Source organism: Sciurus vulgaris (genome assembly GCF_902686455.1).
Source record: "Sciurus vulgaris genome assembly, chromosome: 8".
Classification (NCBI taxonomy): domain Eukaryota; kingdom Metazoa; phylum Chordata; class Mammalia; order Rodentia; family Sciuridae; genus Sciurus; species Sciurus vulgaris.
In genome coordinates, this window is record NC_136468.1 from 7,759,741 (window position 1) to 7,831,009 (window position 71,269).

Consider the following 71,269-nt stretch of genomic DNA (forward strand, 5'->3'; position numbering starts at 1 on the left):
ACTGTTAGCCATAAGATGAATTCTCTGAATCTTTTGTCTGTTTATGTGAATGCTGAAGGTCTCAGTAATTATACATGGTTCCTCCTAAGGAAATACTGATGATTTTAGCAAACTTGTGGCTAATCTGAGAAGAAACAAAAAACTAAAGGTGCTGAAAAGTTTAGTCAGGAGTTAGATCCTTGAGAATTCCAAAAGAGATGCTCCTTGAAACTGAGAGAGTGAGTAAGCATCCCAAGAGTAAATATTTGAGCAGTTGATTAAAGGCTGATTTATGACAAAGTAATGAAGTTAAACAGCTAAACCAGGAAGCATTATAAGCAACAACAGTTTACGGAGTTTCCAAACAAATGTTGACAGTAATACAAATATGTCCAGGAAGAAGGTGAGGGCTACACTGTTTGCCATGTTAGACGAAAGTCATGCGAATGCCAAGTGTACATACTTAGGGCAGAGTCATACTCTATACAAAGAATTCAAGTGTACATACTTAGGGACAGAGTCGTACTCTATACAAAGAATTCAAGTGTACTTACTTAGGGACAGAGTCGTACTCTATACAAAGAATTCCTAATTTTCAGAGGGCTGACCTGAAATTCTGAGGGATGGCAGAAAATTAGATTTATCAGTAGACTGTAGTAGACTTTACTCCAAAACAATGTTTCACAAATGATTTTCTTTGGAACCCTAGCTTCAAAGATATTTTGTGGAGATGAATTATATGGTCAGTTACACAAAGATCCTAATTGAATAACTGTTGCTGCATTCTAAATGTGAATGAATACACAAATATTATCAAACTTTTTTGTGTGTGTGCTGGGGATTAAACCCAGCTCTACCAATGAGCTGTATTGTCTTTTTTTTTTTTTTTTTTTTTGTAGCATTTTATTTTGGGACTGGGTCTCACTAAGTTACTAAGGGTTTCCTCAAGTTACTGAGTCTGACCTCGACCTCAAACTACTTACAATTCCCTTGCCTTGGCCTCCCGAGTCACTGTGATTGCAGGCATGCACCACCATGCCCAGAAAATTATCCTGCATTTGAAGAAAAAAAATTTTTTTACCTGAAAAAGAAAGACCAAGATATATATTTATATATATAAATATATATATAATTTAATTCAGGAACAAAAGCTAATTAACTTTTATTTATTTATATTTCTAATTTATTTTTTGGTGGTACTAGGGATTGAACCCAAGGCCTAGCACATGCTAGGCAAACACTAGCACTGAGCTAACCTCTAACCCCTTTTTAAATTTTATTTTGAGATGATCTTGCTAAGTTGCTGAGGTTGACCTTGAACTTGCAATCTTTCTGCATCAGCCTCCTGAGTATTTGAGATTATAGGCATGTGCTGTCATAACTGGACAAAAGTTAAATTTTAACAAGACCTATTCAGAAAAGCTGGAGAAGCTATTTTTTTTTGAGGGGGGGAGGGGTGCTGGGGATCGAACCCAGGGCCTTGTGCTTGCAAGGCAAGCACTCTACTGACTGAGCTATCTCCCCAGCCCCTGGAGAAGCTATCTTTATCATAAAACCAAAATATAGTTTTATGAAAAAGGAAACGTCTAGAAATAAAAAGTCCTAAGGAGTTTTTAAAACTGTGATTGTTAAAATCTTTAAAATCTCAGTAGAATTAGTTGGTTCTCCCAAAAAGTAGAACAGAAGATCCAGTAGCTGGAAAACAAGAGAATAAGTAGAAGATGAATTGTGCAGATGCTAGTTATGCCATTTTTTTTTTTAACTGAGAATTCGATCCTCTTTTCCCTTCAGTTTTTTAAGATTGCATGTATGTGCATATGTGATGGAAAGGGGAAGTGGGTGAAATAAATGAAAGTGAAAAAAGTGTACCCCCACAAAAACCCAACGTGATCACCTTTTTGCATTTATATAAAAACATTTGTGTAATAACAAGGAAATTTTGAAATTTAAAAAGTAACATAGAAAAATGAATTTTAAAATTCACTGTCCCAGAGGGGCCTGAAGACTCCCTTTAATTCTTTTTAGAATGTATAGAACATAAAATCTTTATAAATTAGGTACATAAAATATATAGAAAAATTTTAAATTCTACATCCCTTCAGAATTCTAAGATGCAAATAGGGGTTTTTCTCAAACTCTAATTTCAGAGAAGGAAACAATAACCACAATAAGTGCCTCACCCACAGTCTCAGACCTGGTTAGGGACCATGCTGAGACTCTCTGCAGGTCTGATTTCAGAGAAGGGATTCCTGTCATTGCACTTAATTTGGAAATCCAGGAAATAGTGTTCTGTGGATAAGAAGTGCCAGGTGCTCAGACACCAAAGACCAACACAGTTACCTAGGCCAGTTACTTTGTTGCAGAAGTAGGGTTGGTCTCAGGAGGGAAATGTCCAAATATGAAAGAAAAGCACAAGGGGGGGGGGATGGAGAAAATCATGTAAGCCCTGGTGACTCCTGGCATCATCTGGAAGAAACAGAAGGTTAATGAAGGAGATTCTCTGTTTAGGAAAGAAAAGTAATTCAAAAACCAATGCGAACCATTTATGATTTGGGGACTTAGGAATGAAATGGACACTTCCTGCAGATTGGATGCAATTCGTTGCCTCGTTCTACCAAGACAGTTTTTGAGGGAGGTTCCTGTACCCTAAATTAGGCAGTTTGGAGTTATTAAATAGATAAAAATGCAGAAACTTAGGTGTAATTGACAAAAGGCAGTTTGCAGATGTTTTAAAGTGAAATGGGGACAAACCACTATAACAGAGACTAGAGGACTTCTTAACTGCCACCCCGCTCTGTGAGAACAGTCCCCGGAGAAAACACTGCCTGATGAGAATCTGCCAGGGAGTGTACAGAAAGGCCAGGCTCACAAAATAGGTGAATGAAAGGTTGTTGAGGGAAAGGCAAATTTCTGAAGGAAAGTGCATTTTTGGTGTATTGATAGGATAGAAAGGTAGCTTCTCATCATAACTATTTGGATGTCTATTAGATGTCTCAAATTCAACATTTCTAAAACCAAATTCCCATTTTCCCTCCCTTACACTATTCCTTCTATCATCAGTGAAAGGAAACTCTACCTTCTATTTTCTGAGGTCAAAATGGTATTGTCTTTAACTTCTCTTTTTCTTTCAAAACTCTCACCTCATCTATTGGATCTTGGCAGCTTCTTCATCTTCAACATATATTCAGTTTTCCCCTTCTCACCATTCCCTCCAAGACGCCTCGTTCAAGTCAGCAACATGTATGTACTTCCGAGGCTCAAGCAGCACTCAGAGAAATTGGAGGCTTGCCCTCAGACAGTAAAGTCATATTTCAAGCAGCTGCTTGGGTCTGGGTGCCAAAGGGTGGCCACAGTGGTCTCGGGAAATCTTACAAGGTGAGATTCGTTATGTTAGCCTTTGGCATCCATCCATCCCATTTGAAAGATCTAATGGAATGCTTCAACAAGATCCCTGCAATGAAGACCTTCTTAGACTGACGGCCTTTTCCCACTCCCACCAAGTGTTGACACTGAGTGATTCAACACCCCTTTGGAGGGCAGTGAAGGTTCCTGGTACATATTTGCATGGAACAAGGCAGCAGTATGGATGCCCCTGGTGTGATCACTCAAAATAAGTCTGGGATAAAGTAGTCCGAGGAGAAACAAATACATGGTGTCAAGGCAGAAAAGCGTTTGAGAATTAGGTAATGGTCACCAGTGACAGAACGGGGATCAGAACTAAGAAAGCACACAACAGGCCAGTCGGCAGTCACTGGCTCCGTGAAGGCCTGAGACCTGCTTGTGGCCAGTAGCACCTCCAGCATGAACTAAGGAGGACTTTAAGACACCTGCTGAAGGATGCAGAATCTTATCACCGTACCCCACCAAGGTCCTCAGAGGAAAGATGGAAGAGCCCAAATCTTTCCTGAACCTTGGAAAACCACCATCGTGAATAAGTGAGTGATGGAGGAGTGGATGAAATGGTGAGTTGGCGGTGGAACGACAATTCCACTTTGAAGGCAGTACAAAGTAGCAAAAATCGAGACACAAAAAGACGCTGGCCTTGATCCAATTTCCTCAGTTGCATACAATTTCAGATCCGATCTTGTGTGACCCAAAGAGGAGGAGATCAGAACTGTGGTTATTTCCATCTTCTGCGCCAGGAGAGTCCCAGCGAGATTCCGACGCGGTTTGGGGCAGCGTGGGCTCTTGGCGCGTCTTGCCCGCAGGCGGCGCTCTAGGAGCCTCACCCAAGCAGCATCTACGCGCAGGAGGCAAAGTTCCCAAGACCGGAGTGGCTCCATGGCAACGGCCTCCAGGGGGGTGGGTCCAGGGCGCAGGCCCCGCCCACGGAAGCGGCTCCAGCTTCGCGAGCATCTCCCCTGCGGCTCCAGTGACACCTCTCTGACTCAGCGGTTCCGTGTGGGTCTCAGGCCCTTGCTGGACAGGCGCGGGAGGGCGCAAGCGATGCAGAGTCTTCAGGTGCCACCGGAAAACTGAAAATGAGAGAACATTCCTAACTATTGAGGCCAGCACTACTGTCATATCAAAACCAAAGATAAAATAAGAAAACTAAAGACCAGTGTCTTTTGTCAACATAGATGCAAAAACTTAGTAAAATTTTAGCCAGTCAAGCTCAACAATATGTAAAAATAATAATACGTCATAAGTGAGATCTCAGGAATGCAGTGGTTAAACTTTTCAGAATCAACATAATCCATAGTAACAAATTTAAAAAGAAAAACCATAAGATCTATTTCTGTTAAAAAACAAAAAAACAAAAAAACAAAAAAAACTCTCAGGAAATCAGGACTAGAGAGTAACTTCTTCAACTTCACAAAAGGCATCTACTAAAAATGTAGGGTCAGTATCAGATATAGTGGGAAAGGCTGAACAAGGAGCAAGGCAAGATATGTCCACTCTCCTCAATACTCCTCAACATTACATACAGGTTCTGGCCAGTGAAAGAAGGAAAGAAAAATATGAAAGGAATTCACAACGAAGAAGAAATAAACTATTTGCAAATGACATGATTGATAGAGAAATAGAATCTACCATTGGAATCACAGCAAAGCTACTCAACCAATGTGAGTTTAGCTATGCTGCAGGATACAAGGTCAGTGTACAAAAATCAATGGCACTTCTGTTTACTTGCATTGAGTAATTGAAATTTAACATTTTAAAAATTTCCCTTAAAATAGCACAAAACATGTATTGCAAAATACATGTAGAACTAGGCACTGCAAACTTGTTGGCACATAGTGGGTGTTTAATAAATATTGAATGAATAAAGTGGTAGAGTCTAAATTCAAAGCCATGCAGCCTGACTCCAGAGCAGCTGCTTCACAACAAATACAATAAATAGTTTTTGTTTCTAATATGAGGTTCTGGTTTTATTTGTTTTATTTTGCTTGCTTAGTTTCTTTAAATCCCAATAGTGTTAGTAACAGTACCAAATATCTGGTATATTCTATCATTTGGTGACAGTGCAATTGAGTTCCAAGAGAATAATTTTATTTCAAATCTTAAAATATTTTCTTAAGGGACTGAGGATGTAGTTCAGTGGTCGTAGGGGCATTTGCCTAGCATGAGTGAGGCCCTGGGTTTAAGCACCCAGCACCACTACAAAAAATAAAAATCTTAAGAATTACTTTACCTTTGAATAAAAGAAAGAATAGCTAAGACCATTGGTATAACCAAAAAAAAAAAAAAAAATGACTGGACTGGTTACCTATTTCTGCAAACTTTCGTAAATAAGTTCTCATCACAGGCAAACCTCTGCAGAAATGTCAGGTTGGCCACCACTGTATGTGTGAATACTGCCCTTATGGAAGTTAGTACGCAAAGTTACTGGAAGACGCAGTAGCTCATACACCATTTTATTATAAAACATGATAATAGAATCTGAGTACAGTGTTTATGCTTCTTAACTCTAGAATGGAGTTAAACATAACAGACATTCTCAGGTAGATGCTTGAGTAGCTGGAGTGTGGGTTTAGGACCTCATTTCAGTCTGTAATCATGAATCAAGGTTCATGGGATGTTCTCTCAGAAGACAATGTAACAGCGTGGTAAAATGATCATGATGTGATATTAAGTTTAAAATGTAAGGCATAAAATTATACATAGATTGTATTTTACAGTTACATGGTTTTTGTTTTTTGATGGAGGGTTTCTCTGTGTTGCCCAGACTGGCCTTGAAGTCCTGGGCTCAAGCACAATCCTTCTGCCTCAACCTTCCCAGTAGAGGGAAACACAGGCATGCACCACCATGCCAGTCAAAAGCAGAGATTTCTGAAAATTAATACACTTTTGGAGCTTTTCCCGTTTGTACTGAAAAGGAACTGAATCATAATCAAGGGAAGGTAGGACCATTCCTAAGATCTCCAGCACATACAAGAAATTGTTTCAGCCTTGGATAGGATGGACTAAAAACCCATGGCCGCAGGTTGTGCAGCTGTCTGTCTCAGTGTAGTTTTCCAACCATATAAGCTCAGTTTGTGATGGCAGACACAGGCGTCAAGATGGTCATAGATTCATCTAGAGACAATCTAGATGGGGACAATTACTTCCCTGTAGGCCATTCCCCAAGGACTGTGCAGGAGTAGAGGAAAACACATGTTCAAATTGACCTATAAACCTAGCTTAATAGTGTTAAATGGCAGCCCAGGGGTCAAGTCGGGGGGAGTTCACTTATATGAATGAAGTTTCCAAACTAGGAGCCAGTTCTATTAACAGTCGGTCTCTATATAATTATAACTAGTTATGGAGATCTTGATTAAAGTAATCTTCTCTCTCTACTGTGGTCCTCCTCCCAGTGATTTCCCAGTCTGCTGTACCCATAACCAAATTCGATGAGATTTAGAGATGAAGAACAAGGAGCTTCCCAACTTGTTAAAGTCATATTTTACTTTTGAATGAACTTCTACTGTTGTAATCTAAATGATCTTATTATTTTTCATTTCTGGTACTGGGCATTGAACCCAGGGGCACTTTCCCACTGAGCTATATCCCCAACCCTTTTTATTTTTTATTTTGAGTCTCACTAAGTTGCTGAGGCTGGCTTCAAACTTGCAGTCTTCTTGACTCAGCCTCCCAAGTCACCCAAATGCTTTTAAAAAGTGTTATCACTATAACTTCACAATATGCGTATGTGTGTGTGTGTGTGTGTGTGTGTACACATAGTTGGCACTTTGACGGTTTCCTCCATATCTGTTATCAGCAAATCTGTTATTGCAATTGGTTGCCCCACATCTGGGCAAATGAAGCCTTCATTCTTCTCAGTTTAGTAAAAATTCATAGTAAACTATGAAGACAGACAAAAATTCTGATTGGGCTCCATCTTTTTTTAGAGTTCTTTAAAATAATACTGAATTGTTACTCTACACTCATCTCACTGTAACAAATCAATTAGTGTATACTCTGGTGTTAAAGTTAGTTGTGGTATGTCTTTGTGCTCTACAAAATTAACATAGAACCACTGGATTCATAATAAAAATTTTATTAAAATTTCCTATTTCTAACATCTTTTGAGTGACCTCTTTCCTTTCTTTCTCAATAATCTATATACACAAAAGACCACTACTGGACTCTTGGATTTTATTGTTTTTTTTTTTCTTTAAGCTTGTTTGTTTTTCCCTATTTGTCTTCTATAACTCAGGCATATATGCCCAGGTGTTAAAAAAAAAAAAAAAAAAATCTGAAACCCTAATATGCCCCACAGATTTCTGACTTACAAACTTAGTTTTCTTCTCCAAAACAGCCGAGAGAGAAAGCCTCAGGGCTACATCTAGATCTCTGTAAACCACTAGATTGCCTATCTGGTATTACTCATTTTTTGAAGAAATTCACTGAAAGAATAAGTAACATGGGCGAAGTTTAGACAAGAATCTGAACGCGTGCTGATAGTTGAAATCCCTATGACCAGGAAAGACGTGCACTTCCCCCCCCCCTTTTTTTGTACTGGGGATTAATTAAACCCAGGGGTGCTTAACCACTGAACCACACCCTCAACTCAAGATTTTTTAAATTTGAGACAGGGTCTCAAATTGTGTCACCAGCTGCAAACTTTACATGTGGGAAAAATCTGAGACGAGAAACCAGGAAGCCCACGACCTTGTGGGAGTCTCGGGGGGCGGCCCTCTGTTTTTCCCACAAGAGACAGGCCCGTGCTCCTCGGCTTTGGTCTTCAGCTTCTCCGGGCCGGGCGGGCTGGGCCAAGAGCCCAGCTCCCACAGCTCCCCTAAGGCCACGTGTTCTTCCTGCCGCGCGGGTTGGGGGAGGTCCAGCCGGCACAGCCCACCCACCCGGCATTTCCCAGGCCCCGCCCCTCCACGCCCACCACGCCGCCGGCCAATCGCGTCCTGAAACATTGCAAGGCCCCGCCCCCTCGAGCTCGGCCGGCCGCCTTTGTTCTCCCCTGCTGGGTCTCTCCGCCTGTGCGCTCCGCGCAAACCGAGTGGCAGCCGTTGATTGGTGGCCGCCGCGTAGCCAATCGGAAGGGGGCACCTCACGTTAGGGCTCGGAGTTTTAAACGCGCGTCTGGGGCGCACCGGGGGCGGCGCGGAGGCTGCGCGGGGAGTGGGCCAGGACGCAGGCCCGGCGCAGCGGCCAGCGCGTCCGGCCTCGCGCGGGGATTGGCCTACCGGCGGCTTCCCCGCCCCGGCCAGTTGCTGGGAGGACTTCCTGGAGCGCTTTCTGCGCCCCGCGTCGTTGGGGAGGGCCGCGCTGCGCTGCCGTCGCCATGAGGCTCCGGAAAGCCTGCTTGCTCGTCTTGCTCTTGGCGCTGGCGCAGCTGCTGGACGCGGCCAGCGCCGGGGGAGCGGACGAAGGTGAGCGGGGCCTGGCTCGGGAGGGCGCCGTGCGTCCGCGAGGCTGGGAACCGTGGGGAGCCCGGGTAGTACGACCTGGTGACCCGTCGGGCTCCACGCAGATCCCTGCAGAACTAGTGACGGGCGTCGCTCGCGGTGCGAACTTGCGGGGCTTTCAGGGGAAGGGCAGGGGCGCTGGACAGCTTTGGGGATCCCTGAGTGGAGACGACCAGGAGGCCGGGGCTTGGGCCTCATGAGCTCCGACTCGCTGGAAGTCCCTGCCACCGAGGCTGGGGCGCAGAAAAGGGTACAGACAGACTTCTTTGCAAGACTCCTTCGTTTTCATTAGCTCAGATTTTCTTAGGTCCAAGCTGATTGTTCTCCGCCCTGGAAGGAGGATCGTGGTGGAACTTATCAAAACTTACCAGACGCACACGCCCAGAGACTGTGAGGGGAGAGGGGCCCACTGTGTCCAAACAGGTTTTAGAGAAGATGCGAGGGCGGGAAGATTCGTGGGAGCTCGCAGGGCAGCCGCAGGCAGCAGGCATATTCTTAAAGATGGTGTCTGTAGATTTGGAAATAATTAATGCACAGGTTCTGGTTTGAAGGTGAAAGGGAGGTTTGCGTCTCATGTATGTAGGAGACCCTATCCCTTCTCTCAGCATTTATTCAGCACCTACTATGTGCCAGTCTGTGGCTGCGTTCGAGGAGTCAAGCCTAAGGTGTGTGGTCCCCACCCTCAGAACCCATATTCTGCTAAGGACAGGGTACAACACCTCACCATGCTCCTGCATTTTTCTTTGAAATCAGCTACCTGGAAACGTAAGAGAACTTTGAAAACTAAGAAAGTATTAGTTACAGTTGCAGTTCCTAGAGAGCTGGGCATCCAGTGTTGGTCTTAAACTTTTCCTTTGTGTCCTTTCTCCTGACCACTAGCTTTCTACCTACTAAGTTTATTCCAATATAAATAACCCCACTTTAACAATATTAGTGTGTAGGGGAAATGTGAACTTTATACTTTTTTCAAATAATTGAGTAACTTCTGTGTAGGTCAGATTCAAAGTCTTTGCCCAGTAGAAAAGGAAGTAAAACCCAGAACTCGGTGAAAAAAACACCTGCTGAAAGGAACCAGGTATCGATACTGCCCACAGGTGTGTCTTGGCACTTTTATCCAAATCACTTGGGTGTTTATTTAAATATGAGGCAGGGCTAGGCCTTCGAGTCTATATTTTAAACAAGTTTTTCACTTTTTCATAGGCAGAATAAACTTTGGACATTTTTTGGAACATAGCTGGAAAGTACGAGAGCATTCTCTTTGTTTTGATCCACTGGTTTTGGACTTCAAGGACTTTTGGGACCACCAGGTTTATAATGGGGTCGTAGGTCACTAGAGCTGTATTGTCCCTGGGAAGAGTTACTTCTGGGGTGAACTAGGTATCCCTGGGGTGTTCTGATCAAGGGCAGCCCTCCCAGGGCATCTTCTCAGGAGTAGGGCTCCTAGCCTTCTCTTTGACTCAGCCTATCACATATGACATGGTCAACAGATTTATTTCAGATCTCTGCTAACTCCTACCTCTGATGTTCCAAGTCTTTTGTTTGTTTTGTTTTGTTGTACTGGGGTTTGAACCCAGGAGTGCTTTACCACTGAGCTACAATTCCATACCTTTTTTTAAATTTTGAGAAAGGATCTCACTAAGTTACTAAAGCTGGCCTCGAACTTGTGATCCTCCTGCTTCAGCCTCCCAAATTGCTGGAATTACAGCCATGCACCCTTATGCCAGACTCCAAGTCTTTAGGCCTTTCTTTGGTTTCTTGTTACATGTTAGGTTCAGTGATATCTGGACACCTAAATGCACCCTCCCCCAGGGTGGTTGCTAAGTAGGCCTTAAGCCCTATGGTCTAAGCCTCAGGTGGCAGGGCTTTCCATGTCTTGGATTAGAAGTTGCCTGGACTCTTCCAGCTAAAATAGGAAAGAAAACCCTACGTGGTGGTGCTTGAGTGTAATCCCAGCCACCAGAAGGCTGAGGCAGAGGATTAAAAGTTTGAAGCGAGGGCTGGGGATACAGCTCAGTTGGTAGAGTACTTACCTTGCGTGTGCAAGGCCCCGGGTTCAATCCCTAGCACCAAAAAAAAAAAAAAAAAAAGTTTGAGGCCAACTTCAGCAATTCAGTGAAACTCTGTCCCAAAATAAGAAATAAAAAGTGTGTGTGTAGTTCAGTAGTAAAACACCCTTGGGTTCAATCCCAGTAGTCCCTACCTCCCTGAAAAAGGAAAAATATTTTTGCTTACTTTTATTTAGGACTGATTACATTCTTTTTTTCCTTTTTTTTTTTTTTTTTTTTATTGAAAACAAATGGGATAATGGGATACAGGGCTGATTACATTTAAAAGTGGAAAATTACTTGTGTATTGTGCTAGGAAGTTGATACTCTCTGCCTTCCTATTCTAAGAAGTCATTTTCAGAGTCTTAAAAAAGTGGAAGACCAAAATGATTTCACCTGAATACTGTATTGGGAAGAAAGTCTGACAGTACAGCATACCAGTTAGGTGACCAGAGTTCCTTGTGCCTTAGTTTCCTCATCTGTAGAGTTCAGGTAGCATACTTCCCTCAGGGAGTAAAATAATGTCTTTTAAGAGTTTGGCACAGTGCCTGGCACATAGTTAATCTCAACAGTAATCCTTAATCTGATAACAATTCTGTCCTTTTCTCATTCACCATAAACTGTTAAGTGTTGACTTGATGGTAGTTCGTCCAGCTGTTAACAGGTGTGTCCCTGGTGGGAACTGGAATTGACCAGCTGAGGAGGTAGAGAGACAGCATCCTTATGGTAGCTGCCTGTATCTGGGCTGGGCAGGGGAAGGGTGCAGAGTTGTCCTCAACTGTGTTCCTGTGTTCAGTAGGGGATTTCAGCCACCTGGTTAGATCCCCACATTTCCAGAGTGGCTTTCTCCTGTGGGGTGAGCAATGTGGAGATGAATGTAAGAGGCTTCATTTGCCTCAGGCTAGAAAACTCCTTCAGGTGGTGCTGGAAACTTTTGATGGATGTTCCATCCTAGAATGTCCAACTTTAAAAAAGTGAAACCCAGAGAAAAATAGTCTCCCCATTAAGTTATCATGTGTTTAGCTTGCAGGGTTGTGTAGGTTTCTAATAGATGGGAGATTTAGTCAGCTTTTTTGTTGCTGTAACTAAAAGATCCAATAAAAGCAATTTTAGAGGAGGAAAAGTTTATTTGGGGGCTCACGGTTTCAGAGGTCTCAGTCCATAGACAGCTGGAAATGAGGCAGAACATCGTGGAGGAAGAGTGTGGTGGAGGGAGGCAACTCAACATGCTGATCAGAAAGCCAGGCTCTGCTCACCAGATATGAAATACATACTCCAAAGGCATGGCCTCGGTGACCCGCCTTTTCTAGCCACACCCTCCCCACCTTCAGTTACCACCTGTGTAATCCCATTTGAGTTCCCAGCAGGGGAATCAATGCACAGATTGGGTTAAGACTCTGATAACCCAATCATTTCTCTAAACCTTCATGCATTTTTCTCATCCAAACCATAACCAAAGCTGGTCCCCAAAAGCTCATGCCCATCTCATGGTGGAAAATACATTTAGTTAATTTCCAAGAGTCCCCGTAGTCTCAGCAGTTCCAAGATTGCCCAAAAGTTGGAGTCCAAAGTGTCCTCTGAGATTCACATCATGAGCTCCTGTAAAGATCATAAACAGTTTACAAGTGTCCGGTGTAGAAAGGTACAGAGTAAACACTTCCATTCAGAAAAGTAAAAGGGACGGAACCAAAGCAGGACCGAAGCCCAGCTGGGCAGACGTGTTATGTAGTTCCGTGTCGGCCTCTGGGGCACGTGGCAGCATGACGTTCTTTCCCAAGGGCTTACGTAGCTCCTCGCCTGTGAATCTGCTGGTTGCAGTCCACAGCCCTCTCTGTTGTCTCTGCTCAATTCCCACAGCTTTGCTTGGCAGACAGACTATGTTACTGGCTTTTCTTAATCCCGTGGTCTCCACTGCAGCTTCGGCTTCCTCCTCATGTCTCCATGCTTGGATTTCTCAGGAGCTGTCCATAGGGACTCAAACCCTGATGCACTTGCCTGGCCTTCCAGGCCTTCCTTTGAAATCTTGGTGGAAGCCTCCATGACCCCCTAACTCCACCATCCTGCATGCCTGAACAACCAGCACCACATGGTTGATGCCAAAGTCTGCTGCCATCTCCAGCATAGTAAAGCCTTTAGGGACCCTGGCTGCAGCAGTCTGAGTGCCTGGGTGGCTGAGCACACTGAAAAAACTTCCTAGGCCCCCATGTGCAAGTAGGGTGCCCTACTGGTCTCAAGAGAATGTTTACATGGGCTGGGGATATAGCTCAGTGGGTAGAGTGCTTGCCTTGCAAGCACAAGGCCCTGGGTTCAATCTCCAGCACCACAAAAAAGAGAATGTTTACATTTACTCCCTTGAATTTGAGATGGGTGTGATCTTGCCAATTCCTGAGAGACCTTCAAGCCATCTTTTATTGTCTCTGGACACTTTTTATCATTTCCTCAGCGGCAGTAATGTTTTTAATAACTACAACTTTCTAGGCCCCACTTTTACTCCACTTTTCAAATCCAAGTTTTTCAACTCTCTCTGCTCTGCTTTCCACTCCTTAATATCACAGTAAACTTGGATAAAAGCCACCAGCAACGTTCATGCTGCCACCTGAAAACTATACTGCCTAGAAACTTCTGCCAGATTAAGACGTCCCTTGCTTTTAAAATCAGCCTCACAGAACATGTCAGGCCATGGGCAAAATGTAGACAACTTCTTAGCCAGAACATAGCAGGAATGCCTCTAGTCCAAGTTCTAATAGGATCCTTTTCCTCTGAAAACTCACGAGCCCATTCTTTACTGTCCACAGTCAGATCAGCTTTGCCTGGTAAGATCCACTTACAGCATTCTAAAGCTTTACCAGCTTGCATGCCTAAACTTTCCAAAGTTCCTCCCACAAATTCTAAACTCTAAAAGCTTCTAAACCAGATGGTCAGGTTAGTCACAGCAGTAACCCCACTTCTGGTACCAATTTCTGTTTTAGCTTTTTTTGTTGCTGTGATTCAAACATCCAATAAGAACAATTTTACAGGAGGAAAAGTATGGGGGGCGCCTCACAATTTCAGAGGTCTCGGTCCATGAATAGCTGGTTCCATTCCTTGGGGCTTGAGGTAAGGCAGAACATCATGGCAGGAGAGTGTGGTGGAGGGAAACGGCTTACAAGATGATCAGGAAGCAGACGTCTCCACTGCCAGATACAAATATATACTCGTAGCCACGCCCCAATTCCCACCTCCAGCCACACCTGCCACTTCAGTTCCCACTCAGTTAATCCCTGTCGGGATTAATTCACTGATTCTGTTAAGACTCTCACACCTAACATTTCCCCTCTGAACCTTCCTGCATTGTCTCACGTGAGCTTTTGGGGGACACCTCACAGCCAAACCTTAACAATGGGGTCATAGACCCAGGGTTGTCAGGATATAGCTCAGCGGTAGAGCACTTGCTAGTGTGCGTGAGACCTGGGTTCTGTTCCTGGTCTCTTCTCAACTTGCAGAGAAACAACTAGGGTTTTCTGTGAGTTTAGAGGAATGGAAAGAAGGTCATGCCTTAATTCGGTGGAGAGTGCTCAATTATGTAGGGCATGTTCCATCATTTTGTTTGTTATTCTTTAAAAGGAAAAGACAGTTCATTGTTTCTTTTTTATTTTATTAGAGTCGGGGTCTCGCTGAGTTACATAGGGCCTTGCTAAGATGCTGAGGCTGGGTTTGAACTTGTGATCCTCCTGCCTCAGCCTCCCAAGTCCCTGGGATTACAGGTGTACACCACCACGCCTGGCTCAGCTCATCATTTTTGAATGTTAAGAAATAGGTTGCCTTGTTGGAATGTGCTGACCCACTAGGAGTGTTGAGTCTGCCTCAGGCTGAGCATAGCAAGAAAACATCCGTGCAGGTCCTTTTTGTAAAATTCACCCTGGAAGAGACTTGCCGATGTGCAGACTATGCAGTTCTGCTTCCTGTCCTCCCGTGGCTCCTAGCTTGAGGAGAGGAAGTTCCCTCATAATGCCTTCTCTCCATCGATAAGCTAGGAAGTTCCATTCTGTCACGGGGCTGAGCAGCCAGGCAGTGCGGGGTGGGATGGTGCCCACTGGGCAGAGAAGCTCCAGAACCTCCCTGCCTTAAGCCTCCAGGTCACTAGGGGGACACTCAAGTGAGAGCCGTTCAGGTGTTCAGCGAGCTTTTTGGAAACCACTGTGACTGGTGTGCCGCTGGTCAGCCCTGTCAGTCCTCCGTGCTTCCCCTCTGAGGGGCTCCCGAAGTACCTGCAGCAGTGAGCCCTGGGAGCCAGTGTTAAATTCCAGGACCCCGAGGGCATGAGGTCCATGATGCAGGAGGACCAGGCGGTGTCATGTGGGCTGCCAGTCACATCTGGGAGGAACTCGGTCTGAGGTGCACGTAAAGGAACAAGAGCGGGCCACCAGCCCTATCATTGACAGGGGGACCGCGTCAGTCTGTGGCTTCAGAGCAAGATGTGTATTTGGACCTCGTGAGTTTCTTTCAGAGAAACGTGTCAGTAGGCCAGGCTTAATTTTCTGAGCCTCACAGAGCAGAGATTCCTTCCTTTCCCCGCGCCTCCTCAGTGGTCTAGAAAAACTTGAATAGCAGGCCCGGAAAACCCTGGGAATTCAGCCTCCAGGGTGAGGAGGCTGCCCTCTCCCTGGGGGAACTGTCCACAGGCTCGTTGCCTACATGCTGCAGTGAGCCCAGGCTGCCCTGCCTCTGCGCCCCTGGAACCTGGCCTCTCGCATTGAGCCAGCTGGTGCTTTGCTGACGGTGCCGAGTGGCTCTCGCTGCCCAGGAAGGAGAGCTGTGGCCAAGAGAATTGCAAAGCTAGCTTGGTTTCTGCTCCTGAAAGCGTAGGGCTTTTAGAGGGTTCCTGAGCCTCCCACAAAAGAGGAACACGGGCCTACATGGGGAAAGCAGTGTGGCGAGGGTGAAGATGGGGGTGGGTTTCTGTTGGCTTGCTTTTTTTCTTGGTACCGGGATTGAACTCAGGGTTTAGAGACAGGGTCTTACTGAGTTGCTTAGTGCCTCTCTGTTGCTGAGACTGGCTTTGAACTTGAGATCCCCCTGCCTCAGCCTCCCAACCTGCTGGAATTATAGGCATGCGCCACCTTTTGTTGGTTTTTTGTAATTAGTTTTTAGATTGGTAGTTTTGTTTGCTCTTTAAACCCAGGGGTACTTTATCATAAGCTGTATCCCTGGTTGGTCGGTCTGTCTGTCTCTCTCTCTTTTTTTTTTTCTAAGAGTCTTGTTAGGCTGCTGAGGCTGGCCTCAACCTGCCATCCTCCTGCCTCAACCCCCTGAGTAGCTGGGATTACAGACATGTACCATCTTGCCCGGAAAGATTATAGATTTTAATAATAATGATGAGAGCTTCACCACGCTCCCAGAATGTCTGAGTGCACTGGAGAAATGGAGTGATGGCCCCGCTGTTCCAGCTGCAGAGCCAACACTGGCTTAGTAGAGGCAACGGGACCCAGGAGTCCCAGTCTCCTGAGGGTGGCTCGCAGGCCATGAGTGCACCCTCATCCCCAAGCAGCTAGCAGTGTTGATTGAGCTCCCGAGAAGCAACTCCAGAAAATATCGGCCCCTAGAAATATTCTGGCCTTGGAGTTAACGAAATTATTGTGCTGGTTGCATTCAGTTCTGTTTGCTGCTGTGACGGCAGCTGGAGAAACTGGTCAATAAGAACTGCGGGGGGCTGGGCTGAGGCTCTACAGTGGAGCACTTGCCTAGCACGTGTGAGACACAGGGTTTGATCCTCAGCACCACATATGAATAGATAAAATAAAGACACGCTGTCCATCTACCACTACGAGAAAACCTAAAAATTAAAAAAACGGGTTCTACAAACACTTGAATCTATACTGTAGTTTGGCAAAAAAATCAAACTTGAGGGCTGGGGTTGTGGCTTAGTAGTGGAGCACTGCCTAGCATGTGTGAGGCACTGGGTTCGATTCTCAGCACTGCACATAAATAAAATAAAGGTCCATCAACAACTAAAATATATGTACATATAAATACCTTTTTAAAAAAATCCAACTTGACAGATTCTACTCAGTTTCCTGCATTCCAAGAAGAAACTTTGCTTCCAAACAGAAGTGTAATTTTTTTTAAAATGCATATTGACCCCATAAATTTCTGAGTTTGTCATCACAAAATATTTTCCACCTGGGTACTATGCGGAGGTGACTTTGTAAGTACAACATGATTCCTCACCTTCTTCCGCTTCAGCCTTTCCTTGAAGGATGGTAAAAGCCGTGGAAATATGTTTATGACTACAAGGTAAGATTCCACCCCTTCAGAAGCAGAAGTCGTCCTCCAGAGTGGAAAGGCGAGAATGAGTCCTTGTTCCCCGTTTCTACTATTGGGGGCCAGGCAGGTACTTTGTTCACAGGAGGTCACACCAAGGCCCTGTTGGTGGACAGCAGAGCAAGGCAGAGGCTGCCAGCCAAGCCTTTCTGAGGCATTTGCTCTGTAAGTTCTTTATTTTTTGGCCTGGGAAGTACTGGGGATCAAATCCAGAGCCTTGCTCATGAAAAGCAGCACCCCAGCCCTGAGCTCTGCCCCCCCAGCCCTTGCTCTTTAAATTCTAGGACAGGTTTTCAAGCACCTGTAGCCACAGCCTCCCTTACATGCAGACCCAGAGCAGAATTGCTGGGGCGAGGGACCACACAGGACTCGTGACACATTTTGAGGCTTTGGGTTCTAAGAAAGTTTTGAAGACAAGAATCATCAATTTCCTAACCAGTATTTTCCACTCAGATTCTTCTGAAAGAGAAAATGCTATTGAGGATGAAGAGGAGGAGGATGAAGATGAGGAGGAGGAAGACGACTTGGAAGTTAAGGAGGAAAACGGTGTCTTGGTCCTGAACGATGCGAACTTTGATAGCTTCGTGGCTGATAAAGACACGGTGCTGCTGGAGTTCTACGCGCCCTGGTGAGGATCGCGTTCTGCTTCCTCTGCAGCAGGCGCTCCCCTCGGGCCGTCCAGGGCCCGGTGGGGTGCAGGGGTCTGGCCAAGGAGCTGGGGCTTTTTTTTTTTTTTTTTTTTTTAGTTGTAAATGGACTTAATGCCTTATTTTATTTATTTATTTATGTTTATGTGGTGCTGAGACTTGAACCCAGTGCCCCACACCTGCTGGGCAAACGCACTACCACTGAGCCACAGCCCCAGACTGAGGAACGCCAACTTCTGGTGTAGGAACACAGAGCTGGGGGCTCGGTTCTGCCAGTTGGCATTGAGCAGCCTGGAGCCCGCCCTCAGGGAGGGCACCTCCTGGGTTCTGCTGGCTGCCCTAAGTGCAGGCTGTTGGCTGTGGGGGATGTGGGGGATTTTTTAACATACACAGGCTCTGGGGGAAAGAGTCACCCCACTTCCTTTCCTGTCTCACCCCTCCTAGTGTCGTCCCTGCTGACTCTTGTCTTCCTTTCGCTCTCGTCCCTTCTCTGCTGTTTTGTAACTCATGACCCCTTCTGTTGTTTCCCTCTGTCCCCCACCTCCCTGTTTCATTCTGAGAGAAAATAACCATGGTGCCCATGCTGTCCGCCCAGTGCCTGGCAGGTACATGCTACAGTAGGTTTTTTTTTTTTCTTTTGGTTGCAAGATCCCTGAACTTTTAAAATGTGAGAACCCCAAAGAGCTTTTTAAGTCATGTAGACTTTAGAAAACCCCACTTTATACTCAGTGTGTGTCTTACTTAAGGGATTCTGACTTCACAGACCCCTGAAAGGGTCCACTGGACCAAACTTAAGAGACTTATACTGTTGTCCTTTGGACTCCCAGGGAACTGATCCAGCCTCCACCATCCCTTGCGGACACCACAATACACAGACGCTCAGGTTCCTTCAGAAAGTGATGCGACTGCATGCGACTATGCGTACCTCTTGTATTTGGGGGGTTGTTCTGCACATGGTGCTGGGCTGGAACCCAGGACCTCACACATGCTAGGCAAGTGCTCTACCCCAGCCTTTTGTCTTTTAGTTCTGAGACAGTTTCACTAAGTTGCCCAACCTTTGATCATCCTGCCTCACCTCCTGAGTAGCTGGAATCACAGATGTGTACATCATCTCCATATTATTTATAATACGTAACACAAAGTAAGTGCTGTGTCCATAGTTGTTCTGCACCATTCAGGGATAGTGACAAGACATGTCGTACGTGCTCAGTACAGGTGCGAGGGTTTTTGTTTTTGATCCACAGTTGGATGAACTCATGGATGTGCACCATGTGGATGTGGAGGGCTGACTGTAAACAGAAGGAACCCTTTAGGTCGAGGGTATTTGGAATTCAAGCCTGGATGTGCTCGACTTAGAGCCTGTTGGGCCCCCCTGTGGTGTTATGTGGCGTCGTTCCGCTTCACTGCAGATATTTCCTTAAGCCCCCGTTTTTTGGGGTGGTGTTGGGTTCGCACCTGCATGTGTGCAGTGACCTGTTCCTCCTTCCCTAAATCTAACCCTTAGGTGTGGACATTGCAAGCAGTTTGCTCCAGAATATGAAAAGATTGCTAGTACCTTGAAGAGTAACGATCCTCCCATTGCTGTTGCTAAGATCGACGCCACCTCGGCGTCCATGCTGGCCAGTAGGTTTGATGTGAGTGGCTATCCCACCATCAAGATCCTGAAGAAGGGCCAGGCTGTCGACTATGATGGCTCCAGGACCCAGGAAGGTGAGCTGGTACCTGAGCAGCGTGAGGGGAGCAGACACTGGGGTGGTCCAAAGAAAGGAAAGGCGAGTGCCCCAGACTGGCTCCCGCAGAGCACCAGCTGCTGGAGTGTCAGTGGCTGAGGTTGGTGGGAGGGTGTTTTCACTTCCAGACACGGCAGCCGAGATCTGGAGCAGGAGCATTAGAGATGACACCAGCGGCCTCGGCCCAGTGGTGTTCCAGAGCAGTGGCTCTTGGTGTTCAGGAGGGCTCGCTCAGACAGACGGCTAGTAAGTTCAAGGTAGGCCAAGTAATTGGCACCTCTTAGAGGCACCCAGGGCTTGCCTGTGCTGTGGTGCAAAGCCATGTGCAGAGAGCACTGTCGCAGGAGTCCCTGACTGCACCTGCTTTCAGGCCTGTTGGGTTCCTGCTTGCTCACATGAGGCACCTTGAAGTTTTATCAAATGAATAAACAGATAAAAAAAAAATGTGGTTTCCTTAGCAGGGGATACTACTACTGTTTTTTTTGTTTTGTTTTGTTTTTTCTTTTTTTTGGTGTGGTGGTGCTGGGGATTGAACCCAGAAACATTCTGCCTCTGAGCTACATCCTTAGCCTGTTTCAGCCAAATTGCTATGATTGCATGCCTGTGCCACCTTACCCAGGGGTATATCATATCTCCCTTGTAATCAGTTTTTTTTTTTTTTTTTTTTAAAGATGCTGCCACGGGGCTGGGGAGATAGCTCAGTCAGTAGAATGCTTGTCTTGCAAGCACAAGGCTCTGGGTTCAATCCCCAGCACCCAAAAAAAAAAAAAAAAAAAAGATGCTGCCGCATTTTCCATTCAGCACGTGGAATGGTGGAGAGAATGATTGAACAGGGTTCAGAGGTTGGGGGGTTTTTATATGATACAGGGGCGGGAACCCAAGGCTCTTGATTTTTGCACACATTTTGTCATGCATGTAATACACTAGTGTTAGATATGTATGAATAAGTATATATAAAGCCTGTACACATTAAGGGAACTTTCCAAAATTCTATTAGGCATGTTTGACCAAAACCAGTTGGTACATAGTCCAGGAGAAAAGGAGATCAGGCATCCAGTAGGTCTTCTGCCTTCTAGAGGAGAGGAGGCTCAGGTGGTGTATGTAGCGGTGGAAACGTCCCACATGCTCAGCCTTTTTTTTTTTTTTCCCTATTTCAGAAATCGTTGCCAGGGTCAGAGAAGTCTCCCAGCCCAACTGGACACCTCCCCCGGAAGTCACACTTGTGTTGACAAAAGATAACTTTGATGAAGTTGTGAATGATGCAGACATAATTCTGGTGGAATTTTATGCCCCATGGTGAGATGGAGGTCTTAAGTTTTATGTTACTGTTTATGTTTATGTCACTGATTATTCAGCACCCTGCTGGGCTTGGGTGGAGGGTGCAGTGCAGGTGGAGGCAAAGGCACCAGGTCTTCTAGAAGAGGGGAGGTCGTAAGGGTACCACCAGGGGCGTGGTCGCAGAAGGAAGCAGGTAATCTTTCTTAGGGAAAAGGGAACCCAAAGGAAAGTAGATACCAGAAAGAAAGTGGGAGAGGGTTCAGGCAGCAGATCTGTGAGGTCCCCAAAAGCTCGTGGACCAAAGTGGCTGTTGTCGACAGGCTTCATGGGAGTGGGGAGGAGGTATGACCAATTGCAAGGATAACCCAGGAGGTAGGATGGGGGTGACAAAGTGGGCAGAGCAAATTGGAGGGAAGAATTTTCAAAGGTGAATGAGTATACCTGCAAGAGGGCCATCAGCCTTCTCCGGAGATGACCTGAGGCACTGGGTGAATTTGTCTTGGGTCAGCCAGTGGTTCTGACTCTTGAGTAGGCCTAGCAATTGTCAGAATATACCTGTGGACTAGGGTAGAGGCCAGTGAATGGCGAATCAGGAATGTGACTGTTGGGCCAAGAAGAGTGGCCTCAGTGGCTGTTCTGTGGACGAGTCCTGAGGAGTCGGTGGGCAGGGAGGTGTGTGGGCCTCGGATCAGCAGGCGGAGGCTGTGCCTGGTGCACAGCGAGAGCCCAGGGCACCCAAGCCCTGTTGAGGCTTTCTGGGCTCTGCAGGAAAAATCCTGCACCTAGTCATCATGGGCTGTAGGAAGGAAGTGAGGAGACAGACGAATGGTACAGAGGGAAAGGGATTGGGAAGTTCGAAGCCTCGGTCCAGGAGCAGGCAGGCTTGACCCCCTCTTAACCCTTCAGTGATGCTGGGGAGATGCCGGCCCTGTCCTGCTGCAGAAGTGGGCCCTGGCTTGGTGGTTGGGGAGTGGGAAGAGGAAGAGCAACAGGACTTTGCACCGATGGGTTGCTTTAGGGATTGTGATTGGCAGACGGTTCGTGGCCCCAGCGCGCTCGCTGTATGTGGTGCGGTTTGTTTGGCTTATGATGCCTTGGAGGACGGTTACCTTTTACTTTCAAATAGTTCCCATGTTGCAGAAATAATCCTTCAGGTTTCTTGGGTGTCCTAAAGGCCAGGGCAAGACAGTGTTTAACTGAGGCCTGAGAGCCTGTGACGTATGAGGCCCTGGCCAGCAGTTGTCAGGTCTTGTGGTATAGACAGGCCGAGTTAGGCACAGCAGTCTGAAGTCTGGGTTCCTCTGAGTCACGCCTGTCTTCTCCTGCCCGGGTTGGTTTGTGTGAGTGTGGGTTTGTCAGCTCTTCCTCCTTTCCCTGTCTCTATTGGTGTCATTACCTCTCCACACTCTCAGGGGCTCCTGTCTGAGTCTTCTGCGTACCTCAGGCCCCAGCTCAGCTGTCATGCCTCTCTGAAGCCATCGCTGACTTGCATCCTTGTCAGTGGCCGTCCCCGCAACCAAGAATATTCTCTCCCCTCTTAGGATGTCGTCTGTATGGCCTTTCCCGTGGCTCTGCCTTCCCCGTAGATGCTCCTGTCTGCACACATACTTGTGTGTTTATGTGTGTATGCACATGCTCGCGTGCACTCTCCAATTCACAGGTGCCATAGTAGGAAGCTCACATCTTCACCTCCTGGTTTCTCTTGGGGCCCGGCTCAGTGCCCACACCTAGGAGACATTCCGAGGTTTGCTGGATGCTACTGAGTTGCTTGGGAACACTGGATTGGTTTCTGTACCTCATTTAGCTGGGAGATGAGTCCACGCTGGGGCGGGCCCTTGACAGAACAGGCTTTCTCTTGTCAGGTGCGGACACTGCAAGAAACTTGCCCCTGAGTACGAGAAGGCTGCCAAGGAGCTCAGCAAGCGCTCCCCACCGATTCCGCTGGCAAAAGTCGACGCCACTGCAGAGACCGACCTGGCTAAGAGGTTCGATGTCTCTGGCTACCCTACCTTGAAAATTTTCCGCAAGGGAAAGCCTTTTGAGTACAATGGACCACGAGAGAAATATGGTATGGCCACATCCTTTCCTCATCCCCTGGTGGGGCGAGCTCTGAGAAGGGAGTAGCGTGGGCAGCTCCAAAGCCCCTGCTCAGGCGTGCGCTTTCCTCCCAGGGATTGTGGACTACATGATTGAGCAGTCAGGGCCTCCCTCCAAGGAGGTTCCAACTCTGAAGCAGGTCCAGGAGTTCTTGAAGGACGGGGACGACGTTGTCATCATCGGTGTCTTCCAGGGAGAAAGTGACCCAGCCTACCAGCAGTATCAGGATGCCGGTAAGTACTGGCCTGCTGTGCTGAACAGAATGCACAGGCCCTTCCAGGAGTCTGAGGCTACTCAAAACGGGCAAAACGCATTTTGCACAGAACTCGAGGGTCATCACGTAGGAGATGGCTGCAGGGTCGACTGAGGTAGTCTGTGGGAGTGAGCCTCTCCCTGGGGCCTTCTTGCACATGGATCACATACTAAGTGGGTGACACTGGCTGTGCCCTAGTCCCCCTGGCCTCTGAGCAGAGGGGAGGGCACAGTCCTCATCCCAGTGTCTGCCTCCCCCCCCCCCGGCCTCTGGGTCCCACCTGGCTCAGTCCTGCCCTGCCGGTCACTAGCCCTGTGGCCACGAGTGCAGGGCTGCCTGCCATCTTCCCACTCCCAGAGGTCGCCGGATCAGGTGGGTGACAGATGAAGTGCTCAGCAGACAGTACGGAGTGCCTCAGACGGCTCGTGCTACTCCGAGGAGTGAGGTGATCGTGTGCGGCCGTCAGCAGCCCTGTTCTGGGAGGGCGGGGACAGGTGGCAGGCACCCCACCTTGAAATCCACTGTCTGCCCAGGTCTGGCCCCTGGTGCCTGGGGACCATGTGCCAGCCTTCCTCTCCGACCTTAGTTTCCTGAGCCCCTCTCCCCTCCATGTACCAGGCAGCTTGGTTTTCTACTTCACAGTGCTTGACATCTTTTTTAAATTCACAACTCACCATGACACAGTTACAAATACGTGCACACCAAGTGAATTTATGTTGTAATAAAACGTACAGTAGAATTAGATTTGTGTTTCCTCGGTCTTTGTTGGTTAGGTAACCTTGCCGTCCATTCTAGACTTGTCAGTTAGGAAGAAACTTGCAGGGGGAGACCTGGCTTACCCGGGGCTTTGGCTGAGTGCTAAAGAACTGCATTCAGGCTACAGCCCACCCCTCAGGAGGAGAAGGTAAAACCCGCACCATGAGGACCCAGGCACGTGTGATGCTGCATGTCCTCTGTGACACGCTGGTAGCCTCGGTGCCCGTATGCTCCTCGTCAGGGATGATGGGGTTTAAGCTTGGTATTGTCTACACAGAATTTATGGTGTAGTCACTGTTTTTAGGGCATTTGCTTTAGCCAGCATGGGTAACGAATTAAACCTCGTTCATTTCAGCAGTCTAATAAATTGCATTTTATTGTATTATTAATTTGTCAGCCAACAACCTGCGAGAAGATTACAAATTTCACCATACTTTCAGCACTGAAATAGCTAAGTTCTTGAAAGTCTCCCCGGGAAGGTTGGTCGTAATGCAGCCTGAGAAGTTCCAATCCAAGTATGAGCCCAGGAGCAACGTGATGGACGTGCAGGTGAGGGCTGTGCAGGGCAGCCCTGGGTACCCAGCAGGCGTGAGCATCTGGGGTTGGAAGCATGGCGGGAGTTTTGTCCTGTGGTCTGCATCTGGAGTGCCTTTCCCAGCCCTCCCTCCCCACCCCATTGTTAGCTGGAGGGAATCTCAGCCCGGTGGCTCAGGGCCCATGTTTGCAGGAAGGGCGGGGCTGCCACATACCTGGCAGATAGTGGGACCTGAGGCCCCGGTGAAGTTCTGTCTGCTTTTGCCAAAGCAGTTGTTCTCTTTATACCTTCTGGCGGGAAGCTCCAGGCGCCTTTGGTGCCCAGGCTACTGTGGTTTGGCCTGGTGTAGCTGGGTTGTGCTGGGTCAGAACTGTCTCGTTTGCTGGCAGGTAGCTTGGGTATTGAGGCTGTGATGCACAGTGGGCACTTCCCCTTCCCTGGGTGGAGCTGGTCAACATACTTGCATTTCCCCTTTTTCCCCCTCTGCCTGCTAGCTATTCAGGTTAGCATGTAGCTCCGGAAGGGCAGGTGGCGTCCCAGCCCTGGGTGAGCCTGGGTCTAGCTCAGTGTTCCCTGGGCTTCAGTGGATGGGTCTGGTTTGGAAGATGCTTTTATTTGGCAAAGGCTGGCATGCAGAGCACATGCTCCTGCACTGGGCCCCATGGCAGCTGGAAGTCCAGCTGAGAGGGAGGGCAGGTGTCCTGGGCTGAACTGGCCCCACGCAACTTGCTCACTGGGCTCTGGGCTCTCTGGTCCTGGAGGAGGAAAGGATGAGGCGAGTGCACATGGAGGGAGCAGCCACAGAGGCTGGAGTACAACAGAGCCAGAGAGGCTGTGACCCCCGAGGCTGTGGCTTCTTTGTGCTCCCTCTGCCCTCGAACCTGTGGGTCCCAGTCCGCAGCCCACCCATCTATTTCTCAGGACCCTCTGCTTCCCTGAACTTAGGACACCTGCTGTGACGCCTCCCTCCCTCTTCCCTCCCTTGAAAAGAGGGACCCCGGGAATCAGGCACAGCCCTGTGTGGGCCTGCGTGTTCCCAGGAAAGGGTGTGTAGCTTTCAGTAAATTCTTTAAGGCATTCCTGACCCTGGAAAGCTTACAGTCCGTGTGATTAGTCTATTAAGCCTGTCACTGCTGCTCTGCTCTTAAATTCACCTCCAGAGCACTCCTTTCCTGCTTTTCCAGCATATTCCATCCATCCTGTACATCAGACCAGATCTTCTTGGCACCTCATCCTGTCTCTGCCCTGCTGTTCCTTTCCCAGTTGGCAAGGCCCTCCTGTCCTTCAGTGCCACTGGGATACCTGGATACCTCCCTGGCCACCCCATCTAGGTGGGAACTTTGGACCCACTGCTTCCTGTCTGTACAACATTGGGCAAACTGGCTGTGCCTCAGTTTCTCCAGTTATAAAGTAGACATGGCAGTGTCCACCTCTGGTGGTTGTGAGGGTGATGTTTGAAGGGCCCAGTGTAAGTCCTCACTGAGACCTAGAGACACCTGTCCGAGCTGTGTTTCCATTGCAACTGCCCCTGTGCCCAGCTAGTCACAGGTACCATGTAAATGTCAATTGGGTTTGCTTGACACTGAGACACCCCACAAGCCATCCTTAAAGGCCACAGTGCTGAGACTTCAAGAGCAGCCATCTGTGCCCAAGTGTGCTGAGCCCTCTGCACGTACAACCTCCCAGAGAAGAGGGGTGATCTCAGCAGCTGAGGAACTTACCCCGTGTGGCTTTGACCCACACCCTAACCTGAGACTACACCTTGCCAAATATAAGGTGAATCTCATATTTGAGATTCAAATATGAGATAAGGTGTTGTGAAGATAGTGGAGCTAAATGTGGGAAGTTCTGCACTGTTCAGATTACTTAGTGGCTGTTGCCATCAGAGAGCCAAACCTTTCTTGAAAAGTTCCTCACTGGGCCTGGCGAGCCCTGGCCTTGCCTGAGAAGTGCACTCGTGTGGACAAGCCCCAGAAGACAGCAGGCAGTTACCGGGTGTGCTTGACTGGGGCCCAACCCAGAGTGACCTGAGACCCACGCCCTCCAAGGTCTCTACTGCCCCACCCCATGCAGATTTCCTTTTGAAGCAAACATCTGTCGACAGTGATGGAGAAAAGAGTGTTAGCTAAAACCCCTTTTCTGTTGGCTGATCCCACCTGTGCCCTCTTTGAAACAGGGTTCCACAGAGGTGTCGGCCATCCAGGACCATGTGGTGAGGCACGCTTTGCCCTTGGTGGGCCACCGCAAGACTTCCAACGATGCCAAGCGGTACGCCAAGCGCCCCCTGGTGGTTGTCTACTACAGCGTGGACTTCAGCTTTGATTACAGAGCTGGTAAGGGACCTGCCAAGACCCATCTGGAGCTGGGGCCCGCTCATAGAATCCTGCCTTGGCCCAGCCTAGCAGATTAATGGAGCACGTGTAGTTCTTCCTTAGGGCTTCAGGGTCTTCAGGGTCACTTTTCTTTTCCCTTCTCTTTTTAGCAAGAAGGGAGCACAGAGTTGATTGAGCCCAGCACCCTTTTGGAGGTGAGGCTGCAGAGTCAGGCCTGGGCCATTCCGCTGCAGGCACTGCTGTGTCCTCTGGGGCTTGCTGGGCTTGCAGCCCTAGGCACCTGCCCACAGTGGGGCTCTCTCAGGTTTGCTTCTGTCTGCAGTGGAGGTGTATCTGGGACTTGTGCGCTGTGGGAGAGTGTTGTGAGTCTTAACCTTACCTCAGGTCTGAGCTAGAACCGTTGCTGAGCCCAGCCCAGCTCACAGCCCTTGGTCCATTGCAGCTACTCAGTTTTGGCGAAACAAAGTCCTGGAAGTGGCTAAGGACTTCCCCGAGTATACCTTTGCTATTGCTGATGAGGAGGACTACGCCACAGAGGTGAAGGACCTGGGACTCAGCGAGAGTGGGGAGGACGTCAACGTGGCCATCCTGGACGAGAGCGGGAAGAAGTTTGCCATGGAGCCAGAGGAGTTTGATTCTGACACCCTGCGGGAGTTCGTCACAGCTTTTAAAAAAGGTGAGCTGGGGCTGAGGGCTCCCCTCAGGTGGAGCACGGAACCTGGGCAGCCATGGGGTGTCTGGTGCCCCACATGTGCAGGAGGAGGGAAGTCTGCTGGCAGCCTCTGTCCACTCCGCTCCCGCTCCCAGTCCCGCTCACTCCCTCTGACTTCTGGGCTGGGCCAGTGCTGATCTAAACACTGGGGCACTAAGACAGCATTTAAAAAAAAAAAAAAAAAAAAAAAGACAGCATAGAGGTTTTGGAACATAGGGGATGTGTTTTTGTTTTTTTGTTTTGGTTTTTTTAAACTGGGGATTTCACCTAGGGGCTCTTGACCACTAAGCTACATCCCCAGCCCTTTTTGTTTTTAGGCAGAGCCTAGTTGCTGAGGCTGACCTCAAACTTGGGATCCTCGAGTAGCTGGGAACACAGGAGTGGGTCACCGTGCCTAACAACAATAGAACTTTATTTATTTGGCTGTTCTGGGCATGGAACCCAGGGCCTTGAGCCTGCTAGGCAAGTGCTCTACCTCTGAGCCACATCCCCAGCCCTCTTCCATCGTTTGCATTGAGAATAAAAGATCTGGAAGGCCATCTGAGGGCTTACTTAGCATTAGCCTCCAGCAGCTGAGATCCAGGGTTAGAGCAGGGGCAGGCAGAGGGGGCATCCAGAGAGGCAGCCCAGAAAGATGGGGCAGCATATGGATTCAGGTAGCGCCTCTGATGGCAGAGCTGTTTGTTGTCGGTCACTTGCTTTAATGAGTCCAACCCTTGGTTCCTGTACCTGAAGGATGAGGGATAGAGACATTCTAAGTCTTTTCTTCTTGTTCTTTATTTTTGTTTCTACTTCTTTTTTTTTTCTTTTTTTTTTTACAATCAGAAAAAGGGTGGGCCTTGGAAATTTTAAGAAGCCTTTTCTAGAAACTCTTTGAAACAGGCTTTTGGATTTAGAAATAAGTTTCATGAACATGGAAAACCTGATTTGAAGTCTAGACAGTATGTTATTGATTGATGTGTTGAGCGAATTATCCAATCTAGTGATGGCTCACCAGGGTGCCTGTCGGTCTTCAGCATACTGCCCCGTATGTGGCTTTCAGGCCCTTGGTGCCAGCGCTCTGTAGCTGCTCTGCACTGGGCAGCACCTCTGGATGGTCAGGGCCTAGTGGACCATTAGGCCAGTAGGGTGACCTGCACCCTCTCTGGCCTTTGCCAGGACTAGGAGAGTAAAAGATGGGCCTTCCTGTAGCAGTGCTTATTGCTAGGGTGAGGCTTGGGGACAAGGTCTTTCCGGTCCCAGGCAGCGTGGGACTCACCACTGCCAGTGTCTGCCCTATTCCTGTGCACTGAGCTGCCTCGCTGCGGGCCCAGGGCCTTTCAGCACTGACGCCGTCCCCCGCCTGGCTTTCCTTGGCAGGGAAGCTTAAGCCGGTCATCAAATCCCAGCCGGTGCCCAAGAACAACAAGGGGCCCGTCAGGGTGGTCGTGGGGAAGACCTTCGACAGCATTGTGATGGACCCCTCGAAGGACGTCCTCATCGAGTTCTACGCGCCCTGGTGTGGGCACTGCAAGCAGCTGGAGCCCGTCTACACTAGCCTGGCCAAGAAGTACAAGAACCAGAAGAACCTGGTCATCGCCAAGATGGACGCCACCACCAACGACATTGCCAGTGACCGCTACAAGGTGGACGGCTTCCCCACCATCTACTTTGCCCCCGGAAGGGACAAAAAGAACCCGATTAAATTTGAGGATGGAAACCGAGATCTGGAACATTTGAGCAAGTTTATAGACAAACATTCCACAAAATGGAGCAGGACCAAGGAAGACCTTTGAAGGCCTGGAGGTCTGCAGAGGGTGGGAGAGCCAGACACTGTAGTGGCCAGTGGCCACCAAGTGAGCCCTGAGGGCCGAGGCCGTTAATGTAATGGTGGTATCTCAACTTCTTCTCTTTTGTTATTTTTTATACTTCGATATGTCACCTTGTGCTCTGAATACTGAATAGCCATGAATGCAATAGTTTAGGCCAGATTTTTATGGAGGATACATCTATTTTTATCATTTGGGGTCTGATTTTTTTTTTAACTTTAATATTTTCTCAAAGCAGATAAGTTGAATCTCTGTGTGAGAATGTTTTCTTTTTTAATTTAAAGATTCAAAAAACTTTGCCAAATCATGTTGAGCTTGCCTTTTATCATTGTCTAAGGAGTTGTTAGTTTAGGATGTGCCTGTCGGTATGTTTTGGTTTGGGGTTTCTTTTTGTGTCAGCACAGACGCGAGAGTTGTTGCTGAGCACCTGCCCGGATGACGTTCCATCCTGACTTCCCAGCAGCGCCCAGTCCAGGATGGAACATCCCAGGCTGTACAGGCATTGCCGTCCCACCGCCTGTCACAGCCTGGGCCACGCGTGGAGGATCATGGCCCCCTGTTCCCCAGCTCAGTCCCTCTGCTGGAGCAGAAGTGTTCTCGGACACACAGAAACCTTGAGGTTGTAGAAAAGGTAGGGTAGAGTCAGGTGGCACACGCCTGTAATCCCAGCAACTTGGGAGGCCAAGGCAGAAGGATCACTAGTTAAAGGTCAGTCTCAGTTGAGACCCTGTCTCAAAATGAAAGTTTTTAAGAAGTAGGGAGTAAGGGTGCTGGGAATGCAGCTCATTGTAAAGCACCTCTCGTTCAGTCGCCAGTACCAAAAAGAGAGAGGGTTGGGTTGCATAATGGAATTAAAAAGTTATTAAAAATTAATTTGAATAACTGTTAGAAAACATCTCTGTTCTGCAAGCATTAGGGTTGAATGGACTTGATGGAGGCCTGGACCTGGGCCTGGTGGACAGCCATCCAGCTGCAGAGCACATGTAGTCTCACTGACCCCTGAAAGCCCCAAGGGGGCCATCCTGGCCTGAGCAAGGGGCTTCCTGCTTGGAGTAGGCTGCTGTGCTGGGGAGGGAGAGACAGGAGGTGGCCCCGCGCGCTGCGCAGGGGCTGAGAAGGGAGGGTGCTCTGGGGCCTGGGGATCCGCCATGAGTTCTCAGCCTGGAGTTCGAGAAGAGCCACCTCCCCGTTCTCCCCCATCTCCTCTCCAGCTCTCACCTGATTCTGACAGAAACCGGAGAGGCTGCTCTTCAGTAGCGCCTGGGCTGATGGCAGGTCTCTTAGGAAGGTGGGCTTTTCCACGTCTGTTGTTAGTTGTTTGGCGAAGGCAGAGGGACTGTGAGTGGGCGTGCAGACTGAGTCCTAGGTCTCTGGAGCGTTGCGCCTGCTGCCCCCAAACCCCTTCTGGGCTGGGCCTCTCCTCAGGAGTGTGGCTGCAGTGCTCAGAGGCCTGTCCTTGGAGGGAAGGTCACTCAGCACTGCCAGGGGAGCAGTGGCTCCTGCCCTGGGGGGCTCCCACCGTGTGCCAGTAGGAAGGCCAGGAGGAGGGGGCTGGTCTCCAGCAGGGAATGGGGGTGGTAGCCTTTCAGCTGAGGGCCAGGGTCCCTTCTGAAGTCACTTAAGCTGTGACCCCAAAGATGATTTGGCTGGAGCCAGGCAGAGAACAGGGGTAGGTGCTGGGACCCCCGCTTTCAGAGTACCTAGTTAGTTGTCAGAAATGCAGAATTTCAGGCCAGCTAGTCCTACTGAGCCAGTCTTGTGTAGAAGATCCCAGGAGATTCATATGCTCACTGTATTCTAGAAACGGGGTAAACCAGTGTCCTAGGCATAGATAGACTCATCCACCAGGGCTGAGAGGCAGCAAGATCTGCAGGATTCTGAGGCAGATCAGATGTTGAGGGTGAGTGGACCTGAGAAGGCTGGCTTGAAGCGAGGGGTCTGTTATTTAACTATGAAACTTTTACCATGAATCAATTAGGTGCCTGCAAGGTATGAGGGACTTGGCATCCACTGTTTACCAAAGCCTTAATCCAGGCTTGTTGTACTGTTGGGCTGTGTGACTTTGGGCAAGTTAATGAGTTTATTTTCCCATCTGTGAAATAAAGATAACAAGCTTCACAGAGTATCTGTAAATAGATACGTGTGTACGGGGTTTAGCACGGTGCTGGCAGCAGTACCCATGGGCGGGGCTGGCTCACGGTCACATGGAAGCTGCTGAGTCCCGGGTTTGGTGTTCTGGCCAGAGGCGGCACAACTCCTCTTGTGAATGGTTTTCTAACCTAGTGTGTGCTGAGTTGGTGACGTGATCCTCTTGCTTGGAGAAGGATACTGAGGCACAGGATGTCAGCTGCCAACCCGAGCATCTGCAGAGCCCTGCAGTGCTACACCTGAAGGCCTTTCCCTTCCGTTGCAGCTATTGCCTGCTGTCTCCTGCCTGCTCTGAGGGGCTAGCCCTGGCCATTGACCTAGCACAGTGCAGACACAGGTACACAAATGTGTATAAAAGGCATCCAGATTCCTGGATGTCAACCCTGGCCTACTGAACCAGCCGACACTGGGGCCAACTCCCAGATGCCCCCACATTCTGCCCCTATAATGCAGGCAAAACAGGTCTTGTCACCTCAATCCTGGATAAATGGAAGAGAATGGAGAGAACAATTCCCTCCCAGACCATTGGTCCATAAATTGGGAAGTCAGAACTAGAACTCAGAACCAGTGTTCTTTCCCCAGCACCAGCACCACCTAAATGTGCAGCAAATACTGTGGTGTAAATGTCCCCAGCAAAGCTCATGTTAAAATTTAATCCTATGACATGCTTAGATGGGGTGGGGGTGGGGGGCTCTTAAGAATGATTGGTCCTGAGATTTCTGCTGTCCTGAATAAATGAGCCCATTCATTGCTTATCTTGAAAGGTTTGTTATAAAATCCAGCTTGGCTTTTTATATGTAGGGCATATGCCAGAGTGGGCCGAGCTCCGATGAAGGCCATTGACCAGCAAGGGCTCCAGGAGCCCACCTGTCGCAGCACAGCCTCAGCAGTAACAGCTGTTACGTCACCCACCTCCTGAAGGGCTGGCCAGAGTGGCAGAGATCAAACCCGAGAGGACACAATTACTATAATTACTTGACTACTTTTATATCAAAGAGGAACTCAATCCACTTTAAGGGTTACAAGGTAAAGCAGTTGTGCTCACATTGTTGTTAAGTGGGACTGGGAAGAAAGGGAGGCAGGAGGCCCCTGGCACTGGGCACGTGATCACTGAACACCTTTAAATGGATCACTGCAAGACTGCAGATCCCTGGGGAGACCAGGCTGCGGTGCAGGCCGGGAGGGGCTCTCCTGCCCCCTTGAGCATCAGCCTCTGGCTCTGCTCCTCTCCTCTGCATGAGCCCAAAACAAAACGAGCTTAGTTCTCTAGTCAGTGTGTTCAAGTCTTGGGTTACCAAGATACTGTAGAGAGGGAGAGGAACAAAGGATCACGTGTTAGTAAACACAGACTGAGCAGCAGTCCTGGAGGAAGCGGCGGCTGGGCCTGGAGAAGGAATTGAGTGGGAAAGGCTAGCCTTGAGTTCTCAGATATATCCACAGACAGGTGGGCTCCTCTTACCGTTGAAAATGGAGGCCTTTGGATGCTCCTGGTCTGTTCTTGCTACAGAAGCCTCCTACTTGGGGAGGAGAGATAGTTGAGCCTGGCTGGAAATTTCAGACCTTCAAGGCCAGAGTAACAGGCAGGGAGCACCTGAGGTCCTTCCTACATCCTCCCTGGGGGACGGGGGCGGGGGGGCACTGCTGCCTCTGGTCACTTCTGACTTTTAAAGAAAAATCAGGCATTTTTATGAACATCAGCCAAATTTCAAATACCGGATCTAATTCAAATTGCTTTGTCAGTACTGTGTGGTCCAGAGGAAGGGCATTTAAGCACTGCATTCACCTGGGAAGTTCTGACTTCAGTCAAACCCATACCTCCCCCCGCAGCCCCAGTGACGAAATAATCACAAGCAACAAACCCAGGAGAGGACGTCCCGTCCCAGGAGCAGCGGAGCCTTGACAGTTGCGCTCCCTCAGAGGAGCTGGAGTTCTGGAGTTAGAACTGGGGCTGCCGGGAGGCAGGCGTCTGACCAGCTTCCTGGGGGCATGGGATGCTTCAGCCACGTCTGAGGGCTGCCAGGCAGCCAGGCAGATGTGCTCCATCCCTTGGTCACCTCAACACCATGCTCAGTGGACCTTTCCTGGCCAAGCCCTTCCTGTTCCCTAGAGCGTGCCCCACAGAGACCCTCTGTGTCTCATTCTAGGGGGCCATTTCTTTGTGATGGCCTTTTGGTCACCACAGGAGTGAATTAATTATAGGAGCTGCATGAGTCTCCTGGGGCAGGGCCATCTGCCAACACTCCCCTGAATCTCCAGTTTGGTCCGAAGCCTTGATGCTTCCAACTCCTTTTAAAGAAACAGTCCTGGAGAAGGGACAGGCTTGCCCGAAGCACAGAACTTACCAGGATCCTTCCAGCTACAGCAGCTCCCCCTTATCCATGTGGGATATGTTCTGACCCCCAGTGGATGCCTGAAACTGGATAGAAAGGAACCCTAGAGTACATGGCGTTTTTTCCTATACGAGCATGCCTATTAGTACAGTTTCCAGGGGCTGGGGTTGTGGCTCAGTGGACGAGCGCTTGCCTACCATGTGTAGGCACTGGGTTCCATCCTCAGCACCATATACAAATAAAGAAAGGTTAAAAAATAAAAGAATGCTTTAAAAAATAAAGTTTACAAATTAAACAACTAATGATAGAACAAAAACATAAAAACATAAAAATTATAAAAACATACTATATAATCCATATGAATGTGGTCTTTCAAAATACGCTATATTTATCCTGCCTGTGATGATGTGAGGTGATAAAGTGCCATGTGATGAAGTGAGGTGGACAGTGTCTGTGTTGCTATGTACCAGGTAAGGGTTACTTGAACACCAGCACTGGGACAGCACATGTCCTGGGTGAAATGGAGTCGGACAACAGGAGATTTTATGCTACTCAAATCAGCATGCAAGTTAAAACTTGGAATTGTTTACTTCTGGAATTTTCCATTTGATATTTTCAGATTTCTGTTGACTGCAGGTGACTGAAGCTGCAGATAAGAGAGGAACTACTACTGTATTCAAAACTACCAAGGGGTAAGGGGTGTAGCTCAGGGGCAGAGCTCTTGCCTAGCATGCACAAGGTTCTGGGTTTGCCCCCCAGCACTGCAAACACAAACCCACCTACACAGGGATAGGAATCTGGAGATTTTGAGGCTTTCTGCCTTATTGCTGAATTAGTAGAGGGTATAGACTCTGCTTGTCCCCTTAGCTGTCACCAGTTCAAGTTCCTGATGCCACCATCTCATGGCTACCTGGCAGTAACCCTCAAGTGGCCCTACAATTATCTTTCTGATCACAGGTAAGTCATCTCTTACCCCTCCTTCCTGATTCCCCTCTGGGCTTAAAAACCCAAGGGGTGGAGGGGGCCTGCTGCTTTCAGAAAGGGACTATTTACAATACATACTTGTCACACGGAGGTCAAAAAGACACGGGTCTCCCTCCTAAGAAAGGCTGTTTAGAAAAAAATACCCGGCTAGGGCCAGGCTGGTGAGGAAAGCAATATCCCTTAAACCTCTCCAGGGCCCAGCTGGCTCTGGTCCTATGAGGCTCTGTTTGTAAGGAAAGCAGAGGTGGGGACAAAGGCAGGTTCCTTAAAAGGGAAGGTGACATCTGTGTAGGAGAAAACCCGGAAGCCGGGGCCACGGCACGAGGCAAGCGGGCCAGGCTAAGTCCATTCCAATGCTAGAGAAGTCAGAGCAGGGCTGTTTCACAGGGTTTAAATTCTTCCTGACTTAGCAAGCGCTGGGAGGAAGTGGGGGACTGTATCCAGGGAACCCCGGAAAGGCACCTTGACGTCACGAAAAACACCACTCCCACGCCTGCCAAGGCCACCGCATCAGCAGGCAGCACCTTGGTGGGGCCGTGGGGAGGCATGTCAGGACCCTCTGTGTGCTGAGCGACTGAAAGGAGGGCTTCCACGGCATGGACCATGCTCCTCAGGGAGGGAGGGGACACGTGCTTCTGTGTCCCTTGGGCGATGGTGCCAGGCCCAGAGCTCCAGGGCTGGTCATGCCTGGGGGTGTCAGTTACCTGAAAAGAAAGGGGCAAGACTTGCAATCCTGGAAGCCTGGGCAGGGCGTTCCCCGGTGGGCCAGTCCTTACTCCAAGGACCCCTGCAGCCTGTGCTGCCATCTAGGCCTTAAAAAACAACCAAGCAGGTGCCAGCTTCTCAGCTCTGGCCCTATGCACTCACCTCCTTGATGGAACTGTGGAAGCCCGGGATGTCTTTTTATTTCTAGTCTTTTTTAGCTTTATTTGCTCAAACCCCACCTCTCCAGATGAATGTTCAGGTGCATCATGGGAAAAACGCTGATTTCCTTGGATCTGTTTTGGGGGTTTGTTTTATTTTTTGTAATCATACAATTTTAAATGCCATTTCCCCAGGTGTTTGTGCTCTTTGGCCTCCTATTTCCCTATGATTCAGGGAAGTAAAATATGAGGAGTCTGAGGGAGGCCCGACACAGGAGGGGTCAGGGCTGGGTGGCTCTTGTACTCCCAAACCTTCCCAGCCTGCTTGCACCCTGGCGACTCTAAAACCAGGTGACTTGAGCCAGCCTCCAGAGGACACCGGGGAAAGCATGTGGCAATGACTACTGCTCCCAGGGGGCAAATGACCTTGGGCTGTGGAGGTTACAGATCTGGCAAAAAAATGGCTCCACCACAGGTGGATTTCAGTAGGGAGAGGGAGGGTGGAAAGGGTTGGAAACAGGTCACCTGGGCTGGAAGGGCACACAGATGAGGGAGAAAACCTCAAAAGCACCCTGGGGGTTTGTGGGGAGGGATTATGATGGTAAGATCAGGGGAGGCTCCCTTCCCTTTGCCTGCTTAATAGAGTCAACGTCTAAGACAGACACAGGTTCTCAACAGGCACCTTCACTGTCAACTTATTAAGAAGCAAATCTGTGTCACCCACAGGGCTCTGCCTCTGCAGGGATCCTACCTGGTGCAGCCCACAGACTTGACACCTGGGGAGTGGTCCTGCCTTGCAGCACCACAGGGCTGACTGTGGCTCAAGGGCAGGACCTCTGCAGATGGCCTCAAAGTGCCCTCGGCCTCCTCTGCCCACTGTCCACAGAGCCACGGGATCTCCAAGGAGGGCGCTAAGCCAGCAGGACAGGGTAAAAGGGATGCCACTCGGGCCTGGAATCAGGGACCTGTTGTTTGAGCTAAGCTGACACCACTTAGCTTATCAACTTGGCAAACCTCCCAGCCTCATTTTTTTTTTAACCACAAAACTAGAAAAAATATTACCAATCCTACTCCCTCCACAGGATTGCCATGAGGGCCAAATCTAGTAGATAATGATAGCATTATTTTAAAAAAAAATAGGGTGGAGTTTGCCAATTTAAAAAAAAAAAATTTAGTTGTAGATAGATAAATACCTTCATTTTATTTATTTATTTTATATAGTGCTGAGGTTCGAACCCAATGCCTCATGCACTGAGAAGCAAGTGCTCCACCGAGTCACACCCCCAGCCCGAGTTTGCCAATTTTTTAAAATTAATCATTTTATTAATTCATAGGCAATTCATAGGCATTTAGTACGTTTTCAATGTTGTGCAACCATCACCTCTACTTCTAAAACATTTTATTCGCCTCTGAAGGAAAGCCCACACACATAAGCAATCACCCTCTGGGCTGTCAGTCACCAAGCTCCACTCCATCTCTATGGACTGTCTTATTCTGACATTTCCTATAAGTAGAATCATTTACTCTACAATCTTTTGTGTCTTCTTTCACTTACCATAACGTTTTCAAGGTTCATCACACAGCTGCATGTATCAAACCTTCATTCCTTTTTATGACGAATAATCTTCCATTGGACATTATGTATCATGATTTTTTTTACACTCATCTGTGTATTGATGGACACCCCCAGCCCACGCAAAGACAGGGAAGATGCAAGCAATTTAGTACAATCAAGCTGTGCTACTAAAAACAAAAGAAATTAACCTATTTTTGGTGTGCAACTTTTCCCTCATTAATTTCAAAGTTAGCTCCTATGCACATCTGCTTCGTTCTTAATCCACTCTGGAATTTTGCCAGGCAGCAACATCAGTTTAGAGATTGTAATATATGAAACACTTACTCCCGTTTTCCCTCTCTTTTGAAAATCAGGACTCTTACCTATGTCTAAATTCCTGGGGCGAGTCATGCCCTCGGCCTCATTCACTCATTCTTTGCAGACGTTTATTGGGCACCTGCCACGCACCGGGTATGGTCCCAGCTACGAGGAGGAGTCAGTCTGCGATCCTGCTTCCCCAGCTGAGGGTACTTGGGGCATTTAGTCTGGGCCTGAAGATTTGACGCCGGGGGCGCTGCCTGCCTTCCCTGCACCCCTGCAGCTCGGGGCTCCTCGTGCCGGAGGAAGAGCCCTGGGTCGTCGGGGGCAAGTGGGAGCCGGGCACTCCGGGCCTGAGGCCCGCCCGGCCTCGCTGATCCGGACACGGGCCTGCGGTCCATTTGCTGTCGTTGCGGCGGGCGAGCTCCGGGTCTTCCCGAGCTGTGCCTCTCGGGCACTTCGGGGACACCGGTCCCCTTGCTTGTGCCCCTCGTCCTGGTCGAGTCTGCCGTCCTCGGGAGCGTCCAGGCTGCTGGCGTTTGAGGCGCCCCTCGCCGGCCGGCTGCCCTCTGCCGCCCCGCTCTCCGCCCGTTCGGGCTCGTGGGAGGCGCTTCTGCCCTGCGGGGTCCCGGGGCGCGGGGCTCGGCGGCGCTCGGAGGCGGAAGCGCCGCCCTGCGCGGGGCACGTTCCCCCCGCCCCCGCCCCCGCCCCCGCCCCCGCCCCCGCCCCGGGGGTCTCACGGCAACCCCAGGCCGTCAGCGCCGAGGGGGCTGCTCTCCCGGGCCCCGTGGCGCGGAGCCACGCAAGACTGGAGGCGGGAGACTGGTGACGCGTGCTAAATTTGCATGTCCCTTTCCCAGGATGCTCAGCAAGACGCAGCAGCTTCTGCTTCTTGTTAAACACATTCGTCTCACCTATTGAGAAGTAGGTCCTCGGGGGAATTCCCACCCGAAGGGCAGGTAGCACGGCTACTGTAAATGCAGACACGAACACACGACTGTTGAAATGTCACCACAACGTAAAAGTGTGAAAATATTTGGGCTTTAACTAGTTCCAGCAGCAACACAGCTCCTTGGCTGGTCCGAAGGTAGTGAGTTATCTCAATTGATTGTTCACAGTCAGTAACAGATTGAACTCCTTGTTCTACTCTTTCCCCCCTTCTCACTACTGCACTTGACTAGTCTTTTGCTAGCTGTCTCCAGGCTTTCCACTCATTTTATTCTTAGTTTGAACATTTAAAAAATCAATACCATCAAGTACCAGTATTGTGTTTCTATTATTGGGTGAGGAAGTGGAGCTACAGGAAAAGAAAAAGTAAGGAATCCTAGGAGCTAACAACCAATTTGGGGAAACCCATCACAGACCAAAATAAAGACACCCTAATAGATACTACAGAGCCTTGACTGGTGAAATTGGTAAAGAGATCAAAGAAAGGAAATGGGTGGGTGAATACGCTGTTTCTTTTCTTCACTTATTAATATAGTAAGGGTTTTATTTAATTTCTACCATCTTTAAATGATTTGTAAAAAGAAACAAACAAAAGTCTTTGCAGTTGCAGAAAAATTTTGAACTTTTAATTTAGCCGGCTAAAAGACTGATATTTGACAATATAATAACACTCAACAGACAAAATTAGGAGACATTTCAAAGTTGACAGTGTTGGCATGTTTTAAAGATAGAGAGGTGAACACTTTCAGAGAGAAAGCATTTTGAAGGAAGGAAAATCAAGTCTGAAAAGGGAGAAGAGAGGAGAGGGCAGAGTATATTGTGAGATGCCCAGGCCAACCGTCCTCTGTGATTTTCTGATCCTGGCTCTCCTAGGACCCTGGGGAAGCCAGGTCACCATGCTGGTCTTCCTTCCCACTTTGCAGGTGTGAACTTCCTACCCTCGGAGACAAGGTGTTGTGCAATAATGGCGGCAGTGTCTCAGGGCACTGTGGCTACCACAAGTGTGTCTATGACAAGAGAGAAATCATAAGGTGCACACAACTTCAGGTGCCTTGAGACCATGTTTGGGTTTCCCAAGTGCTTCCATGGATGTCCACCTATTTCAGTCAAGGTGACCCCACAAGAGGGGTCACAGGGCACACCCTCAGGAAGCCAAGACTTGGAGCACCCAAGGGCTCCTCCCCATGGTTTTCTCAACCTGGACCCTGGGACCTTTCCTGAACAGTCCACTTTTTCTTCTGCAATGGACCTGAGAAGACGACCATCTTATTGCAGTGTATTGCTCAAGTAAGATGGTGCTTCACCAGCAGTCAACATAGGACTGTCATTGTAATTGAGGAATAATGAAAGTAAATGATGCACAAGAGAATAAAAGTCACAGTCCATAGTCAACATTTGTCAAAGAAAACCTTTCCAGTTGTATTATTTTTATAAGGTGCAAAGCATTTTCATATTGTTTCATATATTCACGTTATTTTGCCATAATGGGAATGGAACCCAGGGCTTCACAAATGCTGTGCCTTTGAGCTGCATCCCCAGCCCGTTTTATTTATTTAAAATATCTTTTGAGAGAGGTTCTTGCTAAATCGCCCAGACTGGCAGGACACTCATGATCTGCCTCAGCCTCTCCAGTAGTTGAAGTTCTAGGCATGCAGAAGCACCCTGCTCATCTAATAGTCCTTGCAACCTGGTTAGATCAGAAGGAACGATATTACCATTTCACAGATGGAGAAGATGAGCTTCTGAGAGATTACATGGGCAGCTCTCAAGCCAGCCTTGGACTTCATCACTTGCAGCACTGCAATGACTTCTCTGCTTCAAGAGTATTGTTTCCCACAACCAGAACCCAGCAACGAACCATGGCAACAAAGCCATGGAATCAATTGCTGAGGTGTCCCAGGCAGTAGAAGCATAACAAGAAAACTAAGATAGGAATAGGTAGATACATCTCTCTCTCTCTCTCTCTCTCTCTCTCTCTCTCTCTCTCTCTCTCACACACACACACACACACACACACACGGTGTTTTGCTATGTGGAGTGAAAGAATCATGCTACACAAATTACCCTGAACATGCAAGGCTTGCTCTCTCTCCAGCTGTGCTGTCGCTCACTCTCTCATGCCCCACACCATGGACAAAAAGACGCCTGAATATGGCTCAGTCATCAGATCACCATTAGGGAGTCCTAACTAATCAACCTCACTGGCAGGTAGGGATGCACCATGTCATGGCAGGACCTAGTACTTGACTGTCGCAAAGGGAAGAGAACCAAAGTGTTCTGTCTCACCGACAAAAGGCTAGTCAAGTGAAGCAGTGGGAGTGGAGAAGGAACAAAGAAATCTGTAACTGGTTGTGATCAATTAGTTGTAAACACCACTGCACTCGGACCAGCCAAGGTTGAGCGTTGTACTACTACTTATATAAGCCTCAAAATTTCCGATTCTTTATGCTTATGGTGACTGCTTGGGGTTAAATTTATTCCTAATATGTAAACCTATATTTTAAATGTGAATCATATATTTAAAAATAAAGACATTAAATAGATGAACTCTTAGGAAAAAATCCTTACTTCCATGGAATTAGAGAAACTCCGTATAGTCCCGCTCAGAGCATTCTGGGTGATTTGCATGCAAAACAGCGGCGGCCTGCGCACCAGAGACTCCAGGGCCGTTTTTAAGGTGCGATGGAGTCACGTGATTAGTTTTAGCCCTGAAAGGGTCTGGGGGTCTGGCGAGGCCGAGGCGCTCTCTTAAGAAGGCAGAGGCAGCGTCGCAGCGCGGCCCCCGGAGACGGAGGCGCCACCGAGAGGGCGCGGGTGTGCGCGGTCGGGCAGCTGCGAGTCAGCCCGGAGGACACGCTCGGAAGAACGAAGAGGAGTGGCGGACCCGCTGTCGCCCGCCGTGCTCCGGGGCGCTCCTCTGGTGCTTTCGCCTGGCGACTGCCTTGACGGGTGCTCTCCTGGACTTGGCCAGCGCTTCTGTTGCAGAGGACCGGAGGGAGCAGGGGATCCCGTCTAAGCAGAAGAGGACCCGCGTGCATGTTGTCCACCGAGGCCAAAGTCAAAAGTGCAGAACTGGCAACGTCAGTTTTGGAAACAGAGCTGTGGGGAAATAAGGCGCAGGGCCCCGCAGGCAGGTTCTGCGGCCTGCAGCCCCCGGCTCTCTGCCCTGGAGCAGGCCCGCGGTGGCCTTGCAGTCCGCCACTTGCACACACCCGGCCACACCAGTTGCGGGGGGTCCTGATAGGAAGCGGGTGGTGACAGTGGCCCCGGACGCAGCCTCGGCGGGTATCAGCATTTGCAAGGTTAACGGTGGGACGGTCATTCGGAGCCCCGGGGTCTCTGTGGACAACCCTCTGTCGGACAAAATTATTTTCAATAAAGTTAATGTCATAATCAGCGATAATCTTTGTTTTCTTGATTCATTCTTTAATTTTAAATAAGCAACTAACAATTTTTAAAGAAAGACAGTTCTATTTATTTTTTTTTTCAAGTTCAGGAAAAGATTTCACATATGAAGGAAATTTTGCTTATACAAATAATAGTGTCACATTTTGCAATGTCCTCTGTCTCCCTGTTTTAAAGATTGTTTTTAAATTTTCAATTAAATTTAAATTTTAAACCAATGTAAATCTATTTTCAACTTTAAAATTTTAATAAATTACTTTTAAGTTACACCTTTAACAAACAAAAATCCCAAGTGGTGACATAAAATGACAGGAACAAAGTAGCTCAAAAGTTCATTTTCTTGTGTGCACAATTGTCCCACAGAGATTACTTTTTTTTTTTCTCTCTCTCTCTTTTCTTTTGTGGTGCTGAGAATTGAACCCAGGGCCTTGTGCTTGCGAGGCAAGCACTCTACCAACTGGGCTATATCCCCAGCTCAGAAATTATTTTATCAACTGTTTTTCTTTTTCCCTCCCTCCCTCCCTCCCTCCCTCCCTCCCTCCCTCCCTCCCTCCCTCCCTCCCTCCCTCCCTCCCTCCCTCCTTCCTTCCTTCCTTCCTTCCTTCCTTCCTTCCTTCCTTCCTTCCTTCCTTCCTTCCTTCCTTCCTTCCTTCCTTTCGATTCATGGCAACAATTGATCTGGAGATGGAGAGATTTCCCGCATATCCTCTGGTGCCTGGTGTATTCTCTTGCGTCTGGCTTATTTCACTTGGAGTAAACTCCTCAGGGTTAATCTGGGTTGTAGAAGGTGTATTTCCTTCCTTCTTTAAGACAAAATAAGATCCTGTCCGATGGACATGGCACATTTTGTCCATTCTTTACTTATGGAGAACAATGATTTGAATGGTGGTCTCTAATTGCCTCTGGCTGCATTTGTGCTGGGAACTTCCTTTGCAAAGGTGCAGATCAAGATGGCCTAGTCGCTATGGTGACACTGACCTGAGGAGGTTCCTGTGCAAAGCCACAGAGCTGTATCAGTGGGGACCTTGAGCTACTCAGTTGGTTGGGACCTGGAGCTAGGCACCAACACCCCTGGGGACAGAGAATTCTGGGCATAACAAGATAACCTTGATTTCTCACACGTTTCTCTGAGACTTTCAAGTCTGTTTGCTTTGCTGAAACTTCTACAAATAATCTTTTGATGACAAAACCTATATAATAAACGTGCTGAGTTAGCTCTGGGTCGTTATACCTCCATCAGAGGGTAATGTTCCACCTGACCCCAGCTTTTTCTGTGTGTCTGTGTGTTTATCTTTTCTCCATTCCCCCATCGCCCCTCTCTGGTTTTCTGAATTAACAGCCATGCTGGTTGTGGCACTTTGTCTTGGAAGAACTCTTGGTTGCTTCTACCTTTGACAGTTGTGAATTGTGTTGCTATAAACATAGATGTGCCAGTCCCTGCTTTAAATTCTTTTAGGTGTATACCCAGAAGTGGATTGCTGGACCACCTGGTAATTCGGATCTCATTTTTAGGAGGAGGTGCCAAAGCAGCTGTGCATTTTACACTCCCACTAGTAGGACATAGGTTCAATTTTCTCCATGTTGAGGGATTGACTTTAACCACCTCTTCTTTGCCCAGGTGTTGGTCTTCTAACTGCCTTTGCATAAATCAGACAAAGTGGGGTTAAAAGCTTCTTAAAACACCTCAAAACAAGTGCAATCCAGCAAGGAGTGGTCAACTCTGTGGACCTTTGCCTTTTGTGGCTGGGTGTGTCTGATGCTCTTCCAAAGCAATTGGGATGCAAGATCTTCATTCTAGAGATCAACTCCTTGGAAAAGAGAGCAGGGGCATTTGCACACAGGGGGAAGTTGAACTTTAACACAGATCCAAACACCAGTAATCCAGGGCAGAGCTTCAGAGCAAACATTGCCTATCAGGGTTCAAACTAGTTTTCTGTTTTTATTTTTTGGTGATGCTGGGGATTAAATTCAGGGTTTGTGTACATGAAGCAAACACTCAACAACCTTGGCCCTTCAAACTCATTTCTTAAAGTTTCTGAAAAGTAAAGGAATACAAGAACAGGTATTTGTATAGCCACGTCCACAGCAAATTTATTCACCACAACCAAAGGGAGGAAACTTCCAAATGTTCCTTGACAGATGAATGGACAAACAAAATGGGAACACACTTTCCATAGCATACTAGAGTGGTCAAATCCAGAGAGCAAGGAGAACCGCAGGGCCAGGACTGAGTGGGGCAGGGTGGGGAATTGTTTAATTGGTGGATTTTCAGTTTCAGAATATGAAAACGTTATAAAGATTGGTTGCACAACAATGTGAATAAACACTACCGAACTATCCACTTAAAATGGTCGAGGCAGTAAATCATGTTATTTGAATATTTTTAACCATATTTTTAAATTTTTATTTTTGGTACTGGGAATTGAATCCAGGAATGCTTAACCACTGAGCCACCTCCCCAGCTCTTTTATTTATTTGTTCATTTTTTTGCCTGTTTGTTTGTTTATACTGGGGATTTAACACAGGGGTACTGAGCTAAATCCCTAGCTTTTTTTTTTTTTTTCCCCCCCAGCCCTTTTTATTTTGTATTTTAAGACAGGGTCTCACTAAGTTGCTTAGGGCCTGCCTAAATTGGTGAAGCTGGCCTTGAACTTCTGTCTCAGCCTCCAAAGTCACTGGGATTATAGGCATGCACCACCAGGCCTGGCTCCCCAACCCTTTTTGATAATTTATTTAGAGACAGGGTCTTGCTGAGTTGCTTAGGGCCTCGCTAAGTTGCTGAGGCGAAATTTGAACTGACGATCCTCCTGTCTCACCCTGCCAAACTGCTGGGATTACAGGTGTGTGTCATCATGCCCAGCCTAACAGTAAGTTTTTAAAAAGAGAGGGGAAAAAGTTAAAGAGATGTGTAATGCATTAGGCTCTGGGACCTGTTTGGTCAGGACTCTGGCTCCATCTTTCTCAGTTCTGCTTTCTCGCTGGGCCTTGTCCTCATTTGGTCTTTCATTTCCACAGCTGGGACATCATGCTTACTTGTGCACGTTCATCAGGAGAGGTGAATCCCCTAGCCACGGAACAAAAGTCTTTCCCATCAATAAGAAGAGACCAAGTGCCCAGCTTACCAGCAAGAGCAGATGCCGGGTCAAGGCCACACACTGATGGGCTGAATTCCTGCATCAGTTCCTGGCAGGTTTGTTAGGATGAGCGCATCAGCGTGGTCTACACTGGACCATGGACCTCTTCCTAACCCTGGGGGTGGGGTGCTCCTCCTGGGCCAGTGGGCTCCATGAAGGAGGTGAGGAGAGCTGAATGAAAGCCTCTGTGAGGGCAAGGAGAGAGGTAGCTGATAAGATTTTTCCAGTGCCGGGGACGGAATCCATGACCCCACTCATGCCAGGCAAATGCTCTGCCACTGAGCCACATCCCTAGCCCCCAACTTCCTCTTCCCTAGCAACTGTTCTTCCCCAGTCCCACCTTTATTTATGCCAGCGTTTCATATAGTCACACACTTTGGTTGTTTTAAAATTTTTTTCCATAGCTTTATTGAGGTAAAATTGAAGTAAAACAAAATGCACACATTTGAAGTATGCAATTTGATCAGTTTTGACATGTAGGTTACCAATACGAGCCATATAAAAAGTATCACCATTTTTTAAAATTTGAATTCATGTAGACTGTTTCCTGCATGATTTATTACGTTAGAATTCAATCACCTTAAGATATTTAGAACCCCACCCCCATATGTCAGCTATTTCAAAATTAAATGGTACACTTATAAATATCTCAGAGGTCAAGGAAGAAAGCACAAGAAAAGTAAACACAAAGTGCTTTGAACTAATTGATAATAAAAGTTCAAAATATCAGGATCTCTGGGCTGAAACAGTAGTCAGATGAACATTTATAACTTAAAGTACTTGTATCAGAAAGAAGTTAGAATAACAATAAAATCATTTTCAAATTATGTAGTAGGAAGGAAAATAAGAGTAGGAGCAGAAATAGATGAAATAGAGAAGAAATAATAAAACAAAATTCTATAAAAATCAAACAATTCTGATCAAGAAAGAAAGCAAGAACACAAAGATGAATATCAATGGAAAGGGAGCTTCAAAATAACCCTACAGGGGTTATTGAAGCAGGGGTGGTAGCTGAGTGGTAGAGTGATTGCCTAGCACGTGTCAGGCACTGGGTTTGATCCTCTGCACCATATAAAAAATAAATAAAATAAAGTTAGAAAAATAACACTAAAAATATATTAAGGTAATATTCCAATTATATGCCAACATATGTGATAGCTTATGTAACAGGGTTCATTTTAGAGAAGGATCCATGTGCTGCTGAGAAGAAAGTATATTCAGTCATTGATGGATGCAATATTCTACATATGTCTATTAAATCTAAATTATCAATTGTATTTTTTATTTCTATTACCTTCTTCATTTAGTTTTTGTTTGGAGGATCTATACAGAGGTGACAGAGGCATGTTAAAGTTATCCAGTATTATTGTGTTGTGGTCTATTTTGTTCTTGAAATTGAGAAGAATTTGTTTAATGTACTTAGATGCTCCACTGTTTGGGGCATATGTATTTACAATTGTTGCATCTTGTTGATGTATAATTCTCTTAAGCAGTATGAAATGTCCTTCTTTGTCCCTTCTGATTAAATTTGGTTTAAAGTCCACTTTATCTGATATGAGGATAGAAACCCCTGCTTGTTTATGAGATCCATGTGAGTGATTCGTTTTTCCCCATTCTTTCAAATTCACACGGTGGATGTCTGCCTATGAGGTGAGTCTTTTGGCATATTGTTTGGTCTTGTTTTTTTAATCCAATCTGCCAGTATGTGTCTTATGATTGATGAGTTTAGGCCATTAATGTTCAATGTTATGGAGATATGATTTGTATTACCAGTCATTTTGGTTTATTTCTAGTTTTTAATTTGAATTAGTGTCTCCTTTGATTGACTATTCCTTTAGCTTAGTTTCTCTCCTTGCTGGTTTTCACTTTTTTTTTTTTCTCATTTCATCTTCATGGACTATTTTGTTGAGAATGTCCTGTAGGGTAGACTTTCTAGTTATGATTTTTTTTAACTTTTGTTTATCATGGAAGTTTTTATTTCATTGTCAGTTCTGAAGCTTAATTTTGCTGGGTACAGTATTCTTGGTTGGAATCCATTTTCTTTCAGAGCTTGGTATATTTTATTCCAAGACCTCCTATCTTTTAGGGTCTGGGTTGAGACATAAGCTGATATCCAGTTTGGTTTGCCTCTAAGTGTGACCAAGTGTTTTTCTCTAGCAACTTTAAAAATTCTATTCTTATTCTGTATGTTAGGTATGTTCCTAATAATGTGTCTTAGTGTGGGTCTATTGTAATTTTCTGTATTTGGGGTCCTGTAAGTCTCCTGTATTTGATTTTCCATTTCATTTTTTAGATTTGAGAAATTTTCTGATTATTTCATTGAAAAGATCATGCATTCCTTTAGTTTGTATCTCTGCACCTTCATCTATCCCAATAAATCCTAAATTTGGTCTTTTCAAGTTACCCCATAGTACTTAGAAGTTCTATTCATGGTTTCTTAACATCTTCTCTGCATCGTCAACTCTATTTTCAAGATTATCTATTTTATCTTCCTTGCCCAAGATTCTGTCTTCCAAGTTGTCTAGTCTGTTGGTGATGCTTTCCATTGAATTTTTAATTTGGCTTATTGTTTCCTTCACTTCAAGGATTTCTGCTTTTTTTTTTTCCAGAATCTCTGCCTCCATTAAATTGATCTTTCACTTCCTGTACGTCCTCTCTGATTCCATTTCTAATAATGTCCTTTACTTGTAGATCAGTTTTACTATGTACATTCTAAACTCCTTCTCTGACATTTCTTCCACTGTTATGTCAATGGATACTGTTATTGAAGTATCTTGGTTTGATTGGTGCAATGTGTTCCCTTGCTTTTTTATGTTGTTTGTGTGTCTACCTATCTAACAATATGGATCTGAGGCAGTAGAGTTTCTACTTTGTGGACTTAAAGCATTCCCGAAGGTTTCCAGTACCTCACTATTTAGGGGGAGACAAATAACAACAACCAATACAAACAATTTACAGCATTAAACCAAATAGTTCCTACTGTGACATCTACAATGTTAATAATCACAATAAACAGAAATGATATCATTTATTACCTACAATTAAAATAGCAAGTTTGAAAATGGGTTTATAATTTCAAAAGGTGGAGAGGGAGAAAACAGAAATGATACAGGATGTGATGACTATGAGGGAAGAGGAGAGAAGAAGTAAAAAATTAAAGGAAGAGTGAAAGAGAACAATAGAGATTGGCTGTTAACAGAAGAAAAGACAGAATCAAGGGAAATGGGTAGAAGAAAATATTTTTAAAGTAAATATTAAAAAATTAAAAGAATACAAACAAAACTAAAATATATTAATCAAACATCCTAGCTCACAAAAATGTAATCCATGAAAAATAACTGTTTTCAAAGATGTTAGAAATGAGAAAAAACAAATATGAATATGTATAAATGTCCATGTACCATTAAGGTCACAATTAAATAGAGAAAAAGGATAAAAAAAAAAAGATCTTGATGAAAAGTTAAAGAATTCTTTCTGTTGGAGTTCAAAAGCTCCTCAGCTTCTCGTCTCAGCAGTTTTAGGTGAGGTCCTCTGGAGTGTGATGCTCCACCCCCTGGATTGGGGGGTAATCCTGTAGTCAGGATCCCTGAGGTAGGTTTAGGTTTAGGTGGGCTCCAGGCTCTTCACTGAATGCCAACTGGCCTGGAGATTTAAATCAGCGCACCTCCAGTGTCCAGCACTTGCTGGTCCACACTGAAACACGTAGTCCAGGGATCTCCCCTGGGTTCCACTCATGTGGTGCAGGACCCAATTCTTAGTCTCCTACGTCACCTTCTGACCCCATGTTTCCTGGTCTCAGGCTCAGTCTCCAAACAATCTCTCCCACCTCACCCTTCCAAATTCCTGGCTAGATGTGGCTCTCCCAGTTGATCCTGCAAGCAGTCAGATTGGAAGGGGGAGGGAGAGAGTCAGATGGGTTTCTACCACCAGTTGTCCCCTGTGTCAGTCTCTCTTCACATTTGATTTTCTCCTGGTCACTTAATCACACTCTGTGTCTTGCAATGTGTGTTTACTGGCCTGTATTTTAAGACAAATTAGGGTTTGCCAGGAATTGACTCCTTCAGCTACTGGCCCCTGTGCAGCTGCCTGTCAATTTCTTCCCAACACAGTTATTGTGCAGCGTTCTTTCAGGTTTGCAGGGCAATGTCCTTGATCTCATAAATGCTCTGTACCCAGACACACCTTGGGCCTCTCCGAAATGTGGATTCCTTTCATTCCCTTATGCCTCCTCTATGCTTGAGGAGGGATCATTTGGCTGGTGCTTCCGGCCTGGCTGTGTCAGTGGCTATGCCACTGGATTTCTTCCTTATTATATCTAACCTCTTGAGTCTCCGATCTGCTTTGAATGTCCAGTTTTAAATTCCAGTAAAGTGCCCCTGACACTTTCTTTGTTCACTCACCTTGCTGAGAAGCTGCTGTCTGCTTTCTTGGTTTCACTCCATGGAGCAGCCTGGAACGCAACCTCCTCTATTCCGCCATCTTGAAAACCTCTAGTCACATACTCTGAAATCAGTGTAAATAATGAAACATATACTTGGCCCACAGCAGGTGCCCAAGTTAGGCTCCTTGCTTATTTGACTCAAATTACATGCCTTTTTGAAGAAACAGTTGGCTGTTTACTAAATTCAGTAGATAACTGCTAAATTATCTGAAAATTTCAGTTTCAGTGGTTTAGTCCTTAACAAATAAGCACAGTCAACACTGACAAAGTGCAAACCTACATCTGTACTCTTGCTGCCAGGTGTTTTTTAACATACCTAATCAATTATCTGTGAAATCAGGATGCTCAAATGGCAAATCAATGATAGCAACTGCACACCAAACCCCCCCCCCAAATAACTCAATTAATAAATGGGCAAGTGAATTAAATAGACACTTCTCAAAAGAAGAAATATGAATGGCCCACAATTTTACAAAAAAAAATGTTAATCATCATTACCAATTAGGGAAATGCAAATCAAAACTACCTTGATTTCATATCAATCACACCCAGTTAGAATTGCAGTCATCAAGAATATACACAATAATAAATGCTGGAGAGGATGTAGAGAAAAAGAAACTACCACATGATCTAGCCATACCACGCCTCAATATTTATCCGGAAGAATTAAAGTTGCAGGCTCAACCATGTATATATAGCAGCACAATTCACAGCAGTCAAATCTTGGAACCAGCCTAGGTGTCCATCAATGGATGAATGGATAAAGAAAATGTGGTTTATATACACAATGGAGTTTTATTCGGTCATGTAGAAAAATGAAATTGTCTCATTTGCAGGAAAATGAGTGGAACCTGAGACCATTATTTTAAGCAAAATATGTGAAACTCAGAAGATCATGGATCATACATTTTCTTTCATATGTGGAAGCTAGAGAGGAAAAAGGAAAAGAAAGGAGGGGGTGGAGCTCATGATAATGGAAGGAGATCAGTAGAATAGAAGAAAGAGACCAGAGAGAGGGAGGAGGAAGAGAAAATGGGAAATACTGGGGATGATATTGGCCAAATTATATTATTATATTCTGTGCATGAACGAGTATGTAACCACAAATCCTGCCATTATATACAACTATAATGCACCAATAAAAAGAGAACAGCAATTGGAGATGACAAATTTAATCCGTCACAGAGAATTTATATAGGACAGAGCTTTATTAAAATCTAGGCATTCAGCCAGGCCTGGTGGTACACGCCTGTAGTCCCAGTGACTCAGGAAGCTAAGGCAGAAGGATCACAAGTTCAATGTCCACCTCAGCAATTTAGCGAGACCTTGTCTCAAAAATAAAAAATAAAAATGAATGAGAATTTAGCTCAGTGGTAAAATATCCCTGGGTTTAATCCCCTGTACTCAAAACAACAACAACAACAACGACAACAACAACAAAAATCCAAGCATTCAAAAGGAGTCAGAATGGCTTCCTAAGAGTAAATTGTCACCATAAAGTGCACTTCTGAATAGACGGTAATGGTGTGTTCCAGCACAGGGCAATGCTGTAGGAGCAGCGCCATCTGCAACTCAGTCCATCTCTTCTTATCTCTCCATGTCCTGAGGAGGTTCTGCCTTTATCTGACCCACAGCAAGTTTTCTTAAAAGAAGAGTTGGTTTGCTTTTTGCTTCCACTATCAAGATTCTGGAAGAAAGGAATTTTAAGAACTGAGGAGACCCTGGAGAACTCTGAGTCCGGGGTTAACAAAGTCAGCGCCATGTTATCTGGAGGGGACTTCTCTCAGTCAGTCTCAATTTCCCCTGTTAATTGCCTTGTAACTTCTCTGGCATTTACTCACTGCCTTGTTCTCTGTCAGCTACAGTATTCACCAAAGGTGCAGGTCCTGGCCCTGGGTCTGCGGATGGGCTTTGGTCAAGGTGGCTATGGGCCAGACCTGGCCGGGTCGTGTGAGGGGCAGGGAAGGAAGGCATCCTAAGCTGTCTGTCCTTCAATGCCAGCAGAGGAGGGAAGCCACGTGGAGTGTCGGAGATGCTGTTTCTTCTTCCCATCGCTAGTGTTCTTCCTTCCATTTCATCATGCTTCTCCCCCTTTCTACAGTTCTTTTTGTTTATGGCCTAGGACTAGAAGGAAAGTATACTTTAAAATTTAATACAGTTGTGTGCTCTTGATGGTTTTTAAAAACATGTCAGTACAAGGTATTACATTTACCTCTAACCAGGGGGTTACCATAGTTACTGGAAAGTACCAGAAGGGAGACAGTTGACCTGGTTGAATATTTTGCAACTTAACATTCTAACTTCTTGGGAGATAGGGGTTTACAATACTATCAATGAGACAGAACATCAGGAGCGTTCTATCCTGCAATTTAAGTGGTAAAGGATAACTTGCCATAAGAACCATTCCCTGGGTACAGCCACCACCCACATCTGTAGTTGGACCCCAAGAAACTGTATGAGCTTAATCACTCTTTGTGGTGAGTGTATCTGGCTCCTTCCACTTAGCATAATATTTTTAAGACTCATGCACTTGTAGCATGTATTAGCAGTTTATTCCTTCATGCAGTAAGATATTATTCCAGTGTGTGCGTTCCCCATATTTTGTTCATGCATTCAGCAGTTGATGGATATTTGGTTTTTCATTTTCTTACTATTATGACTAATGAACATCCATGTACAAGTTTCCAATGGTTCGGGAGTCAGAGGCAGGAGGATCTCATGGCTGAGGCCAGCCTCAGACACTTAGTGAACCCTGTCTCAAAATAAAAAGGGCTGGGAATGTAGCTCAGGGGTAAAGCACCCCTGGGTTCAATCCCCAGTTATTCAAAACTAAAATAAAATTAATTTGAAATAAAAGATTCTTCATGCCCTTCAAAATAAGAGAAGAGTTCACAGGGAAGAATAGACAAAATACTGATATGCATTTGTTGAGTAACTGAAAAAAAAAAAAAAAAGATATAATGCAAAAAGTCCGAATGATAGTAAATGATCAAACACTATCTCACTGAAAATATGTCCTCAGCCCTTTTTATATTTTACTGTGAGACAGGGCTCACTAAGTTGCTGAAGCTGGCCTTGAACATATTGATGGTAGATCCAAACGAATTAGGTACGAGAGGTTTAAATCATTCAATAGAGAGATCCGAGGGATACGATGGATTTAAAAGGGAAGAGAGGAATCAGGAACGTGTCCAGAAAACTTCCCTGTCACCTATATCACCCAGAGCCACATGACAACTTCGGAAGCATGATTCTCAGTGCTGTCTGTACCCGGGCCTCTGTAAGAATGGTGCTCACCTGAGTTGCGCAGTGCACAGCCCACCCACAGTGCCATCCGCGTGGCGCTAGGGAGTCACCTTTGGAGAAGGGCCTAATGTCACATTCTCAATAGGCTCCCCCTACTGGCTAGGGCCAGCACTTTCCTTATCTGTGCAGAGGGGGCTAAAAAAGCCCAGGCCTGATGCCCAGTAGCACTTTTTCTATTTTAGATTAAAATCTGACCTTCCCGAAGCCTAATTTCTTTCATGTTATGTGCCTTTGCTGCTCTACGTAAGGCATCCAGCCTTGCTCTGCAATGGAATCATGCCATCCCCACTCTCAAAGTTTCAACCAAATGATACTTTATATGTATAGATACTCTAAAAAGCATATATGTTGTAAAACCCAATATTGAGTATTCTACAATGCATACATGTATATATTTATACAAAATATACATTCTGTATTGTTATATATTGGTTTATGCATTTGTATTATATTTTTGCCTGTATTTGCAACACAGATATATTACATATTACTATATTATATGAAGAAATGTATTATGTTTTTCTATAATGTACTGTGTAAGAGTTAGAACCTCATATATTCTAATATGTATTCTAATAAGCAGTGAGAGGTAATGACTTTAATCATGTAAATAAGCCCACCACCTCAGTGCTTCAAGGAGAGAACCCCATTTACTGTAAGAATACATCGTGCGTCTTCCTGTCCTATAAGAGGAAATCAATAATTACAGCATGAAACTAATTTTTCTATGAGTACATTTTAAAAATTCAAGCATGGCAATTAGCACGTTGCCCAGGGATCCAATTTAGACTCAACGATACTTGCCAGCAGGCTCTGATGTTTCAACCGAGCTGATAATTGTGTGAGAGATGGATTGATGTGGGGAGTAACCGCTCCATGTGTCGCAGCTGAGAGCGCTACAATAAAAGCCTCCTCTACAGCTGACCTGAGGTCACAGGGACTGTTCACCAGTGACAGCGATGCCCATTTGCCAAGCTCTTGCTGCACGTGGGCACTTATTCCCCATCTTCCCAATGCTGGCAAGACTTGGAAGAAAGCTGTCCACCGGGGAAGGGACCTGCAAAGGAGCATCTGTGACAGCAAGCGTGTGGTGGGGGTGTGTTCACAGAGGAGGAGCCACAGGACAAAGTGAAGTGAGGCCACCAGAGGAATGCAGACATTACAGTGTAATCACATTAGAAATGGCCCCAATCGACTTTCCACCAAAAAGTGCATCATGGAATGGGAGAGAAGAAAGCGTGACTTTCAAGTGGAGAAACGCGGCATGAACTTCAGCCAGGCAATGGAGGTTTCCATCTGTGGTCAGGTGCCAGCGTAGAACCCCAACACCATGTCATGATGGGTCCTTAACCCCAAACCCTGGCACCCCAGCCTAATCATGAGGAAAATGTCAGGGAGATCCCAAGTGATGAACATGCTATGAGATACCTGACCAGCAATCGTCAACGCTGTCAGTGTCCTCAAACACTGGGAAACCGAGGAACTGTTACAGCCAAGAGGGCGACGGACATCCGCATCTGCCAGGGGTTCGTCAGGCACTCAGAGAACACACTAGTATTGCTGTGGTTTATATTCTTGTCCCCTCTCCAACTCATGTTGATATTCAATTACCAGCATTAAAACGTAGGGCCTTATGACACGATTAGGTCCTGAATGACACTGACACCCATCTTCTGTCTTTAAATTGTGTCTTCAATCGGGGATGTTGGTGTTACATGGGGTAACAAGAGGTGTCTTTTAAAGTAGGGAGATATAAATAAAATCACCCAATTGAAATTAAGTCATCAGTTAGAGGAGGCCAAGGAACTGTTTCATACCACAATGGGGAAACCGGGACATCAACCCAGGGAGACCAGGACGGGCGGTGGTGGTAACAAGCTGAGTGGGCCTCAGGCTTTGGTCCTCGTCCTTGCTTGGGGAATGACTATGATCAGTTTCTGGAGCCAGATGAAGCAGCCTATGCAGCCCAGAGTGGGCAGGGAATATTCAAGAGCTAACCAGAGACAGCATGGTTACTAGGCCCAGGCTCCCCAGATTCCCCACTCCAGTATGAGTCACTCCTGGCTCCCTGCAATGGACAGAACTGTGTCCCCTGTAAAGGGAGATTGAAGTCTTGACCATGCGCCCCCAGTACCTATAAATGGGACCTCACTTGGTAATAGGGCCTTCATGGACTCAAGTTAAAATGAGGTCGTCCTGGATCAGGGTGGGCCTTTACAGTCTGTGTCTCCATCACAGGATAGAGTGTCCTGTCACAGGATACGCGTCACAGACATGGGGAAGGCCATGCGATGACAGAGGCAGTTGCAAGCCAAGGAGCACCACGGATCCCCAACAACCACCAGGAGCTAGGAGGGACAAGAGAGGGTTCTCCCTCTGAAAGCTTCAGAACTCGGCTGCTGACATCTTGATTTGGGACTTCTGGCCTCCAGGACTGTAAGAGGTCAATTTCTGTTCTTTTAAACTGCCGTTTGTGGTGCTCTGTTACAGCAACCCAAGGAGACTAAGGTGCCACCGAGAAACTTTTCCTCAGTGTCCATTTGCCTGGTAGATGGAACCACTCGTGTTCTGGCCCATGCATGTGTCTTAGTATGTTTATTGGTTTATTCTGGGTGGATGGACGAGATCATGTTTCTGAATCTACGCAAAGGAAGATCAGCCCCTGGCCTGTGATGAACTCAAGAGGAAAACGTGGACACCCTTTGCCAACACTGTCGCATCTCCAGGTGCTTGTTATTCAATCTCAGCTATGCAAAAACATGCAAAGAAAGATCGGGAAGAAAGGCATCAGATGCTTTGAGTGGGATAGTGCTTGTTTGTTTGTTTTTTGCTTAAAACCAAACCTATCGGGTGTGATGGCAGGAGGCTAGCCTCAGCAATTTAGCAAGGTCTAAGCAATTTAGTGAAAACCTTTCTCAAAATAAAAACTAAAAAAGGGCTGGGGATGTAGCTCCATGGTAAAGGACCCCTGGTTTCAATCCCTAATACCAAACAAATAGACAAAACCCAAACAAAATAATTTTTCATGCCTCCCCATGTACATGTATGTTTTTATAATCTGAAAAAAAAAAATCAAACCTATCCTTTCTAGCTGGGAGGTATGAGTCTGGAGTTTGCTTCCACTGCATCCTGTAACTAGTTAGTCTCCCACTCCAGATGCCCCCAGTTGCCCCCAGCACCTGAAAATACACATCAGTCTTAACCATCTTGGAAAATTAGGACTCCTCCAATGCCTTGTCTCTCCTTCCACACCCAGCCTAATCTCTGACCCCCTCCTGCATCTGCCACAGGTCCATCAGGCATTCAGAGACCACACTAGAAGGAGATGTGGCTGAGGGGACAGGGCAGAGCAGGGCCACTGCCATGTCGGGTTCATGGCTGCAGTGGTGGTTCAGAAAGCTAGGAAATGTCGGGTCCACCCAGAAGGGGTTGCTGCTGACATCACAGCTGCCCAAGTTGCCATATGCTGCCATCACTGCCCAAGAAGAAATTCTCTGGATGCCGTCGAGATTCCCTCAGCAAAACCCAGACTGTCCCTGGAACCTGGCTGGCACAAGACTCTGTGAGATGCAATTTCCAGCTACTCAGCATCTGTGGTACCCAGGAGAGCCGGGAGGGGCGGTGGGAATGTTGGCAGATATGCCCTTTTATCTTCTTCCCAAGGTGCCCTCCTTCCTCTGGCGGCACCAGTTCCTTCTGTCTTGACAAGTCCAATGACTGAGGCCTGGTTCTCCGCAAGCGACACCCGACCCCGGGACTCCTTCCTGGAGACTCCGCCTCCTCCTGGACTCTGCGCTCCTGAACTGTTCTTGCCTGTCCCTCCAGCCGCCTTTTGAGTCATCACATTCGTCTGTCCCCTGGCTCCAGCTGTGGCCAGCATGCGATCGCTGGACACTTCCACTCGAACGTCTCAAGAGAGTCTGGAACAGCCAGCGCCAACCTGGTCCTCCCTCCCTTCTTGTCAGAACTGTGCCCCTCGCCCAGCCTCCCGGTTTGTGTTCTAGGAGAGCCGGCCCCCTCTGCCCCTGCGGAAACCTCGGTGCCTGCACGAGGGTCCTCGGCCCTGTCAATCCCTCGCTGTGCCTGGTGTGCTTCAATGCTTCTTCTGTGGGTCCTCGCCCGTTTCTGTCTCAGGCTGCTCCTCTCCTCAATCACAGCAGCAGCCTTAGCTAGTGACCTTGCTCATTCATCCTCTGCCCCCACCAGAGACCGATCTGCCCTCTGCCACCTCTTCCAATCTTCCTTCAATACCGTGTTCACCAAATAATGTCTCAGTCAGAAGTTAATAATGCTCCCTAGTGCCACAGGTTGTCCCTTCGGCCAGGTTTCAGGGTCCTGCAGAATCTTTCAATCTTTGCAACTTTTGGGTACTGGGGATTGAATCCAGGGGTGCTCTACCACTGAGCTACAGTCCCAGCTCCCTTGCCCACTTTTAGAGTGGGATTTACATGGGGGTAATTTATAAAAATACGGTATCACTCCTCCTTCCCCCAACAAAAAGCCCTCTTTGATAAGGAGAATCCTTGGGAACCAACTCATAATTTTCATAAGTGTAAAAAAAGGCAAAGACTCACCCATGTATGTAGTCATACTGTACCCAGGGTAACCCCAGGCAGCAGGAAGGAGCTTCTCTTGACGAAGGATGCTGACTGATACATGAAGCAGAGAGGGGACAACCAAAACATCACTGTCCTGCAATCCCTGAAGAATCAACAGATGGTGGCAACAATAAACACTACCGTTAACGCTGCGAAAGAGGTCATCTGACGTCACCCACCTTTAGCAGTTCACAGTGCCACAGAAATTAGAGTACCTGAAAGGCCAGCTTGAATCTGGTCCAGACTCCAGGTCTGAATACCCACTTTCAGAAGGACGAGGGAGAGAGGGAGAGGGAGGGGAAGGGAAGGACCCACAGATTAAAGGAGAATCAAGAGACAAAGTAGACTGTGTTGCCCAGAGCTGGGGTAAGAGAGCTAAATGGAGAGACAGCTAAGGAACATGGGGTTTCATTTTGGGGTAATGAAAATATTCTGGAATTAGGTGGGGTAAAGGCTGTATTGTGAATATGTTGAAAATAACTGAATTTTATACTTTTGAAGGATGAATTTTCTAATATGTGAACTATATCATAACTGAAAAATTATTTTAAAGCTAATTAAGAGCCATGCTAACCAACTACAACGTATGAATCTCATTTGTATTTTGATTCAAAATTAGAAAAAGTTTTATGAGACAATTAGGAAAAATCTGAAGGTTGAGTATTTGATGAGATTAAGGAATCGTTGTTACATTTTAAGGCAGGTAATAGTTTCTCAGTGTGTTGTTAAGAAGTCTTCAAAGAGGTATTTTCCTTTAAAAAGTCTATGTTGCAGTTTTGCAGTTGAAATAAAATCTGCTCTCTGGGATTTGCTTCACATAATCTGGAGAGGGGAAGGATGAAACAGGAAGGGTGATAAATATCAAAGCTGAGAGGTGGATACAAGGAATGGCTTGGGCTGGCTTCTCTATTTTTGTGGATGTTTGGGATTTTACTCTGACAAGAAATGTCTAAGTCCAGCTAAGAAATCACGCATTTTGCCGGATGTAGTGGTGCTGGATGCGGTGGTGCATGCCTGTAATCCCAGCTGAGTCAGAAGCTGAGGCTGGAGGATTGCAAGTTTGGGGCCAGCCTCAGCAATTAGCAAGACAAAAGCAAAAGGAAATCCTGTGCTTCTGTATTTTTTTTTTCCAGCCACCGAGAGTTGTTCCAGCCTTTCTGGCCTCCCCTCTCCTTTTCTTTCCCATTTGTCCTTTCCAGAACGGGTCCTACCCCAAGCCCCAAAGATGAAATGAGAAGAGCAAAACAGGAGGAGTCTCTGGGCTCAAGGAGACCCCACACGGCAGTGAGGCAAGGGACATTCCTGGCCACTGTGGTGGAGTGGCAGGGCCCCTTTCTGCCACGGGTGCCTGCAGGCTTCTATTTGCTCATGGACGGCTTCCCTTCCTGGTACACTGAGTCCTTTAGGGGCAGAAAGGATGTGTTTGGTACTGGGAGGCTCCGCACTCCGGTGAGGACAACTGTGGGCATGTTCTCAGAAGTACCCTAAATCTTCTTGTTTTTTTTTTTTTTGTTGTTGTTGTTGTTGTTTTTGTTTTGCAACCCCATCGTGCTGAGGATGTACCCTAAATCTTGATGCTCCAAATCCCAATCGGTAGCTGGCAGGAAGTCCAGACCTCTCCCAGTAAACCTGGGAAGCATCAGGGACTGCTTTCATAGCCAGCACTGATGTTTCTGGGACTCCCAAAGTTGTGGAACTAAACAAGGTTATTTATGTGTTTGTTCATTTGTTTGCCTTTGCTTTGGGGTTCCTGGGGTTCACATGGAAAGGGAGTCTTCTTGTATTACTTTGATGCCTTTGTACTGTCACTCCTGTGTCTCTGCTGACCCTTCAGATCCCAGTTCTCTGGTAGGCTTCCCCCTCTCTCTGGAGTCTCATGTAACTAGTTTCTGTGCTTTTTTTTTTTTTTTTATATAGCATTACTGAGATATAATCTACCCACTACACAGTTAATTTATTTAAAGTGTAGACTCATTCAATTAACACTGCAATTTCAGAACATTTCATCACCCCAAAAAGAAGCCTTGCACCCTTTAGCCGACACTTCTCACTTTCCCCCTAGTCCGCCCACCTCCAGCCCCAGGCAACCACTAATCTACTTTCCTTCTATTAGGGCCTGGACGTGAAGTGTCCCCCAAGCTTCCCATGGTGAGGGCCTGGTCCCCAGTGCAGCAGCATTCAAGGTGTGGCTTTGGGAAGTGATGGATGGCGAGGGCTCTGACCTCACTGTGGATTAGTCAGAATGGACTCCTGGTGAAAACCGTGGTTGGTGTGGCGTGTTTGGAGGAAGCAGGTCTCTGGGGATGCTCTGTGGAGGGTATTTCTTGTCTTCCACCCTTCCTCTCTCTGTGCTTGCTGGATGCCGTGAGCTGAGCAGCTCTCCTCTGCTCGCTTCCACCACAACGCTCTGCCCCACCTCAGGCCCAGAACAAAGGAGTCAGCCGACTGTGGACTGACACTTCTGAAGTCTGGCCCAACTTAAATCTTTTCTTCTTTAAGTTGTTTACGCCAGGTTTTTTTGGTCACCTTCTCTGGTTTGCCTCTTCTGATACATCTTATAAAGGGACTCATACTATGTAGTCTTTTGGGTCTGGATTCTTTCACTTGGCATAATGCTTTCTAGGTCTTTCCACATTATAGTATGTGTCTGTACTCTTTCCTTTTTATGACTGAATAATATTTCATGGTGTGGATATGCCTTATTTTGTTTACCCACTCACCAGGTGATGGACATGTGGGCTGCATAGATCTTTCCTTTATACCAAAGCCCTCTCTGCCCACATATATGCCCAAGTCAGGGAAGTAAAGCACAGATGCCTAACCTCACCATGAGTGGCCAGATCGCATGCCCAGTCTAGCCCCCAGGTCAGATTTATTTGTTTGTTTATTTATTTATTTATTTACTGCTCTGGAGCACTTTTTTTCCTTGCAGTTATCTTCCAGATCTTTAAAAGATTACAGTTTTTCACAGTGCTCAGTGGTATCATGATCTCTGAAGGAAGTCACACATGAGTCCTTTAGGATCTAAACTTTGGTGCAGCCAAAATACAGTACTTCTTTTATGTCTTGCAGTGTTTCCTGGGGTTGCCTTAGATACTGGGTTCTTAAGTTTTGTGCCCAAATTGCCCGTGTTTTCTAGATTGATCATCTGTCCTCATTTTCCTGACTTTCATAATATATATTTTTGTTTCATAGTTCAATGGTAACTATGTCTTCTATTAAAGCTTCTCAAGATCTTTGGGGTATAAACAAATATGACTTTTGTATCTGTCAGAGTAACGTAATAAAACTCTGGGCACAAAATAGGCAGCCCATGAATGTTTGATAAAGATTCATGAGCAAGACCAGGGTAGATTTTGGAGATTAAGTTTAAAAAGAACATGGAATGTATTTTATCAGAAAACTACTTAAAACTCTGCTTTAATCGTTTAAAACTAATATGACTGGAATCCTGGATTTCTTATAAATTGATTTTTCTCCTGTGGCTTCTTTTGTAGTCTTTAGGAAAAAGATATGAAGCACTGAGTCTCTAGTGGGGTGAGAGACCACATTCTGGGTCAGTTTTGGCTTACTGTATCTCTGTTTCACAAACCAGAGAGTAACTTATCCATTCCACCCTGCTAATATCTTTTAAACAAGTCACTGATGAAACATGAATAAATTGGTCCCTGTCCTCAGGATGCTGAATTGACACCCCTAAGTTATCTCAGTTTAGGGCCAGCTCTGCCTCCAGGGACTGGCTTAATAAATACTAGTCAGGCAGTGAAGAGACTCCACTCCTTCCCACTCCTGTCCCCGGTGGAGACTCCAGTGCTCTGTGCAGCCCGGTGCGGCACTACTAGCTCAGGCTCAGGGCTCACTGTGTGTGTCCAGGGCCTGCCTGCTGTTATCTGTGCTTGGCGATGAGGTGAGCAAAGCTTCATAAGGTCTGTAGTCCAGTGTGTGAGTTAAGAGATGTGCCTAGAAATTTCTAATCCACCTTTCACCATTAGGATGGTTCTTATAAACAAACAAACCCAGAACACAACAAATGTTGATGAGGATGTGGAGAATTTGGAATCCTTGTGCACCACCGTTCAGAATGTCAATTCATGTAGCCACCGTGGAAAACAGTGTGCCCATTCCTTAAATTAAAAGTAGTCACCAAGCACAGTGGCACTAGTCCCAGCTACTTGGAGGCTGAGACAGGAGGATCACTTGAGCCCAGGACTTCAAGGTTAGCCTGGCAAAGTATCAAGACCCGATCCAGCAATTTCATTTCTGTGTGAAATTCCAAAAGAATTGAAGGCAGGGATCCGAACAGACACCCATGTTCATAGCAGCACGATTCACAGTAATCAAAAGGTGGAAGCACCCACGCATCCTCCCAGGTGAACGGATAAAGAGAACATGGCGCAGGCACACGGGGAATATCATTTGGCCTTAGGACCCGCACCTCAGAGTTGATGAGGACATTACACCAAGTGAAATAAGCCAGACACAAAAAGACAGATACCATACATTTCCACTCATCTGAGGTCCCCATGGGACTTGAATTCATAGAGACAGAAGGGAGGACGGCTGGGGAGAGCTCAGTTGGTAGAGAGCTGGCCTCACAGTCACAAGGCCCTGGACTCAACCCCCAGCACGGAGGGGAAAAAAAAAGGAGGAGGATGGGATTGTTAGGAGCCAGGGAGGGGAAGGTCTTTAATGGGTGCAGAATTTCAGTTTTGCAGAATGAAAATGTTCTGGAAAATGTTTTACGACAATGTGAATATACTTAATACGACTGGACTGTACTTAGGACGGTGACGATGGTAAACATGAGGTCGTGTGCATTTTACATTTTAGATACAATTGTTTGAATTCCAATTCTAATAGGAAACGAAAGGCTTGCCCTTAGATCTAGGGCGCGGTGGCGGGGATCCTGCCAGAGCCGCGCTGAGCCCGCGGTGCCCAGGAGCTGCCCAGGAGCGGGTCGGTGAATGCACCCTCCTGGTCACATGGGTTTGGGGGAAGGACGCCGTGTGGCATTCCCTCCTGTCAGCACCCTCCCTGGCCAGGCCCGCAGGCCAGTGCCACGCTGCCGCCGCCGCACTCCAACACACTCCGCGCTCCAGTCACAAAAGAACGGGTGCCTGTCCAGCAAGGAGTGCGCCTGGGCAGGGCCCCGGGAGCCACGTTCTAAGCCGATGCTTAGAGTCTCCGAGGCTTCGCTCACTGCTGTAAACCACCACGCTTCCCTGGGTTTTGTCCCCACCGACGTTAACCCCCTTCTCCAGGCCTCTCTTCAGGCGGGCCTCTGGGGCTGCACGCGCTCCCCAGCCTCCACAAGCCGGGGGCGGCGCCATTCCAGCCCCAGGCGGGGCTCCCCTGTCTAACTGGTGCTTCTCAAGACTGAACTCGGGCAAGAGATGAGAGCGGTGACCTCTCGCCTGGAGACCAGGGGTTCCTGACCCGGGTCCCTGGCTGAGCTTCAAAGGCGCATGGTTACTCCTTGTGTTTTATAAACCGTCTCTGTGGCCTCTAAATGCACATGTGTGTTTTCCTGGGAAGAAGATCCACGGCCCCCTTCCCCTGAGGGTGCCTGCTCTGAGGCTGGGGACTGGGGACTGGCAGCCTAGTGAATCCAGAAATTCGCCAAAATGCACCTGCATCTCAATGCCACAAGCACTTGACTGACCTCCAGGGTCCCAGAGCAGTTGATTCTTACAGTTTTCTTTCTTTCTTTCTTTCTTTCTTTCTTTCTTTCTTTCTTTCTTTCTTTCTTTCTTTCTTTCTTTCTTTCTTTCTTTCTTTTCTTTCTTTCTTTCTTTCTTCCTTTCTTCCTTTCTTCCTTCTTTCTTCCTTTCTTCCTTCCTTTCTTTCTTTCTTTCTTTCTTCCTTTCTTCCTTTCTTCCTTTCTTCCTTTCTTTCTTCCTTTCTTTCTTCCTTTCTTTCTTCCTTTCTTTCTTCCTTTCTTTCTTTCTTTCTTCCTTTCTTTCTTTCTTTTCTTTCTTCCTTTCTTCCTTTCTTTCTTTCTTTCTTTCTTTCTTTCTTTCTTTCTTCTTGTTGGTTTGTTTGCTTTTTCAGCTTTCAATGGACTTTTACTTTACTTATTTATATGTGGAACTGAGAATTGAACCCAGGGCCTCACACAGGCCAGGCAGGTGCTCTACCACTGAGCCACGATCCCAGCCCCTGGTTCTGGACCAATTCCTGGACTTCCCACTCCCCCAAGCAGAGTTGTAAAGGAGTCCTCTGCTCCCTGCCTCCCCCAGCTCCCCTGCTGAGAGGCTCCTGTTCCATGAAGGAAGAGGAGGGCACCCCATTCCCCGCCTCACCCAGAATCCCTCCCTGCGAGGGGTCTGCATGCTCTTGGACAAAGTTCTTTAAGCCACTGTCTCGGGATTTTATTTGTCTGTTTTTTAACATGGAATAGTGGTGACTGTGACAGGGTCTGCTGCCAGCTGGTGGCCACACAAGCCACAGTGCTCAGAATCCCCGCTCCCAGCTTCGTCCCTGGCAGCAGGAAGAGACACACCGCTTTCTGGGGCACTTCTGTCCCTTTCCACCCAGGCCTTTGCTCTCGCCCATCGTGCAGCTGGACCTTCTGCGGAGATGGAAGCCAAGAAGGAAAAGGAGAAGGCTGGATTCTGAAACCGGGCTGAGGGCTGGGAGGCCGGCTGCGGAGCCACCATGGATGGCAGAGCAGAAAATCCAGACACACCAGCACTGTCTATTTTTGAGTGGTTTTTATTCCAGAGATGAAGTGCGGCGAGTATTGTAAATAAGTGTGAGATGTGGGGTTGTTAAAATCACCCTCTGAAAAGGCACAGCTTGCAGGGGAACAGGGACCTCCTTGTTTTCTGACAATGGCCTTGCTGAGGCCCTGGGCTGACGGGGTGGCTGACGGGAAGCAGTGCCAGGGCCTGCCTTTCACTTTGGGAGGTTGCGAGGGACTTGGGGAAGTGCTTTGAGCTGCTTCTGGGGTCTAGAGAGGGGCCTTCTCCATGGCATGCATCTGGTCACCACGGCCATGTGCACAGGGACAGCTCAAGTCCTATCCCAGGTGCTCTCGCAGAGCTGTCGGCAGCCAGGCTGGTTCCACTTTGCCTTGATTTCCTCCCCCTCCTAAGAACCCCACTACTCACTGACTTTCCACCACCTGCACCGGCTCCCAGGGGGCCACTGGTGTAGCTCCTTGATTCAGAATAAACTGACTTCTACACCAAGCCCCCGAAAACTCTGTACTAGTCAGTGTTTATTCACCCAATTGTTCATTCATTCCCCAGACACTTATTGAGTTCTCGGAAGTGGGAGCTCGGGTGCTAGGCACAGGGACACTTGGGCGAGAAGCACTCAGGGAACAGGAGACAGGAAAGTGGATGGATAAGCCACAGATGGTAAGATGGAGGAGGCGCAGGGAGCCTGCGTTGAGGGAGGGGGTGGGGGGGCAGTGTGTTGCCAAAGGCACTGACTGGGTGCATAGAAATGGGGTGGGGGAAGCAGAGAGTTAGGCCCTGGAAGCGGGAGTTCCTCCAAAGCATCAGTTTCTACGCTGGCCCCTGGAGAGCAAGACATTGGATATCCTGATCAACACAATCGTGTGTTCTCAAGGGACCCTGCTCAGGAGACAGCCCAGGCCTCTGTATGCTGTGGAAGGTGCCTGTGTGACACTCTCCACAGGCACACTTGCTCCAGCTGTTCCGGTCTCTAGAACACTCATTCCACACTCACACATGGTGGCAAGAGCCACAAACCAAGCCACCGAGAGCACATTATTCAGATGTGAGGCGAAGGGGTCAGGTGAGCAGTGCAGAGCCTGCCTACGTTATCCAGACATCTGCTGTGATTCTTCGCCTCCTGTGACCACGTCTACTAGTTGAAATCACAATGCAGTTTGCACTCGAGATCATCTAGTGTGGTATTTCCAGGGACTTAGACTATTTCATCTATTATACACACACATTCATACCTCAGAACTTTTGAGAGTGATATCACCCTTGTTGATTCTCTTTGCTTTGCTCCAGTGGCCAGTCTCATTCTCTAGGGAAGGATTGTGCTGGGTTTATTTTATAAAAAAAAACTGTTATTACTGTTTTCTTTAAAAAATTTATATAGAGAACACGGTCAAGGGAAGCTGTGAGCAGTTTCCCCTTTCTGCTCCACACCTCCTGTGCTTAAACTCCTCTAAGTGAAGAAGCTAGGCTGAGAGACACTTACAGAGAGGTCCTTGGCAAGAATTTGCAATCATAGATGACCATGACAAAAAGGAGAGCTTATCCTCAGAAGAGACACCATGAAATCTGTTCCTCTCTTCTGGGCAGGTGAGCAAAGGCTACCTATGCAGGCCCCCTGGGCAGCCCTCCCCTTCCCAGGCTCCCCAGAAAGGCTTACCACTTGACAGGGATGCGCCCTGGCTGCATCTCCACCAGCAGAGAGGTGATGGACAAGAGGTGCACTCCAATCTCCAGACCCTAAAGTACAAAGGAAAGGATCAGATCTGCCGGATACCATTTTTGGTGATTGCAATGAAAATGAATGCTGTCCTAGAGTACTTATGTTTCCCCCACCCAAAAGTGAATCTGTTGTAAAGTTAGCTTTTTAATTGAAGACAAATCAAAGGGTAAAAAGCCAGTCAAATTTAGCAGTGGGGGGTTGTATATCAACTTTAGTGACACTAATGTTAATAAGTTCTGATAACCCACTACCATCGGACCAGCCGGAAGAGCTTCTTTCACTTTCATTATATAAATCTCTGAAGTAGCTACTCTAAATAACTTAGGATGAGTTATTTTGATAATATTCAGGAAAGTCTGACATTATATAAACCCTACCGCATAATGCTGCAAAAAGCAATACAACTTCCTGATTCTTTTGCTTGGATTTTAAAAAACTTAACACACATTGATATTCAAAAATGAATGTTGTTGCATGATGGGAAATAGAAACAAATTACCAAACAGAAGGTTTGAGTCCTTCACAAATACCTTAAGACATTTGTGACCCACATGCACAAAAATGAACATACTTGTGCCAAATGCTCAGTGATAGAAACATTACACATTTAATATCAACGAAATGAGCTTTAATTTTTTTTCCCCGTCTTCCTGCTTATGATCTGAAGACTGTCTTCTAGATCCAAGGTGGCAGTAGATGGCAGTAAGACACAGAGTATCCACAGTTCACCCACTTTCTACCAGAGCTCTGCTCGGGACTCTTCACTGGAGAATACATTTGTGATCATACTTACTGTTTTTCGGACTTTTCCTAAAAATCCCTACTAGTTATAATAAGCCAGACAGTTATGCCAAGTTTAATATGACCAGACCCATGGAATGTCTCTTTGGAAGCCAAATCCCAATCAATAAGCATCCTCACCAAATTCCAGGTGAGTAATCCCTCTCTAACCAGAAAATAAGGAATAGAAAGGAGTAGAAATTTGGCCAATGCATCTTAGTTATTACTAGCTTCACTTGTTAAGTCTTAATCTTCCAGTTTTAAATCATCTGTATTTAAAAATACTAAATGTTAAAATATTGGCAAGCTTTAACTGACAGAAGCAAATGCGTGTCCATGATTAGGATTCACTGGGACAAAGGAGAAAACACTTCCTACAGGGTAACTTCTGCCAACATCATATGCAGTGAGCTCAGGTAGTTGTAGCAAGGTTTTAAAGTAATTGGAATCACAATCATAACTGCTCTGTGACCTGGGCTTAAAGAAGGGGAGGGTTGAGCTTTATGGGGAGAGAGTGAGGAAGAGACAGAAGTTTCTTACCCTCAGCTTTACAGTTTCTTAGGAGTGATTAGGATCACTTGCCAAGGTAGACTAGCTGGGATTTCCTGGAAGCCTGGCCAGTCTAAACTTATTTTCACTTCTCCCACATTTCTCGGATTCTTCCCTTCGTTAGGATGGAAGGCTATTCAGGTCTCACATGCCTGTTTTATAAAAACCTAAGAAACCAGCTCCCACTTACCACAGCAGGAGGAGCACATGCCTTTGCCTGAATTCCTTCTCTAAGTCCAGTAAAATCAGCGTGAAATAATAAAAAGGGGGCTACGAGGAAGAAGACACACTGTATGGGTTTCTTTCTGCCTGGAATGGAGTTCGGGGCCTGAAGCTAGAAAAGCCATGCTGAATGAGAACAGCATGTCAGGCTGGCTTAGGAGGAGAGAAAAGCTAGGTGCATTGGTGACAGTGAGGCTCCATCCCTGATTCAGCTTATCTTGGTGCTTGTTGTGACATGAGAACAGTAAACTGGCGCAGGTGCTATGGTTTGAATGTGATTTGTCCCCTAAGAGTTCTTGTGTTGCAAGCTTAGTCCCCGTGTGGGATGTGAGAGGCAGTATGGACCTTTAAGAGGTGGAGCCTAGTGGAAGGATCTTAGGTCATTGGAGGCGGTCCTTTGGAATGCATTAAGGGAGTTTTCAAGAGTGAGTTATTCTAAAGGCACTCTGTCATTCCTGTCTGATGATGTGATCTCTAGCTCTCCCAGGCACCCCTCCCATGTGGTGCCATCCACCAGGAGGCCTTCACAGGAGCTGAGCCATTTAAAACACAATAATAGGAGGAGATCCAAGACGGCGGACTAGAGGGAGGCTGCGTTCCTTGTCGCTCCGCAACTCCGCTTTCAAGCAGAGGATATCTGTTTCGTGGTGAGGCAGTTTTTGCTGCTTATCGATCCCCTGGTGTTTACCCCATTTGTCTGCTGTGATGACCTGCAGTCTGCCAGCATATCGATACCTTTTTTGAGTGCAGATTGCTCACTGTCAGGTGTCTATCATCCGCCATTTGCCTGCCTCTTGCCTGTCCATCGCCTGCCTTACCCCTATCCATCACCCAACGCACGAGGTGCACCTCTTGATCGTCCGACAACAGTCAGCAAACTGATCACCGACCGCCAGTGGAGCACCAGATGCCTGCTGTTGACTGGAAGTTCACTGTTATAGTACTTGCATGTTTGATTACACGTGGCTGCCGCCATTTTGAGACAACAGCTAGGCCCTGTAGGACCCCTGGCCGGACTCACTGAGCCTGGTCTCCAGGATACCTCAGCCCAACTGATCACTCCCTGCCTCTGGGGTCCTCACATCGGCTGACTGCTCCCTGCCACCAGGACCCCCAGACCAACTGACTGTGCCCTATCACCAGGACCCCAGACCAACTGATTGCACCCGGCCTCCAGGATCCCACAAACACTCCAAACACACCGGACCTCCAGGACCCCTGCCTGACCAACCACATCCCGTCTCCAGGACCTCCAGCTGACCATGTCCACCCCTGAGCTGCAGCTCCCCATTTGCCAACACATTTCGAAGCCAGAGCTGCCATCTTGGATATCCTGGAACCATTAGCTCCGATCTTTGGGTGGGAAAATCCCATCATGAGATGACTGCTGGAGGCTTGAAGCTCATTGTCAGGTACCTCTCATGCATCAGGCTACTGAACACTGGGAGGTTTCATTAGTATATGACTGTTATACAGTAGATTTTCTTTTTTCTCCTTTTTAAAAATTTTAAGTTTTTATTTCTTTACTTTTCTTGCTCTGTTTTCCTTTTATTTAACTGTTCCCTCAGAGTCTCTTTCTCCCTTTTTTGCATGCTAACATCCGATTTCTCTTGATTACACTCTCACACTTTCTATTTTCTAGAACTCCTGTATATTCTTTTCATATCCCATTAACAGCCGGATTCTACATCCCTCTGCATCCTCTTTGTCTCCATTAGAAACTGAAGACCTTATTGCAAACCTGTTTGTTTTACCGAAGATAATATTTGAACTCATTTTGTTTACTATGACAATTTTGTTATTGTCCCCATAGGGGGTATTTGGTCTAGGATTGCATAGTGTCTGATTTGGGCACTGCTAATACTGATCTCCCCTTAAAGAAAGGGTTTTGGAAACCTATAGGGCCACTATAAGCCTATAGGGGGAAATCTGCAATAACCCAGATCTGCTCTGCTAGAAGGGAAGATACATGAACAACATGAAAAAGCAAGAAAAGAAAATGATCCAAACAAATCTAGATTCTATATTAATAGAACCCAATGACACTATGGTAGAAGAAATGTCAGAAAAGGACTTCAGATTAAACATGATTAAGATGATTCGAGAAACAAAGGATGAGATAAGGGAGCAAATGCAGGCAATGAATGATAATACCAATAAGCTGAAAGAGCACCTGAAGGAAGCAAAAGATCATTTCAACAAAGAGAGATTCTCAAAAAAAAAAAAAAAAAAAAAAAAAACCAAACGGAAATCCTTGAAATGAAGGAGACAATAAACCAAATAAAAAACTCAATGGAAAGCAACAGACTAGACCACTTGGAAGACAGAACCTCAGACAATGAAGACAAAATATTGAATCTTGAAAATAAAGTTGCCCAAACAGAGAAGATGGTAAGAAATCATGAACAGAATCTCCAAGAACCATGGGACATCATGAAAAGACCAAATTTAAGAATTATTGGGATTGAGGAAGGCACAGAGATACAAACCAAAGGAATGAACAACCTATTCAATGAAATAATATCAGAAAATTTCCCAAACCTGAAGAATGAAATGGAAAATCAAATACAAGAGGCTTACAGAACACCAAACACACAGAATCACAACAGATCCACACCAAGGCACATTATAATGAAAATGCCTAACACTCAAAATAAAGATAGAATTTTGAAGGCTGCAAGAGAAAAGCATCAGATTACATATAGGGGAAGACCAATACGGATAGCAGCCGAATTCTCAACCCAGACTCTGAAAGCTAGAAGGGCCTGGAACAACATATTTCAAGCTCTGAAAGAACATGGTTGCCAACCAAGAATCCTATTCCCAGCAAAACTATCCTTCAGATTTGAAGATGAAATAAAATCCTTCCATGATAAACAAAAGTTAAAAGAATTTACAAATAGAAATCCTGCACTTCAAAATGATCTCAATAAAATAGTCCATGAGGAGGAAATGAAAAACAACAATGGAGGTCAGCAAAGGGAGGAACTACCTTAGAGAAAAACCACTCAAAGGAGAAACCAAGCCAACTTAAAAACCAAAAATAAGCCAAATGACTGGGAATACAATTCATTTCTCATAATAACCCTGAATGTTAATGGCCTAAACTCAACAATCAAAAGACATAGACTGGCAGAATGGATTAAAAAGAAAGACCCAACAATATGCTGCCTGCAAGAGACTCATCTCATAGAAAAAGACATCCACAGACTAAAGATGAAAGGATGGGAAAAAACCTACCACACACATGGACTCAGTAAAAAAGCGGGGGTTTCCATCGTTATATCAGATAAAGTGGATTTCAAGCCAAAGTTAGTCAGAAAGGATAAAGAAGGACATTTCATACTGCTTAAGGGAAGCATAAATCAGGAAGACATAATGATAGTAAATATTTATGCCCCCAACAATGGTGCATCCCTGTATATCAAACAAATCCTTCTCAATTTCAAGAATCACATAGACCACAACACAATAATTCTGGGCGACTTTAACGCAACGCTGTCACCACTAGATAGATCTTCCAAACAAAATCCAACCAAAGAAACCATAGAACTCAATAACACAATCAATAACCTAGACTTAATAGATATATATAGAATATTCCATCCATCAACAAGCAGATTCACTTTCTTCTTAGCAGCACATGGAACCTTCTCAAAAATAGACCATATGTTATGCCACAAAGCAGCCCTTAGGAAATGCAAAAACCAGAGATACTGCCTTGTGTTCTATCAGATCATAATGGACTGAGAGTAGAAATCAATGACAAAATAAAAAAGGGAAATTACTCCAACAGTTGGAGACTAAATAATATGCTATTGAATGAAACATGGATAACAAAAAACATCAGGGAGGAGATTAAAAAATTCTTAGAGGTCAATGAGAACGGTGATACAACATATCAAAATCTCTGGGATACTATGAAAGCAGTACTAAGAGGAAAATTCA

At 46.6% G+C, this 71,269-nt stretch overlaps 1 protein-coding gene and 1 long non-coding RNA gene across 2 annotated transcripts; one reads left to right on the forward strand and one right to left on the reverse strand.

The window, feature by feature from the left end:
* Positions 1-8,514: 8,514 nt before the first annotated feature.
* On the forward strand, positions 8,515-29,626 carry PDIA4 (protein disulfide isomerase family A member 4). The gene is made up of 10 exons (XM_079149319.1): positions 8,515-8,789; positions 17,624-17,798; positions 19,322-19,527; positions 20,705-20,843; positions 22,688-22,893; positions 22,997-23,155; positions 24,329-24,480; positions 26,643-26,799; positions 27,242-27,475; positions 28,871-29,626. Exons 1-10 carry the CDS (start codon positions 8,702-8,704, stop codon positions 29,284-29,286), a joined length of 1,932 nt encoding a protein of 643 aa, XP_079005445.1. The 5' UTR covers positions 8,515-8,701; the 3' UTR covers positions 29,287-29,626.
* Positions 29,627-32,435: 2,809 nt separating this feature from the next.
* LOC306667071 lies at positions 32,436-38,217 on the reverse strand. Its single transcript, XR_013765442.1, has 2 exons — positions 37,583-38,217; positions 32,436-32,769 (listed from the first exon to the last, which is right to left on the reverse strand). It is a non-coding gene; the product is annotated as an uncharacterized lncRNA (long non-coding RNA).
* Between the last annotated feature and the right edge of the window lie 33,052 nt (positions 38,218-71,269).

Excerpts from the sequence above, each read along its gene's own strand:
- PDIA4 (XM_079149319.1), top strand. The coding sequence starts at position 8,702 with ATGAGGCTCCGGAAAGCCTGCTTGCTCGTCTTGCTCTTGGCGCTGGCG. Across the intron at positions 17,799-19,321 it reads CTGGAGTTCTACGCGCCCTG|GTGTGGACATTGCAAGCAGT; the intron begins GTGAGGATCGCG and ends TCTAACCCTTAG. Across the intron at positions 22,894-22,996 it reads TGGACCACGAGAGAAATATG|GGATTGTGGACTACATGATT; the intron begins GTATGGCCACAT and ends CTTTCCTCCCAG.